This window comes from Sciurus vulgaris, assembly GCF_902686455.1.
Source record: "Sciurus vulgaris genome assembly, chromosome: 17".
NCBI lineage: Eukaryota > Metazoa > Chordata > Mammalia > Rodentia > Sciuridae > Sciurus > Sciurus vulgaris.
In genome coordinates this window covers 26,257,268-26,329,356 of record NC_136478.1, presented here as the reverse complement: position 1 = coordinate 26,329,356, position 72,089 = coordinate 26,257,268, and the positions used below count along the sequence as shown (strand labels likewise).

The window sequence follows — 72,089 nt, the reverse complement described above, 5'->3', positions numbered from 1 at the left end:
GGAGGGTGCTTTTTCTCCCCAAAGGGCTGGTATCGGATTCTCTTTACCTCGCTCTCCTGTCTCAAGTTATTTCTCAAGACTTTACCTAAAATCTGCAGTCAAGAGAGAAGAGTGCAGGTTGTTTCTGGGCCGGCTTCAGCAGCAGGGGGCGGGGAGGGGGGCTGAGTCGCTCTGACACTAACTCACAGAGTGCTGTATCAGACCGGGAAAAGGGCCCGCGGAGGAAAAGCGCCTAGACTAAGGTCACGGTGGGTAGCTGGCGGAGTCAGAACTGGAAGCCCGATGTCCACATGCTCAGGCCAGAGATGTAGCCCCTGCAGCAGGCCCCTCAGCTCCCATCTCCTGTGGTTCTCGGGCCAGCCTGGGGTGGGGCCCAGAAATACGAGCGTTGGGCTGCACGGGGATGTGAGTCAGGGGCAGGGGGCGATGCCCAGGCCTGAGGCGAGACGCGTGAGCCACATGGGGTAACTGGGGAGGCGATCAGGGGACTCGATCCCGGCCTAGGACTAGGTGGAGTCCTGCCGGGCTAAGGCGCGCAGGGTGGCGCACAAAAGGCGGGGTGGGCGAGGACCGGCTCCCGACCCTGCAGGAGACCGGAGCTCGGCCGCGGTGTGGGGGACTCAGGAGTCCGGGACCCTACCGCTTGCACCCTCCACCGCCTCCACCTTTTACCACCTACCTACCGAGCTTGGTTCCCGAGCCGGCGGGGGAGCCACGTGAGCACGGGTCATGTGACCACCCGGCTTGGGCGGGGCGCCGGACACCCTGGGAGTTGTAGTTTCCGGCAGATGTCAATCTCGGCCAACCCCAGCTCCGGGAGTCCCGGACCCAGCAGCGCGGTTCTGAGCAGCCTGGGGTCCCGCCACCCGTGTTTATCCCGTTATGTTTAGGTTTGGCCTCTGGCCGGGCCTAAGAGCATTAGGAGCTTTGGCATTTTTGTCAGTCCAAAGTCCCATGGGCCAAAACTGAACTGATTGACTCTATGCTTACCGGTCTCTGTCCCTGCGTTCTTGCCTGGGGCCAGTGACCCCGGAGTTTCTTTGACTGCGGAGTGTGGGGGCCCGTTTTCACCTCCTTAAACCGTGGTCTTTTCTGCAACAGAGCATTGTTCATGACCATAACCCCCGAGCCTAGATTCTAGACGCGTTTTTGAGGCAATGTAGGGTCCCAATAAATATTTGTCGAATGAAGGAGTGAGTGTCCAGAGCCCGGGTTTCTGTCCTTGGTTGTGTGCCACTTGTAACTTGTCACAGTATCTCTGGCATTTTTTTTTTTTTTTTTTTTTTTTTTTTGGTACGGGGAATTGAACCCAGTGATACTTATCACGGAGCTAAGTCCCCATCCCCCCTTCCCCCAACCTCCTTTTTTTAAATTTTGAGACGATATTACTGCTGCTTAGGGCCTTGCTAAATTGCTGAGACTGGCTTTAAATTTGCACTCCTCCTGCCTCAGCTTCCCGAGTCGTTGGGGTTACAGATGTGCACCCCCACTCCTGGCATTAAAGTTCCCTCATTTGTACTTTGGGGACTGGCTGTCCACCGCACTTACCTGTCTATTCATCAGAGGTCCTCAGTGATTAGGAGACATTGGAAATGCCTCCAACACCCAAGTCTTATTTTTTTAAAAATGAAAATGCTATTGAGATTACTGTGGATTTACATGCAGTTGTAAGAAATAATACAAAAATCCCCAGGCATGGTGGCTCACACCTGTCATCCCAGTGACTGGGGAGGCCCAGGCAGGAGGATCACAAATTTGAGGCCAGCATCAGCAACTTCACCAGAATTGTCTCAAAATAAAAAGTTAAATAAGCTGGAGATGTGACAAAGTGCCCTTGAGTTCAATCCTCAGTGCCTCCCACAAAAAAGAAATAATACAAAGTGATCCTGTATATTGACCCAGTTTCTCTCAATGGAGATATTTTGCAAAATGTCACAGCCAGAATATTGACATTGACACAATCCATTTATCCATTAAATCTCCCAGTTTTATTTGTCCTCATTTTTTGGTATGTGTTTTGTTCTGTAAAATTTTATCACATGTATTGCATGTGGTGGCATATGTCTGTAATCCCAGAGACTCAGGAGGCCGAAGCAGGAGGATTGCAAGTTCAAGGCCAGCTTGGGCAACTTAGCAAGACTTTATCAAAAAATAAAAAGGATATAGTTAAGTGGTAGAGTGCCCCTGGATTCAATCCTCAGTACTGGAAAAAAATTTTTTATCAAGTGTAATGTTTGAATATGCACATGATATGCAAGATGCTGAATATTTCCATCACCACAAGGATCCTTCCTGCTGCACTTTTGATACATACCTACCTCCTGCAAGGCTCCCTTTAAAATTGCTAATTTGTTTTCTTTTTCTAAGTATTTGTCCCATCAAAATTATTATAATGAAATCATCCTTAGTTCAGGTTGATGAAACAGAATATCATAAACTGGGTGTCTTAAACACCAGGAATTTATTTCTCACAGTTTTGAAAGATGGGAAGTCTTGATCAGGGTGCCAGCAAGTTCCATTTCTGGTGAGGGCCCTCCTGCTACTTTGCAGATGGCCACCTTCTTGCTGTGTCCCTGCATGGTGGAAAGCATCATGAGGGTGGAGACCTCCAAAGTCTGCATTTCCAAAGACCATCACATTGGGGATTAGGGTTTCTTTTTTCTTTGGATAGAGCCCAGGGGTGCTTTAGAACTGAGCTACAACCCAGTTTTTTTTGCATTTTATTGTGAGACAGGATCTTGCTAAATTGCTGAGGCTGACCTCAAACTTTTGATCCTCCTGCCTCAGCCTCCTGAGTTGCTGACGCTACAGGCATGCACACCTCATCTGGTGTGGATTAGGGTTTCAACATAGTACTTATTTTGGGAGGTGGGAACACAAACATTCAGTCCATAACACATGTAGTCTGTAACTTCTTAGAATTAGCTTTTTAAAATTCAGCATAATCCCCCAGAGACTCATTCCAAATGTATACATCCACACGGACAGGTTTTATTGCTGAATAGCATTCCATGGTATGTAGGTACCATGGTTTGTTTAACCCTTTACTTGTTGAAGGGTATCAGAACTATTGGCAGGTTTTAAAAGGTAAATAATAGCTGTATTGAGCTATTATTTATATACCATACAATCCATCCTCTTTAAATATTTTAGCATCTTCAAAGTTGTATAAACATCACCACTATCTAATTCAGAACATCACCCCTCTCTCCAAACCCAAAACCATTGGCAGTCACTCTTCATTCCTCCTTTCCCCGAGGCCCTAGTAACCACTACTCGACTGTGCGTCTATGGATTTGCCTCTTCTTGACATTTCATATAAATCAAGTATACAATATGTGGCCTCTTCTGTCTGCTTCTTCCGATTAGCATACTGTTTTCAAGAGATATTCATGTTGCAGCATGGATCAGCATTGCATTCATTTTCGCAGCTCTCAAGTGGAGTCTGTCCTTACTACCTTGTGGGTTATGATGAGAGGTCAAGGTGGCAATGCAGAGAAAGCGTTTAGCAGTGTCTGGTACAGAGTGACTCCTTGGTAACAGTGGCTTTCATTCTTAGTAATTCTCACGGTCACCCTAAGAGTTTTATGCTATCACACCCATTTTGCAGATGAGGTAACTGAAGGTGAGGGGGTTCAGTGAGTTCTCTGTGAACATACATAAGGGAGAGCTGGCTTTGGGGACTCCAAGCCTATGGCGCTAGACCTGCTGTTACATAAAACACAAGGGGTCATTTTTACTAGTTATAAGGCTCCTTGCTATGCCTGCTCAGCTCCGTTCGCAGAATGATAAAGGCAACTCCAACCAGCCTTCTGAACTTGTCTGGGATCAGAGAGGGGCAGAAGCCCATTCACTCCCCATCCTCCTGGGAATATTTTTCACTTTCCATGTTGGTGTATCTCTGATCCCTGCCCTTTTTTTTTTTTAGGGCAGAGTGGGGTGGCACTGGGATTTGAACTCAGGGCCCTTTACCCTTTACCACTGAGCTACACTCCCAGCCCTTTTTATTTTTTATTTTGAGACAGGGTCTTGCTAAGTTGCTTGAATTTCAGGTCCTTCTGCCTCAGCATCCTGACTTGCTAGGATTTCAGGCCTTCCACACTGTGCCTACCGACCTTCCTGTTTCTTTACGTGCCTTTCTAAATGCTTTACTAGAAGACCATCTGCTCTTCTAGTGCTGTGAGCTCTGTTCAGACATTTGACTGTTAGGATGCTGACTCTTCCCTTGGAACTCCTGTTTTCAGGTGGCACCAGATGAACAGCTCCAGGAACAGGAAGCAGACTTCTGTTCACACTATATGCACTTCCTGAAGCCTTTGTAGAGGTCTGTTGTGGGCATCTGTTGTTTTTGTCTATTAAGCCTCTGGACCCCATTTGGAATTTCTCTCTGGAGAACATCTCCTTCTGGTGATCCACAACACACCTGTGTCAACCTGAGCTCATCACCATTCCCTCTTCCAGGAGAGGGAATCAGTCCAATCCGTGGACTCCATCCTTTGATTTCAAGGATGGATATGTGACCCAAGCAAGGCCAAATCAGGAAATTAGGTTAGTGGGGATTTTTTTTTTTTTTTTTTTTTTTTTTTGTGAGATGGGGAACCACTTGGAATTGAACCCAACGGTGCTTTACCACTGAGCCGCATCCCCAGCCCTTTTTATTTTCCATTTTGATGTAGGGTCTCTCTAAGTTGCTTAGGGCCTTGATAAGTTGCTAAGGCTGGTCTGAAACTTGAGATCTACCTGCTTCAGCCTCCTGAGTCCCTGAGATTCCAGGCGTGTGCCACTGTGTATGGCTTAGGAAATCAGGTCTTGAGATATTTATTGAAACTATTTGGAAAGAGAAGGTTTTTTTTTTTTTTTTTGAGAGAAAGTATAATTGAGATGAGGAAAGAAATGCCTGGGACTAGGGTCGAGGCTCATTGTTAGAATACTTGCCTGGCATGTGTGAGGCCCTGGGTTCTATCCTTAGCACTACATGTAAGTAAATAAATAAAATAAAGGTCCATGGACAACTAAAAAAATGTTTAAAAAAAAGAAATTTCTAGAGCTACTGATGGTTACGTTCTTGCTGTGAGAGGAGAGCCTGCTCAAGAATGAAGCCAGCACCCACTGTCAGAAGCTGACAATTCTTGGCAACACTGAGCACCTGGATCTCGCTGTAAGACCTATTAACCAGACCTACTTAGACCAGCCTGTGACTGTTCACATAATTTAGCCAGTACATGTACCTGAGCTAATAATCCCTTTTTTTGCTTGTGCCAGTTCAAGTTGGCTTTTGGCACTTGCAACCAAGGGAGTCCTGACTGATAGAGTCTAGGGACCCTTGCCAAGGGGTAAAAAATGAAAAGTGCTGTAGAGTTCTAAGCACGAGGACCTGTCCACGGTATTTGCTCCAAATATTTATCGAGGGTTGTTGTGGGCATTAAATAAGATCGTGTATATTTTGAAGTGCCATGTAAATGAAAGACATACATCATCTTTTTGTGTGTGTGTGGTACTGGGTATTGAACACGGGAGTAGTCTACCTCTGAGCTACATCCCAAACCCTTGATTTTTTAAAATTTTATTTTGAGAGAGACAGTGCTTGGAACTTTTGCCTCAGGCTTTTGAGTAGCTGGGATTCCAGGCATGTCCCACCATACCCAGCTGTAGTAATGGATTAATAAACACAAGCTTTAGAGGGGGGCCTGGTGACCCACACCTGTAATCTTCACTATTTGAGAGGCTGAGGTAGGAGGATTGCAAGTTCAAGGCCAGACTCAGCAACTTAGTGAAGTCTTAAGCAACTCAGTGAAACCCTGTCTTAAGATAAATAAAAAGGGCTGAGATTGTGCTCTGTGGTAGAGTACCCCTGGGGTCAATCCCCAGCACTCAAAAAAACAAAACAAAACAAAACAAAAAAATAAAAACAACAACAACAACAAAAAAACACCGCACAAAACACCTTACAGATGTTCTCAGTTGAGATTCTTTCACGTCACCCTAGGAATGGTCTTCATTTTAATAGATCCTCTGAACCCACCATCTCAGTGAGGAGATTGCCGGGGACCAGCCCTAGCAGCAGAGTCCAAGGGTCCCTAATGGCCTGAAATGTAAAAGCCCCCAATAGATTAGGCGGCGCAGCGTCGGCAATGGACAGCAAACCACACGGACTCGGGTCAGTGTTGGAATGCTGACAACTTTATTGAACTCCTTTACAGCTTATATACCCTTGCTCCCACCACCAAAAATATCTTGTGATCAAACATAAAGAAAGCACTTCTTTAGAAGTTTCAATAGATAACAGAAATTAGGTTCGTAAAGCCAGCCAACTGGCATCATCTGGCACACCCATCTCACTTAACATTTTTCCGTAATGGGCTCTTCTTGACCCGAAACCTACAGAACAGGCTGACGCACATTTTTCTTTAAAATTTAACCTTTACCCAGTCTCCTGTTACTGTGATAAACTATGACCTCCAGTAACCTTCTACTATGACCCTAATCACATGCCTAAGCTATAGTAAATCACACAATACTATTAAGAGCTAGGCCATTAACTTTAAAACAAAATCTCTATCTTTAAAAGAACTAAGGCTTTTCTATTAGAACTAAATATAGTGTACTTCTATTGAAAGGTTATTACTTTATAGAGGGAACTAAATGTAACAGGTATTTAAATCATAGAGACTAAAGAAAATCACTTACGGGTAACTAGATAATTGGAAGTCTTGTAAAAGCTAACAAAAATATCACAAGACATGTTGCTTCAGAATGTTCACCGTTCCCCATAGGAAAATTAGTGTTTAGTGTAATCAATAGAACTTATTTTGTTGGAAATGATTTGACTCCTGTGAATTGTTTGTGTTCCTACCATCCCTCAACTGAGAAGCTTTATTGAGCATAATCACTCACTGTAGCAAGGTGAGTTTCCATTAGAAAGACAAGAAAGGGAAAAAGTCAATATTTTGAAGAAGGGGCTCCGGCTTTACTCAACTTACGACGAGTCCTTGCCAGCGTCTTCCAGGGAAAGCCTTAGCAGAGCCCAACTTACGACGAGTCCTTGCCAACATCTTCCAGAGGAAGTTTCCAACCTCTGGCATGGACTGTTATCCGCCAGGCACACTCCCTTGGCATGAGTTCTATATGCCGGGCGCCCCCGCAGTTCCCCCTTTTTTGTTTTGAAGATCAAAAAGACCTCTTTGAATTTGAAGGCCCTTAATAACCCTTGTTAAAAGTCGAAGGATGACTGGAAGACAAAGAATCAACATAAAAATGCAAAATCCAATTAGAGCAAATTGTAGAATAGTGTTAAAAAGGGTACTATCAGTAATAGTTTTCTTAATATTAGTAAAAATATCCATGGGAAGGTTGGCATCTGGAGCAACAGCAAGATGTGCTTGACTCAAATCTTTTATTTTTTGTTGCAAATCTAAAATATCCGGAGCTAAATTAGTATTATTCCATATACCTTTAAGATGATTTTGAACCTCAGACCAAGGAGTAGTGTTATCAGCTTCTAAAGGAGTAACACAAATCCATTTGTAGTTAGCATGACACCTAGTGGTCATTCTGGTTTGTATATTCTGAATCTTATTCCCTATAAAAAGAACTGCTTCTTCAAGAGCATTGATCCGAATCTCCAATTTCTTATCAATTTGCTCCTGGGTAGCTAGAGCCACGGAAACATTATGTGAGAGATCATTAACATGAGAAGCAGTATGGATTTGCTGTACTAAAGCAGTAGTTGAAACTGCTAATGCTGTAATGATACTGATTAAAGCTGTAATTCCTAAAATTAGCGCTGCCACAAAACGTTTTGGTCTCATTAATTCATTTAGGTTTTTTAGAATTTCAGTCCCTGGATCATCATACCAAGTCTCTTTTAAAGTTACAGGTAGAATAACATAAGGAGGTTGATGTACAATAAAGAATACCTTTAAATCCTTGTCAAATGTAGAGTTAATGCAATTAGTTAACACACAATTCTTACATCGTATGTCATAGGCATCATTGTTTTTTGTAATGTTAACATTAGAAACAGAACCTAATAAGATAGCATGGGGAGCATTAATGCAAGCTCTAATATTATAAGACTCAACCTTAGTAGTCTCTGGCCTATTTAATTTCACTACATCAATAGCTGCAAGCAATCTATATAAATCTGGAAAATATGAACGTTTGTCATGTTTAAGAACAGATTGAAAAGCCGGAGTTACCCAGCCGGGAGTAAACCACCTATGTAGGGGCTCTCCAAAACCTCACTCTTTTGATCCAGAAAGAGTATACATTCCATCTGGCTTTTGATTTTCCTCAAGTATTTTTGGTTTATAATCAGTCCAGGGAGAAGATACAGAAAAATCTTTGATTAAAGTATGAGAATCCCTTGGGTTAAATATTACAGCTGATTGTGAAAATCCACAAGTAATCCATTTGGGAAAATCAATATGGATGTCTATAGTATTCCAATAACCATCTGGATGCTTAGCCTTTGGTTCACATTTCGTAACCATTTCGGGAAGACTTTCATTTATATAAGTTTCATTATAATTATTATAACCAATCGATATCATTTCTAAAGTCCAAATGTATCTTTTAACTGGATCAAACTTGGGAGAATCAGTTAAATAAGTTCTATAACTAAGAGGAAGACATCCTAATGGCAAATGTATATTATCCAGAGAAAAGCACAAAGGAGTCTCCTCCGTTAATCCATGAAAATTAACTGTATCTGCCATCTTATGAGGAATAAAAGAATCAGATACACCTCCCATGAGTTCTGGATGACTAGTAAATATTTTTACGTTGGGTCTACCCCACGAGCTTGCATGAAGCAATGGCGGATTAGGAAAATAGGTCCAATAAGCCTTTTCGGCGTCAATTTGGTCATTCATAGCATGTACAGGCAACACCTGAACAGTGAGCAAGGAAAGCATAGCCAAAAAAAAACCAGTTCAGGTGTTTTAACTTTACCCGAATTAGTCACCATACGCTCAGCCTCAGAAGCTAAACGTTTTAATTGTCCCCATGACGGTAGGGGAGAATGACGAGTGGAATGAGCCTGGGGAAGACGCAGTTCATCCAATCTCTGCGTCAGGACTTCATCCGGGATCGAAGGTGTTCGAGACTTCCTTTTTCTTCTCGGATGACGTCTTTTGTTTATCTTCATGGTCATTGATGTGTCTAATCAACCGATCAGGAATCCACAGCGGTGTTTCTGCGTCCTGTGGAAAAACACAAGCATAACCTCGACCGGATGTTAAAAGAACATCAGGTCCTTTCCATTGTCCTGTAAGCAAATCTTTCCATTTAACCATAACAGTTGGATTGAGATTCTGTAATTCCCAATGTCTCATCATAGGAGTAGTTCCTGACTTATCAGCATTCAAATGGTTCAGAACAAAAAGAGCATGTTGTAGAATATGATGAGGGGAAGAATATTTTAGCTCCCCCTCTTTAAGTTTATTAATCTGTTGTTTTAAACGTTGATGACTCCTTTCTACAATAGCTTGACCTTGAGGATTATATGGAATACCTGTAGAATGGCTAATATTAAAACGTGAACAAAAATCTTTAAATGCTTTTGAGGTATAAGCTGGAGCATTGTCAGTTTTAATCTTTTTAGGCATGCCTAACATAGCAAAACATAGGAATAAATGTTGAATGACATCTTTATAGGCTTCTCCGGTCCTAGCAGAAGCAACAACAACATGAGAAAAGGTATCAACCGTAACATGCACAAATGACAATTTTCCAAATTCTATGATATGAGTAACATCCATTTGCCACAAGATGTTAGGAAGTAAGCCTCTAGGATTAACTCCAAACTGTGGAGAAGAAAAATATTGAGGACAAACATGACAAGAACGAACAATCTGCCTAGCTTCTTCCCTGGAAATATGAAACTGCTTTTGTAGAGCAGAGGCATTTTGATGATGATACTTATGTGAAAGAATGGCTTCCTCTTTAACTGTTAAAATAAAGGGTTTAGTCAGCAAATCCGCTTGAGCATTTCCTTCTGCTAAAGGTCCGGGTAATTTGGAATGTCCTCGAATATGACCTATAAAAAAAGGTAAATGTCTTTCTTAAATTAATTTTTGTAAGAGAGAAAGTTTAGGCGCTATGGTTGAGGAATCTGAGATGGTTGCAGTTTCAATAACAGGAAACAACTTTACAATGTAAAGTGAATCAGTATAAAGATTAAATGATTGACTAACATTACTGAAGGCATAAATAACTGCTTCTAGTTCGGCTCTCTGTGCTGAAGTTTCTGTTGTCCATTGAACAATGGGTTGATTATCAATTAAAGTCACAGCTTTGCCATTTGAAGATCCATCTGTAAAAATTGTAATAGCATTAGATAAAGGGAAAGAAGAGGTCCATTTTGGAAAAATAATGTTAGTTTCCTGTAGAAAATGTAAAATAGGATCATTCGGTAAATGAAAAGAAATTTTTCCCAAAAAATTACAGAAAGCTACAGTCCAATTGTCATCAATTTGCATTAAATGTTCAAATTGTTCCCTTGTATAAGGAATAATAATTTCATGCATTTCCTGAGCAAATAATTCTTTACTTCTTTGTCTAGCTTTAAGTACTAATAAAGCAACCATGGTAGGATAAGCTAGGAGAATCTTTTTTCCAGTAACAGGTAAATGAATCCATTCAATAGGATCATTTTGCCACAAACATCCAGTTGGAGTATGCTTAGTTTTTAAAACAATAAAACACCATGGTAAGGCATAATTGATTTGTTGTAAATAATGATGAGAGATGGCCTGTTCAACAACACGTAAAGCCTCTTTTGCTTGATCCGTCAAAGTCCTAGGAGAAGTCAGGTTAGAATCTCCTTTTAGTATTTCAAATAATGGCTTTAAATCTGCTGTAGACAATTTTAAATAAGGTCTGATCCAATTAATATCTCCTAAAAGTTTTTGAAAATCATTTAAAGTTTGTAGCTTATCTTGTCTAATTTGTAATTTTTGAGACATAATTTTATCAGTTTTAATTGTTCTTCCCAAATAATTAAATGGAGGTTCATGTTGAATTTTCTCAGGGGCAACTACAAGGCCCCAAGTTTGTAGAGTAGTAATAACAGTTTCTAAAATCTGTTTTAAGGTATCCATAAGAGGATGAGCGAGTAAAATATCATCCATGTAATGTATCATATAACAATCTGGGTAAGCTTCCCGACAGGCTATCAAAGCCTGATCTACAAACTTCTGACATAAAGTTGGGTTATTTTTCATTCCCTGAGGTAGTACCTTCCAATGATATCTTTGATAAGGTCTTTGTAAGTTAGGAGAAGGCAGACTAAAAGCAAATCTCCATCTGTCTTGTTGAGCCAGAGGAATGGTAAAAAAGCAATCTTGTAAATCAATAACAATAATATGATATCCTTTAGGAACAGCTACTGGAGATGGGAGACCAGGCTGTAATGCCCCCATAGTTTCCATAGTATCATTAACAGCTCTGAGATCCTGCAAAAGTCTCCATTTTCCTGATTTCTTTTTTATAACAAAAATAGGAGTGTTCCAAGGACTAGTGGAAGGCTCTATATGTCCCAGAGCAAGTTGTTCTTTAACTAACTGAGTAGCTGCAGCTAATTTCTCTTTATACAGGGGCCACTGTTCCACCCACACTGGAATATTGTTTTTCCAGATTATCGGGTCAGCCTGTCTGGTAACAGAGGCCCCTAAGAAAAAGGAGAGTCTGATTCATCAGTTAGTGTAATATTTAACTGTTCCATTAAATCTCTACCCCACAATGTAAAAGGGAGGGAGGGAATCACATATGGCTGAAAAGTCCCTGCTTTATTTTTATCTTCCGATTCCCAATGAAGTATCTCTGCACTTTTAGCTACGTTAGATGCAAGTCCCAAGCCCACTAGCGTAGATGGTGATTTAGTAGTCGGCCACGAAGGAGGCCAGTCATGAGCTGCAATGCAAGTAACGTCAGCTCCAGTATCTAACAACCCCTTGAACTCCTTACCATTAACCTTAATAACCTTCATAGGTCTTTGTTCTGATATTTTTTGAATTCAAGCTACCGTGTTAGTAGAGCCAAAACCGTCAGTTCTTTTTCCTTGTAAAACTGGATTAGGCAACTTTAAGTATGGCAATACCAGTAATTGAGCTATTCTCTGTTGAGGGAAAATCTGAATTGTTTTAGTAGGAGGCGAAACCATGATCTTAATCTCTCCTTGATAGTCAGAGTCGATAACACCAGGAATAACTTGTAAGCCTAGTTTTGCCATGGAACTGCGCCCGATAATGAGGCCCATATGTCCTTCTGGAAGAGGACCATAAACTCCTGTAGGTATTAAGGACACTTCTGATTCTGATGTTAAAATTAAATGTTCAGAGGAAGGTAAATCTAACCCTGCACTCCCTGGGGTCCCTCTGGCCAGGTCATTGACTGTTGTTTTATAAACGGGTTGGTAGCTCCCCAATTGTTTTTTGGGGCCTGGGGAAGGCCCCATAACCCGTTTTTTGGCTGAAAATTATCAATTGGCGTCACAGGGACAGTTTCTTGATTAGACCCTGGAGCAGTAAGTATTGATCCATCCTTATGGAATTTGGAGCGACACTCTCGGGCCCAATGAAATCCCTTTTGACATCTGGGACAAATAGTTTTTGGAGTTCCAGCATTAAGTGCAGGCTTATTTTGTGGTTGAAAATTAATATTAGGAGGCCGAGAGGGACACTCCCTACTAAAATGACCTAATTGGCCACAAGAAAAACAGTTTCCTGGAGTGCGAGAAGACCTTGGCTGATTTCCTTGAGTGTTTTGGGGTTTTCCCTGATTGATATCTTTTAAATATTGGGCGTAAGTTTTTCCTTGAAAAGCAGCTGCCATAATCATCCCTTGAATATGAGCTGGACTCGTGTCCATGCAGGTTTTTATATAATCAGATAATGTCCCTGTCCTTCTAATAGGCCTTAAAAGAGCCTGACAAGTAGGATTAGCATTCTCAAATGCTAATTGTTTCAACAATATTTCAGCAGCCTCAGGATTAGTAATTATTTTTGAAATATTTTCCTCCAATCTGGCCAGAAAATCCTCATATGGTTCCATACCTCCTTGTTTAATATTACTCAAGAAGGACGTTTTTGTATCAGAAGAAGGGAGACGTCTCCAGGCAGCTACAGCTAATTTTGAAACTTCCTCCAACACTTTTCTTGGTAATTTAATTTGAGCAGCTGGGGAAGCCCAATCATCAGTCCCTAATACTTGTCCCAGCAATATTCTATTTCTATCTCTAAGACCTTTAGCCAATTGAGATTGTAAAGTCATTTTTGCCTGCTCTTCATATTCGGTTTTCCATAGTAAATAATGCCCGGGAGTTAAGCAAGAACGAGCAGTTTGTTGCCAATTAAAAGGCGTAAGCCACTGAGAGCCAATATTTTCTACTAACTGGAGGACATAAGGAGATGTTGGTCCTAAATCTTTCACAGCTGTTCTTAACTCTTTAATTATCTTGAATGACAAAGGCTCCCATTGAGGTTCTCCTCCTTCATCGATAGCCCAAATCACTGGGCAGCAAAGACTAAGATTTTTGACCTTTTGTGCCTCTGCCACAGCCCCTAAAAATCCTACTTTTGCTGCTAAATTTTGTTTAGGTGATTTTTGTTTATGAGTAACAGGGGCCACAAAAGGAGGATAGTCCTCATTATGATATCTAAAAGCAGCCTCCTCCAAGTCTTCCTGATCTGAGGGTGACAATTGATCGGGATCATCGCCTTCCTGAATTCCCTCATCATCAGTTTCATTAGTATCACGATTCTCACCCTGTGTTTCTTGATTATCTTCAGCAGAGACTGCTATGACCTGATCATTAGTAAGCTCCTGATCACTGGTCGGGGACAACAGTAATTTTCGTTCCAATTGCTCAGCTGGTGGTTTTGTATCAAAACAATCCCTAAATAAACCCCATAATGCAAAAGCATCCTTAGGAACTCTCTCATTTCCATATAACTTATAATAACTTTTCATATCACGATTGACCTGTTTCCATATTTTTAAATCAAGAGCGCCTCTGTCTGGAAACCATGGTGAACATTCCTGTATAAACTGAAAAAAGTGACGTAATTGTGCAGAACTTACAGTAACACCTCTTTTCTTTAATAAATGCTTTGCTATATCAAGAAATAAAGTTCTCTCTTTAGATTCTGTATTACCCATCCTTTCCAATCCTTGCCCTTTCTTTCTCAGTCTCTGTTACTGAGGGGACCGCGGCTCCCCGGGCAGTATCCTAGCTGCCAACCGCCTGAAAAGAAAAGAAAAGAACAAAAGAAAAGAGTAAGACACTTACCAATAAGGTCCCTGTTCGGGCGCCAAACTGCCGGGGACCAGCCCTAGCAGCAGAGTCCAAGGGTCCCTAATGGCCTGAAATGTAAAAGCCCCCAATAGATTAGGCGGCGCAGCGTCGGCGATGGACAGCAAACCACACGGACTCGGGTCAGTGTTGGAATGCTGACAACTTTATTGAACTCCTTTACAGCTTATATACCCTTGCTCCCACCACCAAAAATATCTTGTGATCAAACATAAAGAAAGCACTTCTTTAGAAGTTTCAATAGATAACAGAAATTAGGTTCGTAAAGCCAGCCAACTGGCGTCATCTGGCACACCCATCTCACTTAACATTTTTCCGTAATGGGCTCTTCTTGACCCGAAACCTACAGAACAGGCTGACGCACATTTTTCTTTAAAATTTAACCTTTACCCAGTCTCCTGTTACTGTGATAAACTATGACCTCCAGTAACCTTCTACTATGACCCTAATCACATGCCTAAGCTATAGTAAATCACACAATACTATTAAGAGCTAGGCCATTAACTTTAAAACAAAATCTCTATCTTTAAAAGAACTAAGGCTTTTCTATTAGAACTAAATATAGTGTACTTCTATTGAAAGGTTATTACTTTATAGAGGGAACTAAATGTAACAGGTATTTAAATCATAGAGACTAAAGAAAATCACTTACGGGTAACTAGATAATTGGAAGTCTTGTAAAAGCTAACAAAAATATCACAAGACATGTTGCTTCAGAATGTTCACCGTTCCCCATAGGAAAATTAGTGTTTAGTGTAATCAATAGAACTTATTTTGTTGGAAATGATTTGACTCCTGTGAATTGTTTGTGTTCCTACCATCCCTCAACTGAGAAGCTTTATTGAGCATAATCACTCACTGTAGCAAGGTGAGTTTCCATTAGAAAGACAAGAAAGGGAAAAAGTCAATATTTTGAAGAAGGGGCTCCGGCTTTACTCAACTTACGACGAGTCCTTGCCAGCGTCTTCCAGGGAAAGCCTTAGCAGAGCCCAACTTACGACGAGTCCTTGCCAACATCTTCCAGAGGAAGTTTCCAACCTCTGGCATGGACTGTTATCCGCCAGGCACACTCCCTTGGCATGAGTTCTATATGCCGGGCGCCCCCGCAGGAGATGACAGCAAATTTCTACTTGTGTGAATATGACCATCATTTCTGTGATTTGGCTTTTATCTTTCACTTATTTCCTAAGTTTTGCCAGCACATTTAAACCCTTTTTACTCTCTTTTTCTTCGGTGAATTTCTGCTTTGAATAATTGTCTTTTTGTACTTTGAATATATGTGGAAATCTATGGCTAAAAGTTAGATCTTCTCTGTGGCAATAGTCTCCCTTGTTTTGATGTTCTCATTTCTTGTTTTCCCCGTTCCCATTTTTCTTTTCTTTCTTTGTTTTTGTTTTTGTTTTTAACCAGGGATTGAACCCAGGGGTGCTCAACCACTGAGCCACATCCCCAGCCCTTCCTATTTTTTGAGACAGGGTCTTGCTAAGTGATTAGAGCCTTGCTAAATTGCTGAGGCTGGCTTTGAATTTGTAATCTTCCTGCCTCAGTTTCCCAAGTCCCAGGCGTGTGCCACCGTGACTGGCTTATCAAGTTTTTATTTTTTGAAGCTTATTTTCTTAAAAATTGAAGTGCAAAATACGTAGTGTAAAACACACTCATCAAATTCCACACAGTCTGATACATTCTTACTTAATGTATTCACTTTTGTAAGCATCACCCTGAGCGAGACATAAGATATCTTCCTTCTTTCCTCCCTCTTCCTTCCTTCTTTTCTTTGGTACTGGGAATTGAACCCAGGGTCAGGAACTGACAGCCATGAGAGGCTGTTTCAGATGGTCTGAAGTATGTGGTTTCTGTGTGGTTTCCCTGGAGAGTGGCTCACTGCTGGAATTTGCATGTCCTAGATGTGCCAATGACCCGCTAGAGCAAAATGGCTTCTTTAACTCCACCCGTCCTCTTTCTCCTGGAAGAAGCTCTTCCCAGTCCCCCTTTTACCTGTATGGCTCTTCCATCTTAGAGCCAGATCCCTAGCCTGGTTCAATTCGTCACACCTCCTGATTCAAAAGATAATGGTCTCCTATGATTTTTTTCTATTAAATAAGTTTGTTAGCAATTAATTTACAGCCAGCCCACCTCTCCAACAGAAACCCTTTCTCTCACCCATGCTGGGCGTGTGACGAGAGGTGGACGCACAGTAGTATCTCCTGGTGGCTTTAGTTTGTTGAATGATTTTGAACATGTTTTTTGTAAACTTTGGATATGTTTTTGCTTTTTGGCTATCCTCTTTTATGAAGTGCCTGTTGAAGTCTTTTGTTCATTTTAGAAACTGGATTCTTATTGAATTGTGGGAGTTCCCTATATACCTGGGTTCTAGTGCGCGTTATATGTATTGTTAATGTTTTCTCGTTACAAACTGCCCCTTTACTCCTTTATTGGTTTCCTCTGTTGAGTAAGAATATTTAATTTTGATTAAGTCCAATTATGGCCAGTGCTTTTTGTGTCCTGTTTAAGAATATTTGCCTCAAGTTTTTTACTTATTTATATTTTATTATTTTCTAATTTATTTTTTTCATGCATGTATATAGAGTAATAATGTCTGTCTCATTCTACTGTCCTTCCCATTCCCAACCTGCCCACCTCTCCCCTCATTCCCCTCTGCATAATTCAAATTTCCTTCCCTACCCACCCCCCACTATGGATCAGCATCTGCTTATCAGAGAAAATATTTGGCTTTTGGTTTTTGGAGATTGGTTTATTTCACTTAGCCTGATATTCTCTAGTTGCATCCATTTACCTGCAAATGCCATAATTTCATTCTTCTTTAAGGCTGAGTAATATTCTATTGTGTATATGTACCACATTTTCTTTACTCATTCATCTGTTGAAGGGCCTCTTTGGTTCGTTTAGCTATTGTGAATTGGGCTGCTATAAATATTAATGTGGCTACATTACTGTCATATACTGATTTTAAGTCCTTTGGGTATAAACTGAGGAGTGGGATAGCTGAGTCAAATGGTGCTTCCATTCCATGTTTTCCTAGGAATCTCCATACTGCTTTCCATAATGCTTGTACCAAGCTGCAGTCCTACCCAGCAATGTATGAGTGTGCCTTTTTCTCCACATCCTGGCCAACACTTACTATTGCTTGTATTCTTGATAATTGCCATTCTGACCAGAGCAAGATGAAATCTTAAAGTAGCTTTGATTTGCATGTCTCAAATTGCAAGAGATGATGAACATTTTTTCATGTTTGTTGATTGATTGATTGTATATCTTCTGTGAAGTGTCTGTTCATTTCCTTAGCCCATTTATTGATGGGGTTATTTGGTGTTAGGTTTTTTTGAATTGCCTCAAATTTTGAAAATATTCTTTTTTCTTCCCTAGGCTTATTGGTACACCACATTTCATCTGTGATTCATCTTTAATTCATCTTTGGATGTGTGGTCAAGTGTGTGTGTGTGTGGGTATCCAAATTCATTCTTTTTATTTAACATCCAAATGAGTACATGCTGATTTCTTTTCAGGTTGTATTTATCTTTGAATGAAGGCAGTATCAGTGGGGCAGGGGCTGGGGGGCCAAGCTCAGGACTGGCAGAAACACACCTCTGGGTCCAACACAGTGAGGTCCTGTGCAACACAGGGTTGTGCGTCTGCAGTGAAATCCTGTGCCTTTCCTCCTCTTCAGGATCAGCAATTGCTGGGAGGAGCTGGGGCCGTTTACAAACACCGATTCTGCATCCTGCAGCATGGTGGCAAAGATGGCACTCCTTCAGCTTCTTTTCTTCTGCATTTTCTAAGCCAAATCCAGTTCTTACATAAAGGGCCCGTTGGTTCCTCCTAGGAAACTTGGTGTCTCCAGGGCTTGGCAGGGGTTTCCTTCTAGTGCCTTCCTCACCTTGGTCTAGTCTGTGCCATTCTGGGCTCTCCTCTTCCTGTGTGGTGGCTTGTTGTGGCCTGTTCTAAAATACTTAATGAACTTCCCTGAGGGAGGATGAGAGTTCTCTGTCCTGTTGTCCTTATGCTTGACCATGCAAATTGCTCTGGGCAATGAAATTTGAGTGGATGTGCTATGTGTTATTTCTTGACAGAAACTAAGAGTTGCATGTATTTTGTCAAATTCTCTTCTTTGCCCTAAGAGGTCATGTTGAAGAGCACATCTAGCTACATAAAATAAAGACAGGGAGGAGGCTGAGGGTACATCTCAGTGCTAGGGTGCTTGCTTGGCATGCATGAGGCCCTGGTTGACTTTCCAGCACCGCAAAAAGAAAAAAGAAAAAAAAAAAAAAAGGGAGTTTGCTTTCAAACTTCCCCAGATTTTAGGGATTGTTAATCCATCCCACTATTGAGTTATATAATATAGTGAGTTTTACGTGCTTGGTTGGTCTCTAGTCCCATTTTAGACAAATGTTAAGACCCAGTTTCAGGGTTGTGCTTTTGTACACAGCTTTTGAATGATCTTAAAACCCTACTTCTCATTGCTTGGAAAGCAATTGATTCTAATTAAATCAATAGATTCTAATTGAATCTAGAGGAATTAGGTAGTTGTTAGCTTGCAAATGATTGTGGATATTGCCAAAGGGTTGAAGCTTTGAGGGGGTTCATAGAAGCAGAACACAGATTTTAAGCAGAGTATACATTTAGTGTAATAAGACCCTAGATTTGTGTGCAGTTTATGTGATTATGGGCAAATCAATGCTTGATTTGCTTTTGTATAAAACTGGAAATTGTGGGCAGGAGGTGAACGTGCCAGGTCCTGGGTTGGTGCTGCAAAATAGTGGCTATTTCTTGAAACCACAAGGTTTAAATAAGGAATCTAATGACAGTTGGTATACAGGCAGCAAAAACAAGGTGTAGTGCTCTGCAGACCAGGCCACATAATTAGTATCTGACTCCAGAGTTTGTGCTGCTACCACCACTTGATACTTGCTCCCTAATAATGTAGGAGGATTTCACTGCATTAAACCTTCCAAGCAGCAGACTTAAATCACGAAAGGGAACCTATTCTTCCAGATGAGTGAACTGGTCTCGGTTGTGTATCAGGATCTATGATCTTCTTACATGCTGAGCAAATAATGGAAATATGTGCATTTTGAGAAGAAGGATGTAGTGTCTGAGGAAGTACTGTTAAAAAATGTCTAGACATCACTGCACAAGTGGCTAATCAGGGGTTTTACTATGTCTAAATATGCTCTTTTTTTTAATACTGGGGTAGAATGCAGGGGTGCTTAACCACTGAGTCATATCCTCAGTCCTTTTTTTGTATCTTATTTAGAGACAGAGTCTTGCTGAGTTGCTTCGGGCCTCGCTAAGTTGCTGAGGCTGGCTTTGAACTCACAATCCTCGTCTCAGTTTCCCTAGCTTCTGGGATTACAGGCGCACGACATCATGCCTGGCTAAATTTGCTTTATAGAATACTTTTTATATTTTTTATGGTTACCCAGGTTGGCCTTGACCTTGTGGGCTCACATGATCCTCTGGTTTCTGCCTCCTTGATGGGCTATAGGCACATGCTACCACATTTGTCTTCATAAAATTTGTTTCTTTGTAAAACAAGAATCAAAACAATTACAACTCCTACATAAATGACTATTATCCCTAAGATCTCCTGAAATTGATGATAACCAGCATTTCAATAGAAAATTGAAAGACAGAATGAAAAATGCTTAATCTTCCCTCAAGAGAAATGCACATGAAAACTATGCTGAGATGTAAAATTTCACCTCAGGCAGGCAAAGGTCAATCATAGTGTACTGCTTCTAGGAGGAAACCCAACCCCTATGTGGTGGGAGAGTGAGACAACATCTCCAAAACGTACATACCTTATTGCCTCAGCAATTCGAGCAGTACAAATTAATTCTTCAGGTGTACTTGCTGTGCATCAACTGACACAAGTACAGGGCCATTTACTACAGCATTATTTCTAATGCTGAAGACTGGAAAAGGCCTGTCATAAGAAATTGAATAAATTACAGTAAAGCTAAGCAATGCACCGAAGCAGCCCTTTGAAAAACACTTAAGTTCTTTTTATTTTATGGGGAAAAGGCATATAACATGTTAAGTGAAAAAAGCAGGATACAGAAGTACATAAACAATACAATTTCTACCACATAAATATTTGCATAGGAAAATCAATGCAAGGCCATCTAGTACAGCCAACTGTTATCTCCAGGTGATAGACCTTTGGGGAATTTTTCACTTTCTGAGAAATTGCCTTCTTCCCCTGCTCCCAGTGCCGGGGCTTGAACACAGGGTTCTCAATGCATGCCAGGCAAGTGCTCTACCACTGAGCTACAACTCTAGCCCCCAATTTTTCTTACTTTTTAGTACAAATATATAATAGTGCTAACATTGAGAAAAAATAGTATTTAACATTTTTGTATCATTTTGAAAAAGAAAAATTGGCTTTTCAGTTACCACTAAATATAAATAAACCAATAATTTCTTTATTTCATACTGGGATTGAACCCAGGGGTGCTTTACCACTGCACTACATTCTCAGATCTTTTTAAATTTATCTTGAGACAGGGTCTCAACTAAATTGCTTAGGGCCCTGCTAAGTTGCTGAGGGCTGGCCTTGTATCTGTGATCCTCCTGCCTCAACCTCCCAAGTCGCTGGAATTATGGGTGTGTGCCACTGTGCACGGCTAAGTCACAATTTCTATGAAAAAAAAATCCATAGCCCAGAAGAAAAAGTTTTAAAACAAAATTCTCAAGCTGGTCCAGTAGGCCGGACTTGGTTGTTTAGATGTGAGCCTGAGGCAGTTTAGTCTAATAGCTCTTAATGGTTGGTCCATTGATCAGTCAAATGTAATCACCTGGGAAGTTTTATTTTATTTTTCCAATGTTAGATATCCACCTCAGGGTCTAGGATGTGCCAGGCTAGTGCTCCACCACTGAGCTACATCTCCAGTTCTAGAAAGTCTTTTTATTTTTTTTAACTGGGGATTGAACCCAGAGGCACTTACCTACTGAGCCACATCCCCAGCTCTTTTAAAAACATTTTATTTAGAGACAGAGTCTCACTGAGTTGCTTAGGGCCTCACCAAGTTGCTGGGGCTGGCCTTGAACTCTTATGAATGCTCCCAGAGGCATTGGGATTACAGGCATGCACCACCATAATTGCTTTTCTTTAAAAAAAAAAAAAAAAAAAAAAAAAAAAAGTAGGGGTGGCTGGAGGCATGCGCAGTGATTAAGTACTTGGCTAGCATGCATAATGTCCTGGGTTCATTCCCTAGCACTGCAACAAATACACACACACACACACACACATACTTTTTTTTTTTTGGTTTGATTGAACCCAGCTGGAAATGCAAAAGGGAAGGAGAGAAAAAATGATTTCAAAGGAGCCCCTGTTTATAATGTATTGAATTATATTAATGGATAAAATAAAAACCATTTTCATGTTATATTCTTTTTATTTATTCATGGACTTGATATTTTATTTAGAATTTTTACATCAAAATTTATAAGTAAAATTGATATCATTTTGTATACTGAAAAAAAAAAAAAAAAAAAAAGATTGAACATAGAGGTTCTTTACCACTGAGCTAAATCCCCAGTCCTTTGCATTCTGAGATGGGGGTTTCATTAAGTTCCTGCGGCTAGCCTTGAACTTGTAATCCTCCTGCCTCAGCCTCCCCAGCTAGCTGCTGGCAGTATAGGCATGTGCCACCATACCTGGTTGCAACAAATATTTTTAATGAACAATCTCGCTTTGGAAACTAGTCTGGGCCAACTACCCTTCTCCATTAAGTTGGAGAACATTAGACACCTTAGACCCAGACTAGGAAACTAGGAAAGGGTTGTAGGCAAATGGCCTGGACTTTTGAGAAAATCAAGGTTCATACATCATATGAGGAATGGGGCTCAGTGCACAGCGAGCAGCAACCCTTATGTTTAAAACAAAGTTAGCAGGGTGGTCAAGTTTTCTAGTTAGTTGAGGTCTTGGGACCCAACTTTCAGCCATTCTTGCTCCAGACAAGAGAATTTAAAGCAGTTTCTCCTTATCTAGGCAGGTGCTTCCTTTCCAAAGTGGCTAATATGTTTACTTTTCAGTTTTAAGATACTTTAAGAGACATCCAGTGAAGCAGTCTGTTCACTTATCCTTTCACCACCCCGGTGCATCCATCAGTAACAGGAATCCAGAAGAGCAAAGGGTTAGGAGTGACTCTTCCTGCTGCACTGGCCCTCAGGAGTCTGAAGCAAGGGACAAACACATGCTGAGCCTGTGTTCCCTTCCCAGACAGATGGCCTCTGGGCCTGAACCCTGCTCCACTGCTTCTCTGACCCATCTTGAATGGCCTCTGGCACTAAGCAGAAGTGGACACAATACCATAGGCAGGACAGATGCCAAGCAGATGCCACTGCTAGACACCTGCTGACAGCCTGCAGACCAGCAATCTACTGCACCTTGCTTATGAATCACTTTTAAAATACCGAATTATTTGTCAACTTTTTTTTTGTTGCCAATTTTTAAAAATAAGGCTTTTCATTTTTCCCTTTAACATTTAGGACCTGCAACCCAGGGTTTTCATGTTCACAGCTGCCACTCCCTACTGCTCCTCCACTGTGGATAAGGGCTGATCATGACTTCCACCCAGTTTCCACTTTTTATCTATTACCTCCTTGGCTCTGAAGACATTTGAAGCCGTCACCTCCCCTCCATCCCTTGCCTGTATCTATAGGATTCTCAACATCTTTGGGCTGGCTTACCTCAATGGCATGATGAAGAAAAAGATGTGCTTCTGTCAGCATTTGGGACCACTAACACATCTTTTGGGCTTACAGTCCGCTGTCTGTGACTCTAGATTTCTGGAATATATAATGACTCCTTACCCCTTCCTCCCATTAAAGAAAAAGGTAGACAGTGGTTGGATCTACAGTAATTTTATTGTAACAGAGAAACCAAGCTGCAGTAAGTCTACATGATTAGAGCAGATGGTGGTTATCTTTCCAAGGGTGAAGCCTAAGCCTGGCTGGCAGCACACAAAACTCAGAGTATCTCCTTTCTGATTCTAACCTGTGTTGCCCGACTCACGATGTGAGCTTAGTGGCTGCACAACCACAAGGAATGAAGGAAAAGGTCTGTGGGCAGAGGCAGCATCCCAAGGGGAGACAATTACACAGTCATTGACGAGGATGCCAACATAAAGTGCAGTTCCCTACTCTCCACTCTTCTTTGCCAAGAGCAAGAGGGTATGGCATGAGCAGAAAATTATGTTCTTCATCTTAAATACATCTTAATAGGATGGGGTTCATGGTTAATCAAGCAGTAGAATGGGCTAGTAGATCTTTGTGTTAAAGAAAAGAACAGCAAAGAGATTTTCATTTTTTTCTTAAATAAGACAGGAAACAGAATCTATTATTTTCCTTGCTGCAGTTGCAACAGACACATTGGTTTTTGTAAAGCACAATTTGTGCAATATGGTCTGTTGATAAGGACTCTCCACCATGGGGGGACAAATGTGAGGTTGACTGTTTATGACAGAACTCAGCATGAGCTGTGTCTCATGCTGGATCCACAGAGGACCCCCTTACACCATACAGTGCTTCAGTTAAAGCTTCTGAAATATTGCAATGTCATGACAGGTTTTTGGTACTGTGACTTTCTTATACATGTAAACTCGTTCAGAAAAGTTGGAATAAAAGGATGGGGAGAGTTTGGTTTAAAGCCACAGAGTTCCAGACACCAGCCATGGATGCCTCTGCCCTATTCACTACATGTTCTTTTCTGAGAAATACATCCAATCACTGAGTGTTTTGCACTGTGGTTGAAAGAAATGATCACTCACCACCATCCACCCTCCCTCATCCTGCATGTGAGTCTCACAACTGCAGGGGCTGACGACAGAAAGGTTGTCTCTGTTCTCGCACCGGGAAATTACTTGGTGACCTGGTGGATGGCATGGGCAAGGTAGGCCACGTTGCTGGAGGTGACCCCTGCCACAGAGATGCGGCCATCCTTTGTCATGTAGATGGAGAACTCCTTGGTCAGTCGCTCCACCTGTGGAGAGAAAACAGTTTGGATACTGGTCAGGGAATTTTCCCAGGTTTGGCACAGCACAACAGCCAACTTGTTAAAATGGGAAAATAACAGCTCTATTTTCTCACTTACTTTTGCCCTATTCCCAGACTCAGTGAACCAGCTTAAGAAGATATGATGAATTCTGAGGTGGAACAGGTGGGGAAAAAAAAAAACAAACAAACAGGGGCTGGGAAGATAGCTCAGTTGGTAGAGTGCTTGCCTTGTAAGCACAAGGCCCTGGGTTCAATCCCCAGCACCAAAAAGCAAAACAAACAAACAAACAAACAACATCATATGAAGCACAGAACCAGATTCAGCTATGAACAGCCATTTCTCCTACCCTTCCTTGGAGAACCAGCAGTGGTCATGAGCAATCAAAACCCCTGTGTGGGCTAGGGGTGTGAAGTAGTGGAAGAGTGCTTCCTAGCATGCACAGGCTCTGCACTTTATCCCCAGAACCTCAAAAACCCAAGAATAAAAACTGAAACTAAAAAACCCCAAAATGTTGAGTTATGTGGGCTTCAGAAGTAAGCGGTCTCATGGGGGATACAGATAGGTAAGCAATTAAAAACAACAACAACAAAACAGGCCAGGCACGTGGGTGCACACCTGTAGTCCCAGTTACTCAGGAGGCTAAGATGGAAGAATGGAACAATCACTTGAGTCCAATTCTAGACCAGCCTGTGCAACACAATGAGACTCCATCTCAAAACAATGTTATTGGCTCATGTCTGTAATCCCAGATATCAAGGGGGATGAAGCAGGAAGATTCTAAATTCAAGGCCACTCTGGGCAATTTAGTGAGACCCTGTCTTTTAAAAAAAAAGATCAGGTGCAGTGGTGCATGCCTGTATCTAAGCAACTTGTGAAGCCAAGGCAGAAGGATCACAAGTTTGACGCCAGCCACAGCAACCTTGTGAGGCCATCTCAAAATTAAAAATAAAAAGAACTGTGAATGTAGCTCAGTGGTGGTGCAGAATTCCTGGGTTCAAATCCTAGTATCAAAAAAACAAAGGGTTGGGGATGTTGAAGATGTAGCTCAGTGGTAGAGTGCTTACCTTACATGTGTGAGGCTCTGGGTTCAATCACCAATACTGAAACAAAAATAACAAAACCCAAAACACATGAAAGCTACATGTTAACTTCACCTAAAAGGGCTCCAAGATAGCCATTTTCAGTGTAACCCTGATCATGCAGGTGACCTATGTGGAATTCTTCTGGTTTACAAGGACCGATCCACCAGTCAAGTGGAGAAATTAGAGTCCACTCACCTGTTCAGGTTTTAGGCCCGTGAAACAAAACATGCCGATCTGGTCAGTGATGTGCTGCCAGTTGTGGGTGGAGCCCTCCTTCTTGAGGTTGGAGACCAGCTGGGTCCGCATGCTGATGATGCGGTCGGCCATGCCTTTCACTTCCTGCAACCTGTAAGGAGACCCCAAGAGGAAGCTCATTTGACTAGTCACCAACAGTGTTTTTACCTTCCTTGATTTCCTCTCCTGTTTGCCTCAATTCTTAGTCCTTGACTCAGTCACATGATGTCATTGGCCAGGGAAGTAAACTATTTTGTAGCATTTTTTTTCCCCCCATTTTGGTACTGGGGGTTGAACCCAGGGCCTCGCATATGTTGGGCAAGAACTCTATCACTGACACACATCATCACCCCTGCTTCCTTATTTTTTAACTTTTATTTTCAGACAGGGTCTCATTAAGTTGCTCTCACTGTTCTTGAACTTATGATCCTTCTGCTTTAGCTCCCAAGTAGCTAGGAATAAAGGCGTGCACAATCATGCCCAGCTATAGCATTCCATTTTAAATTATAAGGTTTCTTTGATCAGGCAATTAAAATAGTTAACACACTTCAATATTAAGGCAAGTGACGGTATCACTCAAGAACTTAGGAAGACCAAGGCAAAAGCTGTGGGTTAAACAAAATGTGACATTTATCTTACTTAACACAGGTGGAGCAAACATTTCTGTTTCACAATGAAGACAATGCATTGGGAACCTACAATAAGTCAAGGCTTGTGCTATGTACAAGGACTGAGAAATGGCCCTTGCTTATAAGAGCTAACAGAGGATGATAGGAGCCAAACCCATAAATAATCAGCTAAGGAACAAGGCCCACTAACGTTAAGAGTGTTATGCTAAAAGAGAAGAAAGCGGAATTTGTTCTGGGGACTGCAGAACACACCACTTGATTCTTTTTCTTTTGTGGCAGTAGAGATTGAACTCAGGGATTCTCTATCATTGCATTGAGCTATATTACTAGTCCTTTTGTATTCTGATACAAGGTCTGGATTCAACTTGGTGATCCTCCTGCTTTAGCCTCCTGGGATTACAGGTGTGGGCCACTGCATCCTACACAGTCCACTTGATTTTGAACAGTCTTTTTTCTTAAAATTTATCCTTATATTCCATTCCTATGACTTCGTGGAAAATTCTTGTCAGCGGTTATTAATTGGATCATAGAAATGGCATTTATAGTTTACCTTCCTGGTGTTGTGTTTGCTTTCCTAAACCATCTCTCTAGGACCATGTTACCCAGGCCTAGAACACAGGTTATGAACTGTCAATTAAAAGGTCAAATAAGAGTCCTAGGTATGTTTTTTTCTGACTCAGTGAAACTTTTCAAGATTTGGTACCTGGGCTGGTAGAGATGATTACCTGTAATCCCAGGAACTCAGAAGGCTAAGGCAGGAGGATCACAAGTTTGAGACTGGCCTCTATAACTTATCAAGAACCTGTCTCAAAACAAAACAAAACAAAACAAAAAAAAAAGGACTGGGGATGTGGCTCAGTGGATTATCTATGCTTTTTCTTATTTTGTTGTATTGGGATAGAACCCAGGGTCTCATGCATGCTAGGCAAGGTCTCCACACCAAGCTCTAGCCCACTTCACAGTATCAGTGAAGGTGCCTCCTTGTTGGCCCTACCTCCTCAGCTTTGCTGCTTCTAAGTTCCTCTCACTCGGTCTTTTCACTGCAGAAACCACATGGAACTTTTTAGGTATACTCTGCACAAACCATGTCCCCTCTCTGCCTTTTCACAGGCAGATCTTTCTGCCCAGTTTCCCTGTCCTTTCATTTCTCTCCTCTCTCAAGGCATAGCTCACACACAGTCCTCACTACATCTTCAACTTCTTATAGTCAGTATTCCATTCTGTCTTTTATCCAAGTTACATGTGGGGCTGGGGTTTTAGCTCAGTGGTAGAGTGCTTGCCTAGCATGTGTCGAGACACTGGGTTCAATTCTCAGCACTACATAAATCTGTAAAATAAAAGGTCCATTGACAACTAAAAAAAATAAAAAGTTACATGTGCATCTTTCTCATTGGATTCTAAACCTCTGGGTGTTCTGGTCATCTTTTAGCACAGTGTCTGTCATCTCTGTCCACTACAGATTCTCAAATGTGTACTGAAATGCACACATTAAGATAAAAATCTGCTTGGCACAGTGGTGCATGCCTGTAATCCCAGCAACTCAAGGCTGAGGGAGGAGGATCATAAATTCCAGGCCAGCCTTAGTGAGACCCTGTCTCAAAATTAAAGAAGGAAATAGAAAGGACTAGGGATGTAGCTCAGTGGGCTCAGTAGCACACATGGGCTTAATCCTCTGTAATACAGATTTTAGTTACATGTACATGAACATATAATATGTATTCAGGGGCATGCAGTAAATGCATTTTTTATGTGGAATGTGATCAAAAAGATTAAGGAACACTAATTTAGAGAACAGGTACTGCGATTCAGATGACAGATAATCAAAATAAAAAATATGAAGAAATATTGATTTAATGCTAGCTATTATTAGGACAAAACCCTAAGTGTGGGAGTTGGGGATGTAGCTCAGCGGTAGAGTGCTTGCCTACAATGTGCGAGGCCCTGGGTTTGATTGTTAGCCCTGCAAAACAAAAACTAAAATATGATCTGAAGGAAGTTTTCCTATGTATGCTACTTCAATTTGAATTTGATTTTAGGGAAAGGCAAGTTTTACTAAACACAGGAATGAGAGAATAAGAGGAACTGCCATTTCAGAATTATGTGTTTCTTATTTCTATGGACAAAATGCACACTTCTTTCTTTTTACCCTTTCCATATATGGAACCTGAAAGGTGCTAAGAGTCACTAGAAGTCCATTTAAACCAGCTCTGAAGGAGCTGTGGTCAGAACACCTAGATGGCTGGCGAGTGGCAATGAATATTACCATTGCTTTCGCAAATCCGGGGTAGTCAGGATGGTAGAGGCAATCCGGGCCCCATTGAGAGGAGGGTTGGAATACAAGGGACGGATCAGGATCTTCAACTGCGACTCCACCCTTTTGGCTTCATCGGCATCTTTGCAGACCACAGTGAAGGCTCCCACACGCTCGCCTGAAAAGAGAATGGATTTTGTCTTCTAATTCTTCCATTTAACATATTAAAGCAAATCATTAAGTTTGTTGAATATTATCTGTTTTCATCAGAAGGACCATAAAAATAAAATTAAAATTTCAACAGACAGAATGGTCAATTGAGACAAACAGAAAGTTCGAGTATTCAAGATTTCTTTTCATTGTATCTATTTTCTTGGCTCATATATTAGTTACTTTTTGTTTAGAGAAATGGTAATCAGTTTTCTTTGCTGGAGGAATTCAAGGACACTGAAGAAGACAAAGAAAATCTGTAAAATCCACTATACCAATCTTTCCTCCCCAGGTAAGGAGGGACATGGACTTAAACATGCACAATCCAAACTCAAGTTCATCAGAACATATAGCACACTGGGTCCTCTAGCTTACCATATAAGCCCATGTTCTTGGCATATGATTGGCAGAGACAAACATTAATGCCCTGTTCGATGAAGTGGCGCACAGCCCAGGCATCCTTGTTACCATCACCACTGGCAAAGCCTTGGTAGGCCATGTCAAAGAATGCAAAGAGATTCTTTTTCTGGGAAGGAATGAGAAGACCAAAGCTTTAGGTAGCCATCTGCAGATGCCCTATGTGGTTACTTGTGCTTATTGGGACCACACCTGTCCCACCCAGATAAAGTCAACCCTATTTCTTCCCCAGATGGCAGTGTGGCATTTTCCTAGAGTTAGGATATCAACAAATTCTTCAAAAGACACCGAGTAAAGAATCTTAATTTCGGCGTGCCCAGAATGCTGCTTAGTCATACAGAAGGCTCTTCTAAGGCCCACAGGAGTCTGGGTAATTATGTTTGGTCTAGTCAGTACAGGACCAGCACTAGACTTTTCTGGGATTAATTTAACTCTGACAGACTCACAGGGTGGCCTCATTAGAACCACCTCATTTTGAAAAGGCTTTGCATCTACGGCCATACCACCCTGAACGCGCCCAATCTCGTCTGAAAAGGCTATGCATGCTGTTTGTCTCACTCTGCAGCTTAGATTTGTGTGTGTGTGTGTGTGTGTGTGTGTGTGTGTGTGTGGTATTGGGATCAAACCTACGGTTGCTCTGCCACTGAGCTACATTCCCAGACTTTATTTTTTATTTTGAAATAGGGTCTTGTTAAATTGCTGAGGCTGGCTTTGAACTCTGGGATTATAGGCATGCACCACTGTGTCTGGTTTCTTCCGCTTAGATATGACAAAAGTGCTACACTTACTGAAAATGGGGACACAAGATAATGAGAGTAAGACTAATCCTTCCTCTGTAGGAATTCGGATGTCTTTTCTGATAGCCAGCTATACTCTGGGAGTGATAATGGCAATGTCAAGGAAAAGTGGCAAGGAAAGAACCAGTGGAGGAAAAACAAAAAGAGTGTAAGGGCTGTGCCAGTAACCACTGACCAGGGCAACCACGGGCACCACCAGCAGACACCTGGGTCAGCAGTCTGTTGTGCAGGTGGGCCAATGACTGGTTTTATCAGAATTCACTGTATCTGGGCTAAGGAACAAAATATGTTAAAATTGCTCCTGTAGCAATTTCAGAACTTTTAATTATGCAGATGAGGAGAACTTTCCTGGCAGCTTGCCTATACAGAAATTTTGTACAGACTCAAGGTTAATTAATTCTTATTGTTAAGACTTTGTCAAGTTAAGAATCAAGGCTAGTTATTAAACATAGAACTGTCACCAATCGGTTCATCCTCCTCACCTTTACCACAGATGCCATTTCCTTCCACTGCTCAGGACGAGGGTCCACTCCCGTGGGATTGTGGGCACAGGCATGCAGGAGAATAACACTCTGCTCTGGTATTTTCTAAAGAGAAAAAGAACCAAGAGATGACTTCTGCAGCTTTAAAGGAGCTCAGTTCCATGGGTTCACTATCATTTGGTAAGTAACAAAGAGATCCTGAGGTCTGGGAATTAGCCATTCTAAGTATTTTAAGATATTAGGACCCAGCTGGGAGACATGAAATGACCACAAGGAAGTTTATTCTTTGTTCTTTAACCTTCCTACCTCGAGTGCTACACTTACTGAAATGTCTTCCATGGCGCCTGTGAAGTCAAAACCGCAAGTCTTGGGGTCATAGTATCGATAACCTTGTAGCTTCATGCCAGCATCCCTGAAAATGGGTGTGTGATTTCCCCAGGACGGTTTGGGTAGAAAGACATCTCGGCTAAACTTAAAAAATCTTTCCTAAGATGGGATGAAAGGGAATGGAAAAATGAAAAAAAAAGAGAGAGAGAGAGAGAGAGAAAGAGGTAAGAACATTAGCATATTTCCCTGAGAGGACATGAGGACATTTTTTTTTTTTTTCTGAAACCCAGCTTAACTCTATGATTGAGAGATGCACTCAGCAGCAAGACTGTGTGGGTGATTAAGGCTCTGACAGTTACCCTGGCTGTATGGCCAGACTATCTGGGCCTCACTTTCTTCACTTACAATATAGCTTAATGGAACTTCCCTTACAGGATGAGTTAAAATACAAAAGCACCCTAGCAACAGTATGTGGTCAATAAACTTAATTTTTTATTGTTATATCGTCCATGTAATTTCTCCAAGGTACTTTACTTCTAAAAATCAGAACAGGAAATCTGCCAACTCCTTGGAAAGAGGAAACCTACTTTTGAGTCAGCAAATACACACATGACAGGAAGTCCTGCTGCCCTCAAAAGTTCTTTTATGAAGGAGTTTCCAGACTCACCAGAAAACTGGCTCCAACCCTTAAGGCCCCAGTTCCAGAAATGGTCTGCACAGTGACAAACTGTTGGAGAGACACCATTGGTTAGTGATGTGGCCAGCCAACAAAGAGGCTCTACTCTGTTCAGTCAGTAGCCTTTGTTCTTGAGAAGCTAATTCCTTATGGCCTGGTAGTATTATCCATGTTACATGGAAAGCTTCCAGAACACAAAAATTCCTCCCCAATATGCAAAAGGAAGTATTTATACAAAAAAGCATAAGAGATGAAGAACAGTCATTACTCTAGAATTATATAAAATGAAATGATTCTCTGAACATCAAGGTTCCTTGAAAATCAAGTCAGTAAGTACATTAAGATGTTTGCATGTTCTATTAGTTTGTTTTAGTTGTGGTACTGGGAATCAATCCCAGGGCCTTGCACAGGCCAGGCAAGTGCTCTACCACTGAACCACACTCCCAACCTATAAATGTTATCTTCCTCCCAGGCCTATCCAGAAAATATGCAAATATATTTTTTAAAAAGCACTTTTCAAAAGAAAATAAACTACAATGCACATAAGTTCACATGTGAGCATGGTCTCTTATGTTTTGTTTTTATTTTTTAATCTTTTAAAATATTTTCCTGTATTTTTTAATAGGTATATTATAATTACATGTAATGGTGGGATTCATTGTTACTTTTCTTAGGGATGGGGTTTACTGGGGATTGAACCCAGGGATGCTCAAACACTGAGGCACATTCCCAGACCTTTTTAATATTTTATTTAGAGACAGGGTCTTACTAAGTTGCTGAGGCTGGCTTTGAACTTGTGATCCCCAGCAACTGGGATTACAGGTGCATACAATTGCACCCAGCTAGTTACATATTTGTATACATAAAAGATGGGTCTTCTTTCTGTCAATGCCCAAACTGGCTGGGACAGGGATATTGATAAAGCCACATTGGTTCTGCCTCCCACAATCTACCAGTGGCTGGTTTCTTACCTGCTTTTCCTATCTTAGCTGGAAGCTTAGCATGTGAGTGTGGGGACTGATTGTAGGCCCCAAACTAGAGCCAGGTAGGCAGTTTTAAAGCACATTTAATGTAAAATGAACATAACATATGCATACGAATAGAAAAGTAGGGCCAAACTCATCTTTTTTAGAATTACTAGTACATTTTTAGAATTGGTGTTATAAGAAATCTTTAGTGATTGCCAATTTAACTTTATTAGCAAGTGTGGCCACCTCAATCACTACATATGTACAAATCTTTTCCTATTTGTTTTAAAATGTTTAAATTACTTTACATTTATTAAAATTATTATATATAAAAGTAGACCCTGTATAATGCCAGAGTCTGCTTGGCTTACCCGTCCACTTTTCAACACCTCGCTGTTCTCACCCAGGGCTAGTTCTGCAGATGCCTTACAAAATTCAGCCAGTCCACCAATGGGCAGGTATTCCTTGTCCAAATTTTTTGCAGCGATCTGGGCCTCTGCCTAGACAAGAGAAAAATGTATTTACTTAGTTTCTTCTCCCTATCTGGAATTATGGTTAATTAATATTTTACAGTTAAATTCTGGAAGTCATCTTGCTTTGAGAAGGGGTCTTGCTATGTTCCAGATTTTCTGTGGGCGAGTTTCTCTTGGTTATTATTTAACATAAAATGCCATTCCTGGAACGCACAAGGACAAAGTTTAGGTGCGACAGCTAAAGCAGATATAAGATGAAAGGGAAGCATTTCAAGATATATGCCAGCCTAAGAACTTCCAAGAGTTAACAGTCATAGCCACATAGTTTCATGCTTTAGAGTCAGATGCCTGGCTGTCCCTTACTACCTGTATGAGTTATTTAACCTTCCTGAGTCCCATTTTCCTCATCTGTTAAATGGATGGACAACTATATGTGTATGTGTGTGTATATATATATACATATTATATATATTATATACATAATATTAAATATATATTTATAAATATATATATTTAATATTCCACCTGTACTGGGGATTGAACCCAGGGGCACTTAAACACTGAACCACAGCCCAAAACCTTTAATATTTCATTTAAAGATAGGGTATCACTGAGTTGCTTAGGGCCTCACTAAGTTGTTGAGGCTGACTTTGAACTTGTGATCCTGCTGAGCCACTGGGATTATAGGCGTGTGCTACCACGCCCAGCAGGACAACTGTTTTTATGTCTCATATGGCTAAGGTGAAGTGATAAGGCGGCAAGGTACACTAGTGCTTGGTTGTGTTTCAGCTTCCAACAACAGCTTATGTTTACTAAATAAATTATTATTTTATGGTGGTGCTGGGGTTCAAACCCAGGGCCTCACGCATGCCAGATAATACTCCACCACTGAGCTACAGTCTCAGCCATGAATAATTTCTAAAACTTCTTCTAAGTGGGTTAGTTATATGAAAGTTATAATAGAAACCATGTCACTAATAGAAATACTTCTAATAAAAATAACAAAATTCAAGAATGAATGAAAAAAAAAAAAAAAAACAAAACCCTGTAGTGCAACAGGAAAGATGGACAGAGTATATCTGTGTACAAGAGTTTTTCTAAGGCAAACAATGGAAGAAAACAAAATAATAACAGTAACCCTCATGCACAGAGGGCTATTTTCCTCTTGCCAAGAGACAATGTTTAAATTTTTGGTCTTCCTGTATATCCTCAGGTTTAAATATGACATTATGCCTGTTTTTCAATCTTGTACAAGGCAGTGTGGTCTAACTCTCTGCCCCTGCTCTTTTTTCTTTTTCTTCAGTACTGGGGATTGAACTCAGGGGTGCTCTATCACTGAGCTATATTTCCAGCCCTCTTTATTTTGAGGGAGGGTATCACTAAGTTGCCCAGGCTGACCCTGAACTCGCAACCCTCCTGCCTTAGCCTCTCAAGTCACTGGGATTACAGGCATGCACTATGGTGCCTCTCATTTTTATAGACAGGACTACAGCCAGAAAACCTGAGCGATTCACAGTTAGTGCCAGAACGAAAGCCCAGGGCCGTGGAGTTCCACTCGGTACTCTTTCTGTGGCTGTCAGGTGCCCCCTCAGCCTCACTGAGGGGACGGCAAGCTCACCTTCCGGACGCTAGGGAGCACATAAGGCTTTCCACTGTCGTCCCGGTAGGCACCAACTCCCAGGTTCATCTTTTTGCTGTTAGTGTCTCTCTTGAAGGCTTCAGTGACTCCCAGGATGGGATCTGGGGGTCCCATTTCCACATGGGCCCACCAAGAGCTGAAATGATAAACACCTCGTCTCAGTCACTTGGGTAAGACCCCCATGGGCAGAGCTGTCTTTTTCTGCCAAAGATCCATTTCAACAAACGTCTGCGTACTGCACACAGGGTACAGTAACAGGTATGGATAATTTAAGAATGCAGAAGACTTTAGAGCACTTTAAAGAGTAGAGACCAATAATTTCAACAAAGACACTACGAGATGCAAAGGGGGGCATCTGGATCATTATGGGGAGGAAGGGGTACATGTGTAGGCTCTTAAAGCATCCTAAACTTGACCTGAATTTTCATTCAAAGATTACTTCAAGTAATCTGGCAGTGAGAAGCTGATAGTGGTAAAACATGGGATTAGAAGCAAGGGGTGTTCAAGAATATTATGTGCCTCCCTCAGGGGCTTGGGATTTATCCTGTTCTCAAACTTGTTAGAGCGAGGTTAGGAATGCTTGTTAAACACCCTGGGGTCTGCCTCAGATGTAGAGACACATGGATAAACATTAAAGTTGTTTGAAGGTGATGGTAATCAGGTGAGGGGGTGACAGAATGAATGAACCTGGGGTGGGGTACTGAATCACGAGTGGTAAGGGTGAATGCAGAGGGTCCCCGGAGAAGCTGGTTACCCAAGACAAAGAGATGAGGACAAGAACCAGGGTCGAGATGGTAGGGGTAAAAGAAGGCCAGAGTTGCTAGATGTTTAGGAATTTAAAATTGGCAGGAAATGGTTATAACATCCTCCTGGCTCCATTATTACTCAAAGGGTTAAAATGTTTGACAGTCATCATTTTGTATTTGTATGCCATGAATTTACCTTAGCAAAACAAGACAAAATAACCATTCTGTAACAGTCTTGGAGACCATCCTGTGGATGCCAATGGAACCCCCTGACTGGGCCGGGTGAGCTAGGCTGCTGGGGAAGCAGACCTCACCTTTTCTTGGCTCCGAGGGTGAATCCCAAGATGCAATAAAGCTTTTTTTGGTAGGACTGAACACAGGGCATTACACACGTTAGGCAGGAACTCTGCCACTGAGCCACATCCCAGCCCACAATTGAACTTTTAAATACCATTTTTCCCTGGTTTGTTTGGATTTTGTTTCTGGTTCAATTATGGCCAATAAGCTAGGCCCTGTTTTGTAGCAGCAATGGGTGTGATCTCAGTAGAAGGATGGCAGAGAGATATTCTTTGTTGGGTGTGAAATAACAGAATTTGCTTTGTTGGGTCTTGTCCAGTTTTCTTTTAAAACTTGGCGTTTAAATAAATTAGGAATTCTTTGGCTTAGGAAAAAAAAAAAAAAAGAAAAATCGAACCTGAATTTTTTGTTTTGCTTACTCTGGTCCTATAACCAAATGTGTATCTGAAGAACTATAACCTTGGTATGTAAGTAATTTAGAAGTTAAAAAAACAAAACAAAACAAAACAAAAAAAACCTTTGAGTGCCTGAATGTGAAATGCTTTCCATCTCTGGAGAATACAGATAAATTAGACAATATATGTCTCAAATAAAAGGTTTGAGTTATAGACATAAATGTAGGAAACATTCCTGAATTTCTCAGGAAACAGGAAAACAAATTTCTTTCAACATACTACTTTTAAATTGGATTTTCATCTTATTTCATCAATTAACCAGTATATGTTCAGGAAAAGCATATAGAATAAAATGCATGCTATACTATACTTAACATGAATACATAAAAGCCACAGCTGTTTTCATTAAATCAAAATTAAACTAGTCTTATTCATCAAAGACTTATTTATGTGAACCTGAATTCCTAAAATGTTTCTGAACTCATTTACGAAAAACAATGTTGCTGGGTTTGGTGGCACAGGCCTGTAATCCCAGCCACTCAGAAAGCTGAGGTGGGAGGATCTTAAGTTTGATGCCAGAATGGGCAAATTAGTGAGTCTGTCTCAAAATAAAAAATAAAAAAGGGCTTAAGATGTAGCTCACAGTTAGCACTCCTCTAGTCTCCAGTAAAAAAAAAAAGTTTAAAATTATAAAAAATGTAAATTTTCATTAAACCAATCTGACAAATTTCTAATTTCAATAGTAATTATATACTTCTATTCTTTAGTTTTTGTTTTTGGTGCCAGGGATTGAACCCAGGGATGCTTAAACACTGACCACATCCCTAGCCCTTTTTTATATTTCATTTAGTTTTTTTTTAAAACCAGGGATTGAACTCAGGGCTCTCAACCACTAGCCACACCCCCAGTCCTATTTTACCTTTTATTTAGCGACAGGGTCTGAGTAGTTCAGCGCATCACTTTTGCTGGAACTGGCTTTGAACTCACAATCCTCCTACCTCACCTCCTGAGTTGCTGGGATTACAGGTGTCCTTGCCCAGCTACTTATACTCTTATTAATAGATTTTTTAGAACAAGGTTAGAGTTATAGGAAATCAATCATATAGTTTATCTACTCCTAGTTTCCCCCACTGTTAACATTGTATATTAGCATAGCACATTTGTTACAATTAAGAAACCCATAAAGATACATTATTAAATCCACTAATTATTCAGATTTTCTTAGTTTTACTTAATTCTGTCCCAGAATTCCTTCTAGGATACCACATTACACTTAGTTGTCATGTCTCCTTAGGTTTCTCCTGGCTGGGACAGTTTCAGACTCCTTGTTTTTGATGACCTTGAATGGTTTTGAAGAATACTGGGGTTAGGCTATATGTTAAGATGTCGATCTATTGGTATTTCACTTTTTTCTCATGATTAGACAGGGGTAATAGATTCTTTTGGAAAACAGTAATTATACTTTATAGCATGTCAGCTTGAAGACAATTTCTAAGACATTTTAGGTAACTAAAAATTTTTGGTGTGATTCAGGGGATCAAACTCATGGGCACTCTACCACTAAGCTACATCCTCAGTTTTTTTTTTTTTTTTTTTTTTTTTAAATGGTACTGGGGATTGAACCCTGGGTATTTCGTCATTAAGCTATACCCCCAGCTGTTTTTATTTTGAGACAGGGTCTTGCCAAGTTACTTAGGTTGGCCTCAAACTTGTGATTCTCCTGCCTCAGCTTCCCAAGTTGCTTGTATTACAGGTGTGCACCACCATGTCTGAGCAACCCCAACCTTTAATTTTTTTTAAATTTTGAAACGGGGTCTTGCTAAATTGCTGAGACTGGCTGTGAACTTGAAATTCTGCTTCAGCCTCCCAAATTGTTGGGATTAGAAGGGAAAGTCACCACACAAGGCTTCTTCAGGTAATTAAACCTTAGATTAATATTAGAATGAGTTAATTAATGGTTTAACTAATCATTGGATACCCAGATAATTTCTAAGTAAGATAGAAAACAGGCACATTGATTACTCAGCATAATTTAAACTTTAAAAAGGCCATGTGTGTGGCTGTGAAAGTTTTACTCTACGTGTTCAGAAGCTGCTTAAAATGCAGACTAGCAGGAGGCTGACATCACTGCCTCCCCACTCAGTTTTCTCCGTGAAACAAAAGTTATTTCGGGTAAAAGATAATCAATGTTTTGTCAAGAACATACTGCACGAGGATCAATAGTGACAGAGAAACACCACTGTGTTTGTTTTCCAAGGGGAAAAAAGCAGCAGTAGTTCTCAAATCTTTCTGAATTTAGATCCCTTTATACTCTTAAAGCTTATTGAGGACTCTACAGAGCTCTTGTTAAATTTTTTTTGCCTCAGGTTCATTTGTACAAACAGCGCGAGAGGGCATCAGATCATGCAGATGGCAGCTGCTGGCTTACAGCAGTTTTTCTGCGATCGTGTTGGCAGACAGAGGCAGGTACCATGGAGCCTGGGCACCTCTGGAAGACTGAGGAGCTGAAGACCCACACTGGGTCTTGGCTTTTGACTGCAGAGCCCGAAACCCTTGGCACTATGAGCATGAACATTCTTACTGAGTTGGGTGGATGACAAGAGCAAGCCGACTGAGCTGTGGCTGAAGCCACACAAAGAGCATTTATTTATGTGCCGTATAGCTATGTTTACTATACTAGAAATTAAAGTTTAGAAATTTGCTATTTTCAAGTGACTCAATAATAAATACAACAACGATGGAAACACTGCAAACTGCTATTTATGTCAGCATAAATAACTTTTTTTTTTTTTTTTGCCGTGGGTGCTGGGGATTGAACTCGGCCTCACGCGTGCTAGGCAAGTGTTCTACCAATATATGAAAGACTTAATGTTCTTTGCCATGATGTTTTGTTTAATTTTAAAATTTTATTGTCATTTGGTTAAATAGATAATCAATGACCGTTTCTCAGGCACTCACATCCTATCTTAATCAAGGGGCAAATATCATGTAACAATTTATTTTTTTAAATAAAAAATTTCAGATTTTCATTCAAAACTATCTTTGAAATTTCCCGGAGGGTCCCTGGAAAGCACTGGCTTTTCTTCAAATACTCTCCTGGCAGAATAGATACATTAATATATCAAACTATTACCATGAGAGTTTTCTTTTTAAGTGTATTTTTTTAGTTGGACATGATGCCTATACTTTATTTTTATGTGGTACTGAGAATAGAACTCAGTGCCGCACACATGGCTCGGCACAGCCCCACCATGAGAGTTTTTACCTCATGGTAAACTATTGAGCAAAGAAATATGGTAAACATTAATATTATGCCTACATAAATAAAAGGTCTTTGAGGGGTGTTAGCAGTAAGCTCAGAGAAAAAAGATTAGTTTACCCCTTTTCTTCAGAGGAAATAGGCAAGAAGATTTTTACACAGTTTCATATTATATAAAATGAAGTCTTGCCAGGTGTGGTGGTGCATACCCATAATCCCAGTGACTCCAGAGGCTGAGGTAGGGTAGCAAGCTTGAGGCCAGCCTCAACAATTCAGTGAGACCCTGTAACAAAATAAAAAACAAAGAGGGCTGGGGATGTATAGCTCAGTGGTAAAGCTCCCTTGGGTTTACTCACCAGTAGGACAAAAACAAAGTCTTTCAGATCTCCTAAATCAATCATTAACTTGTGTGTGAGCCAGGTGTGATGGTGTAAACCTATAATCCTAGCAACTCAGGAGGCTGAGGCCAGCCTCAGCAACTTAGCCAGACCCTGTGTCAAAATAAAAAATAGAAAGGGCTGGGGATGTAGCTCAGTGATTAAGCATCCCTGGGTTAATCCCTGGTACAAAACCAAACCAAAATAAAACAAATCCCCTGCCCCAAGCTTGTCTTCATTAACACCAGATAAGAGCTGGAAACACAAATCACAACCCCTTACCACCAGAGTAGTCAGGGGTGACCAGGAAGGAGCTGAGAGAGCTATAAACAATGCAGATTGGGAGTGTATGTGGCGGAGAGGGGATTCACAGTGACAAAGAGGCCCAGAGCACTGCATATGATTTATGGGAGCCCGAGGAGGACTTACGAGCTTAAGGAAAGTATAGGGTTAGGAAGGCTTTCAGGAGGAGGTGAGCCAAGAGCTGAATGCTAATGATATAAGATGAGAGGAAAAGCCTTTCTAGGAAGAGGCTTAGGAATAACGGCTGAGGAAGGGAAAGAACTGGATGTACATTGAAAGGGGAAGCCAGGGAAGCAAGGCTCTGAACTACTCAGGCTGCTCACACACCATTCTCTTGGTAATCATCCATCTAATTTCTACCAAGCCAATGTTTCAGTAGAGCATGGTGAAAGTTCCCTGTGCTCACCATGCTGAGCAGTTTGTGAATTATTCACTAGAATTTCCTGTCCAGCAATGGGTTTTTAACTGAATCTGACCAGTCATCACTCATCTGCCTCACTGTTACATGAGACATGTGGATGGCAGACAGGCATGGCAGTGCGGAGTTGTATTCATGCTCTTGTGATAGGTTTGAAATTGCCTTAGTCAACTGCTGTGCTTGGTGTATACAGTTAATTCTCTGTTACTAAAGAGTAGTAATGGGATGGAACCTGGGGCCTCATGCATGCTAGGCAAGTACTCTCCCACTCCTCCCCAGTCCTGTTTTTTTAAATTTTGAGACAGGGTTTTGCTAATTTGCTGAGACTTGCTTCAGCCTCCCCAGCAACAGGGATTACAGTTGTGTACCACCACACTCAGCTGCTTACTTCTTTTAATGGTCTCTTTTAGTAGTGTGTCTTGGGCAAACTGCATGGATTCAAAGAGCAGCTGAGCCACATACCAGCTATGTGAGCAGAGGCAAAAGAAGTGGCTCCTCTAAGTCTCATCTTTCCTTATCTGTAAAACGGGTTCTAATGGTACCCCTATGTCACAGGGGGGACATAAGGATGAAAAAGCTCAGAACAGAGGCTGGCTCAGAACAAGTGCTTGATAGTATTCAGTATCTTGTTACTAGATCACAGCTGCACTTTCATTTGCAACTACACTGCCACTAGTTTGGAGTTATAAGGACAGCAGAGAATTCAAGAAACATATGGTCACAGGACCATATGACCAAATGCAGGTTTTTTTCTGCCTTTCAATTACTTCTACTTAGCTTTTCCCTCCTATAGTTTCAGGAGATATTGTCATTACCATCCTTTCCCTCGAAATTCCCATTTACCCCCTTTTTTTAATTGTTGCTCCAGGCTGCTTGGTCATTTCCAGCACCCAGCAATAGTCAGAAACACAGATACTTTCAAATAATTTCTAAACTGGGCCTGAAGAAAATTTTAGTTATTTCTTATCGACAATTTAGATCCTGAAAACATGTAGCCACCTGCCTATCTATATCACTGTCATTAACTGCTGAGTGAAAGGAATACTTTTATAATCTAATATGCCCTTGACATTCAAAGAGCAACTTCTAGAAAGTAACTTTCATTTTTAAAAAGATGGTCTGCCTCCAAGGCTCTTATACAATGATGACAGATCTGCCCCTAGCCATGAGGACAGAAGGCACCATTCTTGTTAAATAGTGTGAAAAGCACTTATTTGTCAAGTTCTTTAAAATGTTCAGCATATAAACCCATTCTCTCAGAAACCACTGCCTTAAGTCTTCTGGTCTCTCAAGAAGAATATTAAAAGCAATGCCAAAATACTGAATTTTAAGCACTCTAAGTATAGGAACAGAGATAATGCAATTTGATTAGCTCTAGATTAGTAGCTGTGTTTTAGGTCCTCTATGTCCTTCATTATTCCACTCCTTAAAATGTTAAGGACTATGCAGATGTTTAGAAATTGCCCTAGATGAAAACAAGGGTGCTCCTGGGATAAAAATCCATGCTGATAACCTGTGGCTTACAAAGTGATTCCTATCAAGGCCCTTTGGACATAAGCACAAAGCCTCAAAACAATATTTGAAGAGTCAAATAATAGTTGAGCAATACTGACTAGCCAACCAAAAAGACATTCGGTACAAAGTATTCAGATAAACATTTCCAGTTCAAATGCCTTACATTTCTTGGGGATGTTAGCCTCTCCAGTGCTTTAGTTTTTACAATGCACTTCCTCACACTCTTATTTTAAAATGAGAAGTTAATTAACTTGCCCATGATCACAGAGCTAAAAATGGCAGAGACCATACCATAATTATGATCATTTAACTAGTGGTTATTGTATCACGATTGAACGCTGCCTTTCAAAGAGGGCTTATAATACTTTAGTTACTTCACAAAAGATTATAATCAGAATTAAATAAAAACAGGCTGGGTTTTTAGATCAGTGGTAGAGCACTTGCTTGTTCATTCATAAGGCTTTGGGTTCTATCCCTAGCACCACAAATAAATACACATCATTATAAATAAAGACACATTAGTATGTCACTGTGCATAGGTCAACAAAAAATTGCCTAGCGGTTGGTTGTGAGGCACTAGGTTCGATCCTCAGTGCCACATAAAAATAACTAAGGCATTATGTCTATATCATGACTAAAAATAAATAAATAAATAAATAAAAAATTGCGGCTAAATGAAATATTTGAATTTAGAAATCATTATGTGAATGATCTGAGCATGAAAAGTAAGTTTCATTGGATAAATCCTGAGTTCTTCACAATATCAACTGCCAAGGTTTTAGGTTTTTATTGTATTAGAATGAGTTTTTTTTTTTTTTTTAATAATCTTAAAGAAAAAAAAAAAAGAATCTTTACTGGGTTTGCCACTTAAACTTTAAGTGGAATTTTAATGTTTTCAACTTTTACCATTTGGGTTTAAGTAAAGATCACTTCCAACATGGAGGGAGTGAAGGATCTTACTTCCTTGTCTGAATAGGTACCACCACCAGACAGGTCATGTATCACCCAATCCTAGGATCACTGTTTAAACATCATATACTCCAATATTTTAAGACTAATTTTTGTTACATAATTTGCAGCACTATCATTTTCCTATGTTTAGATTTTGATATAAAATTCAACATTTGTATATTTGTTTTAATAACAGGGTTTGAAACAAACATTCGCTTTTAAAGACCTGCCAGGCACTATTACATAAATGCTGCAATGCCACTCTGAACTAAGAAGGTAAGGTCTCTGCTCTCATATACACTCCATTCCCCTTTCAAAACTTTGACGGTCATGCTAAATTGCCCAGGCTGGTTCAGACCTTGAGATCCTCCTGCCTCACCCTCCAGAAAAGCTGGAATTACAGGTGTGGACAGGAACACCTGGTTCATGTAACTTACATTCCAATGGGGAAAAGGCAGAATAGAAAAACCAGGCTCTCAAATGGGAAAGAATGACTAAAAGGTCACACTAAGAGAACTTCACCAAGCACCTTAACTAGAGCTTCAGGCCATCCAGCCAAACCCACACAACTAGGGTTATTTTAAGATTACCATAATGGTGAAACGGACTTTCTCTTGATTACAGTTTTAAGCACTTCTTTTTGTTCTCCAATTTTTCTTCACAAATCACTCTTAATTATGGCCCACTAGGTAAGTAGGCTTAAAGAGCACACATTGACAGTGAGCCAAAAAGGAGCTAAATAAGGAAGAGAAGAAATTGGAAAAGCTGGGGTAAAACTGTACTGCCAAGAGTGTGGGGCTTTGGAAAGGACAGGCTGTTCTGCTGGCTTAAAGACCTTGTGCATATATTCAACCAAAAGGTCAAAGAATGTATAATAGGCTTCTGGGAGTTAATATCTGCTTGGAGGTGGTTTTAGGACTGGGCTCCTCATTAGGTAGTACTTAAAGAGACAGCCTCAAATCGGCTTGTGTGAATTAATCACCTGGTTCAGGTCTCCACTAGGAAGAAATTCCTATTTCATTTTATGCTCTGAAATTTCCCCCTGCATCACATATCACAGCTTGAAACTACATACTTTGTCATTTTTTTTGAGGGAAGTAATCTTTCCCTCTGTCTTGTTCACGGCTGTATCGTCAGTACTGGGACCAGTGCCTGGAGAAAGTGGGGTTACGAAATATTTACGGAATAAAAGAGCAGAGCGAGGTGGAAAGACTTAGGACTTCCCTACGACCGGACCTCCGAAGGGTTTAAAACAAAAACAGGTGTGTGTGGGGGGGCTGAGGGGGCGCACTACATCTCAGTCCTTTCCCAGCTAAAGGCCGAACGGGCCCCAGGGTCACCCGGGGCACAGGCGGCAACACTGACAGGAGGATGCCGCACGCCAAGGTCACGGGATGCAGCGAGGAAAGCGAGCCTGAGAGCCGGCCCGCCGGGTACCTTCCTCCAGGGCGTTTCCTTCCCCTGGTACGCGGGCAGCAGCCATCCGCCGCCCTGTCCAGCCCGACCCGACCCAACTCAACCCGCCCGGCCCGGCTTCTGCCCCAGCGAGGCCAAGACAGGTGCGCCCGGCAGTCCCCCAGGGCAGCTGGTCAAGGGCACGCGCGCCCCCCGGGGCCGTAGCCAATCGGTGTGTGGCAGCCCCGGCGCCGCAGCCAATCGGTGCGTCGCTGGCCCAGGCGCCGCAGCCGGCGTGCTTACACGGCCCCGCACCCCACCCCGCCGACTGAGCATCTCGGACACCCCCGCCCTCCCTTGAATGGGACTGCGGGTGCCGCAGAGGGCCACACTTCCTTTCCCTGGGGATTGCGCCGGCTCGCTCTCCTGCGGTGCCCGGGGCAAGGGAGTGAAGGGATGTGGGGCTCCGAGGATCACTGTGAGGCGTGACACACAATTCTCAGGCCCTAGCGAAGAGAAGCCGTGGGGGTCGCAGAGAGGGAGGGAGGTGTGTGTGTGTGTGTGTGTGTGTGTGTGTGTGTGTGTGTTGAGCTTGGAAGCGGGGAGGGCTAGATGACCCACGGCGCCCCTGGCTTTGGGCAGGCCTGTCGTCCTGCTCCATCTCAGTATCCCTTTGCTTACCTGGCTCTGGCAGAGGCTGCGGCGGCGAGGCCTGCGTGGAAGGCGCCAGCAGCCCCGCAGAGGATGCGGCCGGAGTGCAGCAGGGCCATGGTGGATGGCAAGAAGGCAGTGAGTAGCGCAGGGCGGAGCAGAGGGCAAGTGGCCGCAAGCACAGAAGCGCGGGCTTCCGAACAAGGTAAGGACAGCGAGTTCCCAGGGTGAGGCTAGAGCGGCCGCCTCCGGGCCCGAGCTGCGTCACAGCGTCCCCTGGCGGCAGGGGGTGGAGCGACGAGGCCTCCGCGGAGATCCTGGGAAAAAAAACAGAGCAAGCACCCTTTTATCTTAGCCACGCTTCAATCGGTTCTTTATGCCAGAGCGCAGAGGCGGCTGCTAGTAACCAATCTGAAAGGTGGGAAATGTAGGCTGACACTGGTGAAACATTTTCTTAAGTCCCTAACAGTCATTAAGACCCAAGGTGGCCTTCCTTTCAACTCTCAACTATCAGCCCGACTGCTTTCTATTTGCAAGTCATCTCACCTTCCTAAATGCTCCCTTATCCCTATTATGGAGCGGATAGCGGGTGTATTTTATGGGGCAGTTGTGAGGATTAACCGAGATTAGCAGATTATGTCTAAAAACAGGGCCTGATTTAGTAAGCACAAAATAACCCATTGCTAATTAATGACAAATGGTGTATGCCAAATCCTTATAATTTTGTGTGGAAGGGAACAAATCATTTTTTTTTCCCCTTTTTAAAAGGACTTATTTTAAAATGCTACACAAAGTTTTAAAAGAAAAGATAGTGAATTAATTTGAGAAAAGTCTGCAAGTCAAACAGACCCACTCTAAACAGGGGCCATTTTCTGACACTCTTCTTTAAAATGGAGAACTGCACCCTTCCCCATTTAATTTATTCTGTGTGGCTCCCTATGCTGTCTGTATGAAATCCAGATCTCTACATAGGGCTACATGGCAAGTTCTTCCAGTCCAGCCGTAATTTACTGTCTCAGATTCACATTCTCTCTCACAGAACCTTGACTTATCCTCCCATAGGCAGTGACTTGGAATTCCACCACTGTATGAGTTTGCTTGGGTTTCTGTAGCAAATCACCACAAACTGGGTGGTTTAAAACCAAAATTTATTCTAGAGACCAGAAGTCCAAACTAAAGATGTTGGAAAGTTTTGTGCTTTCTGAACATCTGTTCTCTCCCAGGGGCACTCTCCTGCTGAGCTACATCCCTAGCCCCTTTTTCTTGAGATAGGGTCTAAGTTGCTAAGGGTGGCTTGGAACTTGTGATCCTCCTGCCTTAGCCTCCTAAATCTGTGGGATTATCGGTGTGCATCACTGTACCCAACTTAAACCTTGATATTCTTTTGCTTATAGATGCATCCTTCTGACCACTACTCTGTCACCACATGTTTTCTCCCTATCTTATCTCTGACTCTTCAAATGATGCAAGTCATACCAAGTTAGAGTATACTTTAATGGCTTCATTTTAACCTTGTTTATGTCTGCAAAGACCCTACTTCCAAATAAATCACATTAGCAGGTATCCTGAGTTAGAACTTAAACATTTAACTTTTTCTTTTTCTTTTTTTTTTTTTTTTTTTTGTGGTGCTGGGGATCAAACCCAGGACCTTGTGCATGCAAGGCAAGCACTCTACCAACTGCGCGTGGAGGCGGCTGCCAGTAACCAATCTGAAAGGTGGGAAATATCTCCCCAGCCCAACATTTATCTTTTTAAGGGACATAGTTCAACTCATAACAACCATTATCCCCAGACCCAACAATTATATTTCCAAGTGTACACCCTAAATACCTCACACATTTATAAGGATGTCAGTGAAGAATTGCTTATAAGAAGGAACCTAGTAGCTCATCATTGGCGTAATAGGTGTATAATCTGTTGTAGTCATGTGATGGGACATTGTAGACCTATTGACATGAATGAACCCTTTAGGTTTCAAAGTGGATAGACTTGCTGGACACAGTGGTGCATGCCTGTAATCCCAGCAATGTGGTTGACTGAGGCAGGAAGATTGCAAGGTCAAGGCCAGCCTCAGCAACTTAGTGAGACCCTTCTTAAAATATAAATATAAAAGGAATAGGGGATGTAACTCAGTGCTAGAGTACCCCTGTACTCTATTTATGTCCAGTAACACTCACACGCACGTGCGCACACACGCACACACACACACACATACTTACAGAGAAGATTAATATTTGTCATCATTTGGGGAATGGGTATTTGTTATATTGGACTCTGTACTTTTCTGCATACATACACACACACACACACACATATATATATATACACATACATATATGAACACATGTATGTATACAATTATATTCACATATGCACACACATATACATACAGTTTTGAATTATTGGTATGGAAAGGGAATTGGACAGGGCAGGAATGCAGTCCTCTAATTGGGAGTTTGAATCTTGCATTTCAGCTTTAGGTCCTGATCTTTCACTCAGTAGCTTCAGATCCTTTAAGCCATACACCTACCCCCATAGGTAGGCTACCAGGAGCTTCTGGTAGCCACCCCAACCCTCAGACTCCACCAGGACATATCTACGTGTCTGCATTTTGCAATATGGAGTAAGCGTTTATCTTTTGAGTTTTTTTTTTTTTTGCTGTTGTTTTAAATCAATTTTATAAATTAATGCACAAGTCTCTGGGTTAGGCGGTCTGAATGACCTTTGAGTTTGGACATTTGTAGCACCAGGTTCCAGCACTTAGAACTTACTAGACACGGTGCTCTCTGCTGTGTCTGGAGCTTATCCAGGCCTCTCTCATTTCCTGCTGGCCTCCAGACAAGCCCAGAGTAAGCATTTCCAGGATGAGCTCAGAAAGGGCTGTCCAGGGCTCTGGGTGGACATACATGTATTTCGCTCTCCTGGGAGAGAGGAGGTAGGGAGCGTCCCATCGTGAGGATCACATAGTCCTGAGTCACAGCAGCCCTCCTTTACCACACTCACCTTCTTCATCGTTTGTATTACTCTAAAATTACTTTGATCACAACTGGATAGTCTGCTGGGGTTATGAAAGTTGCCTGGACCCCAGCTACCTGCTCACCAGGGTCAACTGAGACAAAGCTCTGCCAGAGAAACGACTCCTCTCAATCCAAAGCCCCTCCTCCCTGCAGAGACATGTTTGGGTAGCCCTAGGATGGCGGCTGGCATTGAGCCAAGAGGTAGCACATAGTTAGTGTTAACACAGTGTGATCTACTTTTGCCTGATTGGTTGATGTCTCCTTTGTGCTAGTGGTCAACAGATAGTCCTCATTCTTTCTTGATTGATACCGTGGGGCGTGCTTCAATTGTGCTGATCCTAAGCTGATTGGCTGCCTTAGGTATATAGGACATTCTCTTCACCTGGGCGGGGGTCGCAGGTTGTAGGACGTAGGCCCCGAGCCGCTCACATCTCCAAGAAGCGACCCACCTTTAAGAAGCAGTAGACCTTTGATAAGCTTTCCTCTCTGAAAGAGTAGCATTCTCTAAAATTAAGCAAAGTCTCTTTTCCTCTAAGCAAAGTCTTTCTTCCTCTCAAAGCCTCTCTTCCTCTAAAACTAAAAGTAGGCAAAGCCTTTCTTCCTCTATAAACTAGCAAACAAGCAAGGAAGTAGCCCAGATAAAGGTAATAGAAGTAGTTCAGTTCCAGTCCACCTCCGATAAATTACCGCGAGATTGTTGCTGCGGGCGGCAACACCTTCCCACTTGCAGAGTTATCCTGACTTGGGGAAAGGAGACCTCGTTTTTAACTCTCTGCAGTGACTCCCCTCCCCACAACCCCATCCACCCACTCCTGATGAGTGAGTGGGCCAGTGACTGCTTCAGTGGACAGGAGGTGGGGGACAGGGTATGTGTGGCAGGGCATCTGAGCAGCTCCACACAGCACGTACTATATAAATGTGCAAATTGTGTAAGGAGAGTATGTGTGAGGTGCCCATGTAGCGCAGTGTGTGAGTGTGTGTGTGTGTGTGTGTGTGTGTGTAACTGTATATGGCCTGTGGAGGGCATGGATGTGTACTTGGGTGACTGTTGGAGTGTGACCTTGCTTTTTCACATTTGTGTACACATGAGTCAGTGAGTAGTGTGTGTCTCTGTGCAGATGTCTGTATGTGTACATGTTTGCACCAACGTGTTCCGTGTGGAAGGGGTGGGGTTGGATGTGTGCCAGCTTCTAAACCTGTCAGAAGAGAGTCCCTTTGTACTTCTGTTCCTGAAGAGGATGGAGGAGGCTGGGCTGAGCCAGCGGGTGGGAAGGTGTGGGATGGGGTGGGGAGGGTGCAGGGTTGCCTCAGTGGCTTTGGGTGGGAAGGGGCTTGTGCTAGTGGAGAGGACCACTCTAATTTGGAGAAGTAGAACTTTCTTTGGACCAGGCCTTTTGTTTCCCTATGTAATGGTTTGAATGTTCCTTCAAAACTCATGTTGAAAATTTAAAAAGATCTTTCTTGGTGCATTATAGTGATACATAATAGGGGGGTTTGTTGATATGTATTTGTACATGTACACATAGTAACAATATAATTTGGTCAGTTTTTTTCCCCAGTACCTCCCCTTTCTCTTCTCTCTCACCTCCTCCTTGTCTCCTGTTCTACTGGCCCTTCTGTTTTCATGAGACCTCCCCTGAAAGCACCCAGAAACCACTCCAGACACAGGAACTCACACAAGAAATTTCATTAGCAGACAAGCGGAGTGTCTGCCCTTAAGGACGAGAGAGAGTAAGAGAGAGAGAGAGAGGAGAGAGAGGAGAGAGAGAGAGAGAGAGGAGAGAGAGAGAGAGAGAGAGAGAGAGAGAGAGAGAGAGGAGAGAGAGAGAGAGAGAGAGAGAGAGAGAGAGAGAGGGAGAGAGAGAGAGAGAGAGGAGAGAGAGAGAGAGGAGAGAGAGAGGAGAGAGAGGAGAGAGAGAGGAGAGAGAGAGAGAGAGGAGAGAGGAGAGAGAGGAGAGAGAAGAGAGAAGTAGAGAGAGAAGAGAGGAGAGAGAGAGAGAGAGAGAGGAGAGAGGAGAGAGAGGAGAGAGAGGAGAGAGAGGAGAGAGAGGAGAGAGAGAGAGGGGAGAGAGAGAGGAGAGGAGAGAGAGAGAGGAGAGAGAGGAGAGAGAGGGAGAGAGAGAGAGTGAGGAGAGAGAGAGAGAGTGAGAGGAGAGAGAGAGTGAGGAGAGAGAGAGTGAGGAGAGAGAGAGAGGGAGGAGAGGGAGAGAGAGGGGAGAGAGAGAGAGAGGAGAGAGAGAGAGAGGAGAGAGAGAGAGAGAGGAGAGAGAGAGAGAGAGGGAGAGAGAGGAGAGAGAGAGAGAGAGAGAGGAGAGAGAGAGAGAGAGAGAGAGAGAGAGAGAGAGAGAGAGAGAGAGAGAGAGAGAGAGAGAGAAAAGAGAGCAAATAGCAGGGCAGTTACCCTTAAATAGTGAAAGCCCGTGGGCCAGCTAGACCAATGACTAACAAGAAAGTTAACATTCTAGATTACAAAATGGTGTGCAGGGAGGGGGCAGAATCAGGGGAGAAATGGATGCAGCCTTGCTCCTTACATCCCCCACTTTTTTTTTCCTTTCTCCTCTCTAGCTTCCATGTGAAAGAAAATATATGACCCTTGACCTTCTGGGTTTGTTTCATTTTACATAATGCACTAAAGGAATTCATTTTTCTGCAAATGACATAATTTCATTTTTCTTTATGACTCAATAAAACTTCATTGCGTACATATACCACGCTCTCTTTATCTACTCCTCTGCTGACGGACTCCTAGGCTGGTTCCATAGTTTGGCTATTGTGAATTGTGCTGCTATAAACATGGGTATGCATGTGTCACTCCAGTTTGATGACTAATTCTTCAGGGTAAATACCAAGGAGTGGTATAGCTGGGTCATATGGTGGTTCCATTCCTAAACTTTTGAGGAACCCCCATGCTGATTTCCATAGTGGTTGTACTAATTTAAAACCCCACCAGCAGTGCGAAAGTGCTCCTTCCCTGCCACATTCTCTCCAGCATTATTATTTGTATACTCGATTGTTGCCATGGTGTGAGATGAAATCTCAGTGTAGTTTTGATTTTCATATTGAAATATAATTGCCATTAAAAGAGTAGTAAGAGGTGGGATCTTTCAGACACAATTAGGTCCTGGGGTCATTCATTAATGCCAAAGGTGTGAATTAGTTATGCGTGTATGGGGGGCTATAAGTTCCTGATAAAAAGGATGTGTTCAGCACGATTCTCTGCCTGTTTCCTGTATGCTCACTGGCCCATCCGCCATGTTACCATGCAGCACGAAGGCCCTCACCAGATTTCAGCACCATATTCTTGGACTTCTCAGCCTCCGGAACCAAGACAAACTTATGGTTTATAAATTAACCAATCTGTGCTCTTCTGTTATAGCAGCAGAAAATACGCTAAGACACCCCACAGCCCTTGTCTTCTGTACCAGCCTGCCCCAGGGAAAAGGCAAAGTCTCTAAAGAAGAGCTAAGGGTGTTGGGACAGCATTGCTTCACTACAGGAGTCTCAGTCCAGGATGCGGTGGGAGGGGGAGTTTCTGGGGATTCGGTCCCTCCTCAGGGTGGGAGAGCATCCATCTCCTGACCCCCCATAGAACATACTGGTCCCTGGCAGTGGCCCATCTAGAGACCTCACCCATTGACCCACAGAGAATCTCCAAACACTTCTCTGTGCATGTGAAATTGTTCAGAAAAAATACACTCACCCACCCCACCTGATAATTATAAGGAATTTGATAATTTTCTTCAAAGAGAGAATCTGACTATGTTGCCCAGGCTGGCTCTGAATTTGTGGGTTCAAGCAATGCTCCTGCCTCAGCCTCCTGAATAGCTGGGACTGCAGGTGCACGCCATTGTATTTCACTTAATAAATGATTGAAAAAGTAATAATGGTGTCCTTCTGTGGCTCTTTGTGGTGCCCCTCTTGGGTCTGTCTGCATTTCTTTCTGTTTTGCCTCCCACTCAGACTTTGTACTAGAAATACTCCAGGACCCCTCTTGGTTAAGTTCATGATAACAGGAGCTGCAGGTGCTGGACTAACCTTGGGCTCATGCCTGCTGCCTGTACGGACAGGCAGCAGAGCAGCAAACGGGCTGATGAGTACTTGTGTGTGCCCCGTTCTGTGCCAGGGGCTGTGGGGCAGGTAGAGGCCAGACACAGCTTTGAAGTGCTCATTGCAGAGTTTCTGGGAGCCTGGAGTGGAGATTGCTTCTCACAGGGGAACCCAGAGAGGTGGCATGGAAGGGACAGCATATGAGTAGGGACTTGAAGGAGGAGGATCTGTGCTCCACAGCCCTAATGTCTGGGAAGTGGGGGTTGGACGCTGCCATCCCCCATCACATTGTGCAGGCCCCAGAGGGTGAAGTGACTTACCCGGAGTCACACAGCACATCTGTTGGCCAGCCTTTCATTGCCTTTGTCAACCATTTCTGCTGGCTCTGGCTGACTATGCTGGACCCACCCTGCCCTGCCTGTGGGGGTGAGGATCAGGCCCCAGAGCCAGCCAGGGGCCTGACCATATTTTACTCACAGATCTCAAATAAGTCCCCCTCTGTATCCCAAGAAACTGACTCAGTCATTGTTGAATCATTTCTGATGTATTTACCCATTTCTTTGAGCAAGACATTTGATCCGTTTGATCCTTGATCCGTTTCCCACCTCCCATATTCCCCAGTCAACTCTAGAACATATCTGCAATAATAATAAAGCACATTTATTCATTCGTGCATTACTCACAGCGATGCTATGGAGTTGGTGCCCAAGGTCCACAGCCAGGTTGGAGTAGAGCAGGGATTCAGTCCCCAGCTGTCCCCTTCCGACCCCAGGAAGAGGAAGCTGCCTGCCTGCCTGCCCACCTGGCCACCACCATCAGTGCTTTCTGCGGCCATACCCAAAGCCCCTCACTGGATTCTGTGACTCCAGTCTTGCCCCTCCCCACATTCCCCACAGGGCTTCCAACCAGATCCTTCTAAAACACACAGTCCATCATGCCTCGTCCTTGCTTAAACCCTTCAGAGGCTCCCTAGTGTCTTCAGCTCTGAGCACAGTGTCCTCCATACAGTTCTTGAGGAGGCCTTGCGAGATCTGCCCACTGAAAGAGAAGCAGGGACTGGCTGGCCCCCTGCTCATGGCAGACAATGCCAGTCGTTCACCCACATCCATGGGGTCCCTTAGATGCCTCAGTTCCTTGTTCACTCTCAACAGCCAACCCTATGTGCCTAAAGCATCAGTAGCCACCCCAGGGGATGTTGCAAAAGAGGGAGATCATTAAAGAATATGTTGCATCTGCCACAAGTCAGTGGGAACTCTAATTTGGGATTTTCTAAGCACAGTGACAAATGGCAGGAACACTGGCAGAGTTTAGAACATACACGCCCAGCCTAGAATGCAAGAAAAACCGCCTGAAGAACACTTGAGCTGAGTCTAGAAGAATGAGGAAAGGTCTATTTGTGAGGAGTGGGTGGTAGGGGAGACTTGAGCGGAGAAGGGCCGACTCTTGTCAAAGCTGGACAGCACTGGTGGATGAGGTACAGAGTCCAGGTGCCCCTGGATGGTACAAGGTAGACTGGAGAGCAGAGGGAGATAGGCAACCTGGTGAGGTTTTCATGGTGGGGCATCAGCCCCTTTTCACGGAGAGGAAACTGAGGCACACAGAAGTCACATGATTGGCTCAAGGTCACAGATGAGTAAAGTCAGAGTCAACCTGAGGTGCAACTTAAGTCTTGGGTGTTCCTATTCCGGCAAGTGTGTGGCATGGGCTCTGCTGGGGAGAGATTGCCTGTGCTCAACAGTTGAAAGGAATTGAGGTTCCCAAAGTCCTCCTGAGCACAACTTGGATAAACCAACCAGCACCATATACACGTTCCCCATGCTTCGTTCCCCCAAGTAAGTTCTGTATTAATCATGCTGAGCACCTGACAGAGATATGAAGATAAGAACACATTTTAACCTCAAAACAGAAGCTATTCTAGTATCATTTTTATTTCTTTCCAGTACTGGGTGTTGAACCCAGTGTCACTATACCACAGAGCTACATCCTGGCCATTTTTTATCTTGAGATGGGGGTCTCACTAAGTTGCTGAGGCTGGCCTTGAACTTGAAATCGATCCTCCTGCCTCTGTCTTCTGAGTCACTGGAATTAAGGCCTCTGCCATCACACCCATTATTCTCCTGTCTTAGTCAAAGCCATTGTGTCTGGCCTCACTTCCAGACCCAGGTCTAGCTCTCTTTGTTTTTGTGGGCTAAATTAAACCCCTTCACATAACTTAAATGAGGGTAACTGCTGATTTTTTTGAAGATCTGATAAGCATTTTTTCATTATAGTTTTATATAATCTGGTTCATTTTGACACAATTATACAAGTATGGAATATAATTTGTCCAATTCAATCCACTTATTTTGATTTTTCATTGCTGGGTATGGAAATCACACATGCTGGGTAAGTGTTCTATCACTGAGCCACACTGCCAGCCCCTAATTTAAAAAAAAATTAAAATTTTAAATTTAAATTTTTATTATTATTATTTTTTACTTCTTAAAAGAGAAAGATGATATGAAGATTGCAACAGGTCAAGTCATTGATTTCATGGATATAGGGTATGCCCCAAACTGGAGAGAGCATTTCCTGAAGAGTACAGTCATATTGGTGTGAACACTGACCACAGGGGTGAGCTGCAGTCTTGTTAAAGCAACCCAGAAGGGCTTGAGCTGTTCCCACCTCCAGTTATTGCTTGTCAGAGGCTGGGCAGGTGAAAAGATGCCACACGGGATCAGATGGCCACCGCAGCAGGCTGTCTTGAGAAACTGACTTATTCAGAGTTCAACAACATTCTCAGGTTAGTTGAGAACTCAGAGACCATGTAGCTCAGCGGCTTCACCTTCCAGATGGAAAAATGCAAGATTTGATTATGGAAGATGACTTGCTTCAAGTCAAAGGTGACTTGAAGGGTCATGGCACAAGCAGAAGTGGAATCAAACCTTTCAGATCCCAGACCACCATTCTTATGGGGCTTAGCTGCTTGGAAAGCAGTAAAAAGCTTTTGGTTCCAAGTTTTGCTTTCTATCTGGGTGAGAAAACGGGAATATGATTACTAAAGAAAAGGCTTCCCAGAAACAGTGGAAAAACAAGGGAGGTTGGCTACATCACAAATGCTGGAGCTCATCGTCCTGTTTGTGCGATAGGTGATGAGTGTGTATTTACGGGCACAGCTTGGTTGTGGTACCATGTCATTTAGGAGTGACAAGTGTGGCCCCTGTCAACAAGCCCATTCCCACTTGCATCTGAGCTTGAAACTTCAGAAAGAAAATTAAATGTAAGTAATGATGGCAGAGAGAAAAAAGATCATTAGATCTTAGAGTTTGGCATTTCCCATATACAATCCACAGGATGATAATTTGTGATCACGAGAAAAAAGAATCTTGTGGTCAAATAACTTCCGGGAACTTTGGTTTAATCCAAATCAAATGGGTTTCTTTTCTGCAGGGCTTGTTAGAGCTTTTAGTATATGTATTATAGATATTTCTATGGGAGACTTTTAAGATGCAAAATTTCCCAGATTTTGTGTCCATGAACATTTTTAAATTTAAATTTAAATTTTATTTTATTTTTCAGGGCTGAGGACCTTGCATGTGCTAGGCAAGTACTCTGCCACTGAGCTAAATCCCCAGCCCCCACTTTTAAAAGTTCTAATAAACCTCTTCCAATATTCTGATTTTATAGATGAGAATACAAAGGCTCCAATGGAGAACTGGCTTGTCCTAGGTTACACGACTGGTGGGTGGTGGAACCAGGACTCAGACAGATTTCCAGACAGAAACTCAAGCACCAAATCCCTTCCTTGTTCCTGCCGTGTCCCTATACTTAGCCTTGAGTCTCTCATTGGGTGAGTAATAATACAGGGGGGCACAGTGACTGACAAATAGCAGCTCAGTGCGTTTTTAATGTGCATTTTTCATGTGGTCTTGATTAAAACCCTAAGGGACAGACACTGTTATTATCCATTTTACAAAATGATAAGTCGGAAATTGTGAAAGGTCTGAGATTTTTCTTTACTTAAAAACCCTGCCAGATAGCTTATCACAGTTTTATGTACATACACTGTCAGAAGACACAGGCCCCCGGGGTCAGGGGTACAGAGGGTTTACGAACCAATGTGAGACAGCAGCCAGGACAGTATCTGGGTCAGTTCTTTAAGCTTTAATTTCCATGGGGTGACACCTTGAGGGCCAGATGTTACCTGCAAATGCAGTGGGGTGCCCGATGGACAAGGAACCCTGAAATTAAGATACTGGTGACCTGTCCATCTTCTCCCTTGGAGAGAGAGAGATTACTCACTACCCTGGAATGTAAGCCAGTATCTTCCAAGGGAGGGCGAAGAAGAAAGTTTATTTTTACTATGCTGGGACATCTCCAGGGAGGTTCATCTCCAAATCACTCAGGCAAGATTGGCTGGCTGTCACTTCCAATGCTATCTGCAGTTCAGACCTATCTTTTACTCAGAAAGTCCAGACTATGCAGACTATGAGACATCCAGGGAGACTCACTCTCAACAATAACACGGACATAGCTCCATGGGCTTAGTGTCCAAACAACTTGATCGGATGGATCTACGTTCCAAGATGTCAGGTTCCAAGGCCCCTCCTGAAGGAACCCAGATCCAGATCCCAGCCTTAAGAAGGATATAACCTTAAAAAGGAACACAGGTCCAACAGCACTGCAGGTTTGGTTCAAGAACCACAGAGCAAAACTCAAGAAAGAAAAATATAATATTCAGCAAAAGCAAGAAGCTCAACATCAGTGGTTTTCTGAGTCTGGAGCCAAGACCAGCCCTTCCAGAGAAGTGTGGACACACCACCCAGATGCCCTGACAGCTTCTGCCCTGTAGCCCCGAGTCACGGGAGCAGTAGGACACCCTCCTTCCGGCTTAGCATATGACCCCTTTTGAGGTCCACTCAGGCCACTCTGGGAGTCACAAGAGTCCATTTTGACTGCCACCAAGACCCCACTGTATACTGCTTCCGTCCAACATTGGAATCTCAAGATTGCTCTCCAAACCTCCCTTCTACTCCTCTTGACTCCTTCTCTCTGCAAAGGAGAGAGAGAGGTTAGACACAGATGACACATGATTGTGATGATTTGTTTGTTGTTGCCACAACCCCACAGTGCTGGGGACTCGAACCCAGGCCTCCAGCATGGGAAGCAGGCACTCTATGTGATGGGCTATATCGCCAGCACGATTGTGATGATTTTTAATGCTTTATGTACAAGAATGCTTTCCAACAACAGGGAAGAAATGAGATAAACACAACGTGGTAGTTTTCAAAAACATGGAGTGAAAGAGAAAGACAATCGATGACTGGTGGAGTTCATTACCATAACCCCAAAGTGTGGCATTTATTTTGCGTACTGGGCCATTTGGGGATTTTCTTTTCTTTTCTTTTGGTACTGGGACTTGATGCCAGGGGTGCTTTGCCACTGAGACTCATCCTTAGCACTTTTTATTTTTGATTTCGAGACAGGGTCTTCCTCAGTTGCAGTAGCTGCTTTGAACTTGCAATCCTCTTGCCTCAGCCTCCTGAGTTGCTGAGATCACAGGCATGTGATCTCAATTTGGGATTTTTCATGGGGTTTTTGTTGTTGTTCTTCTCCTCTGCTGCTGGGAATTGAACCCAGTGCTTCCAGCATGTGAAGCAGGTGTTCTTCCACTGAGCTACCCACCCCCAGTTCCCATACTGGGCAATTTTCTCAAAGGACCTCAGAATCAAGGTCCCTTGGACTTTCCCTGTTTCTCTCCTTTCCAATGCAAGGAAGGGCATCTGGCAAAATTCCTTCATCTGCCCAAAATCCAGACCTGCCAAAGAAGAAATGGTGACTCTGGTCTCTCTTCGGAGCTCTCACCAACTTAGCTCCTGTTGCAGGAAGAAAGACTGATGTCTGCTAGCACAACTGGACACACCGCCACACACCACTGTCCTCTATTGTGACCCCAAAGAGAGTCATTTATACACTATCATCCATTCCGTGAGCCCAGTGGACTTTGTGCCGCACCATATATCACCGAGTCCACGTGAATGGCAAAAAATTATTTACTGCTTTCCTGAAACGCCTTATTCTTCCCTACGCTATAGAAAAATAGGTTTTATGTGATTCTGAATTTTTGGGCTTGTGGATAATCAGAGTCCTGTGATTTCTTGCTCCTTTGTCATGTTAATCAATCTGTATGCCTTCCAAAAAGCACCCCAGATTAACTAATGGACGAGTGACCTAGGCAAAGGCAGTTTCTACTGGAGCTGTAGTAGTTATTAGTCTTCGTTAGAAAAATGATTCACTGACAAGTTCACATTGCAGTCTTGGTCAGTCCTGTGTGTGCCGGATGGATTGCTTTTTATTTTGGCAAAACAGTCAACCTGAGACCCAGGGACATGTTATTTTTAAGTCTTGCTAATCTAACCCCAAAAGCACTGAATCAACAGGTTTTATTCTTGCCACTTCCAAGAGACTGCTTCTCTCCACAAAACAAGACAAAGGGTAGTTTTCTGCCAGCACTGAGATTAATTGAATAATGCAAATTTCAGTTTATAGTTATCAAAAGTTACTGGATTCTTGACTAGTATTTCAACAGATGCTCTTTTGGGGTTAAACAAACCAAGGACACAATTGGGAAGAGGAAGATATTCATTATGCTTGTTTTTACCTTGTTGTTGAAGACTTTCTGAGCACGAGGTTTAGATTGAAGGGTAGTTGCCAGCCAGCCCACAAATGACAGGATTTGTGGGAAAAGAAAGTTTGCATTTAAATTTTTATAGTACCTTTATTGAGCTATAATTCATATACTATACAATTATCCCAGTTAAAGGGTATAATTGATTTTTTTTTTTTTTTTTTTTTTTGGTACTGGGGATTTTTTTGTTATTGTTGTTGGTACTGGGCCGCATCCCCAGCCCCTTTTTTGTATTTTTTATTTACAGACAGGGTCTCATTGTGTTGCTTAGGACCTTGCTAAATTGCTGAGGCTGGCTTTGAACTCACGATCCTCCTGCCTCAGCAGTCTCCGAGCCTCTGGGATTACAGGCATGTGCCACTGCACCTGGCAAAGTATAAACATTTCTTTGTTGTTGTTGTTTACTCATGTGTGTGCCACTGTCACTACAGTCAGATTCTGAGCAGTTCATCACCCCACAGCAATCCTAGATTCTTCAGCAGTCCCCTCCACTCCTCCCATCTCCCCTCCCCTGGAAGTTCTCGGCCACACCGAGCGCTACTTTCTGTTTCTATAGATCTGTCGGTTCTGGACCTTCATATGCATGATGTCGCACGCGACGTGGTCTCTTGTGATTGCACTATAATCTCAGAGTCAAGCTAGCTCCTGCTCACAGAACAACCACAAACGTGAGGAAATGTTCAATCGCTCTTCTTAGTGGCTTAGATCATTTGGCCCACGTGACCCTGCGCAGACTGTCATTTCCAACCTGGCTTTCCCAAAGTGGATTGATTACAGAGTTGTTGTCTCAGTTCTTTCTCTCTCCAAACTTTTGGCAACAAAATGTCTTTTTCCTACGGATTGAAAAAGAAAATCCCATGTAAATCCAGCGTGGGTTGGGGTATCACGAGTATTGGCTTAGTTATTGGTGATTTGCTTTCGTATTTGCTTTTATAATAGTCCTCAGAGCCTCGGGTTTCAGTATCCATGATAATGTCAGAGGGAGTCTTTGCAACTTGCTGAGAATATTTCACCTCTCCTTTTACTTTGCATAAATTCATGTGGTTAAAACAAGGACTCACACCAGGTGTGGTGGTGCATGCCTGTAATCCTGGTGACCTGGGAGGCTGAGGCAGGAGGATTGCAAGTTTGAGGCTAGCCTCAGGCCATAAGCAACTTGGGGAGACCAAACTTGTCTCAAAATAAAAAATAAAAAGGAAAATAAAAATAAAAATAAAAAGGGTTAGGAATGTAGCTCAGTGATAGAGTAACCCTGGGTTCAATCCTCCTAACTCCCCAACAACAGAAAATAAAACCCAGAAAACCAACAAAGAACAACAATAATAAAAAACAAAACAAACAAAAAACCCCCCAAAAAACAAGGACTCAGTATTCAAACAGATGTGGGCACACAAATCATGAGGCAGAGAATGTGCAGGTAATTAAAGTTTTGGCCAGATCCATAGGAACAAATAGCTTGAATGCTACTTTTTGAAAGTGTCTGTGGAACGACCTTTCAGATCCACCAGGAAAAGTTTCGTTGCCTGACTCCCCTGATTGGCACTTTCCTCTTGGTGGACTGCACTGACCATACTGATCATATAATCACTCACGATCTTGTCCTTGTTGGGAAACACTCAATACTTGATCATTACCTGGGCAGCCAAATGCACTTTGGGGCGGGGCTAGAGGTGAAGAAGTTCTTCTGATGTGTCTTCTCCCCAGATTTTGTCCCTGATCCTTTGATGCTGGTCCCTGTGGCCTTCTCTGAACGGGTCCCTCCATGCATGGCACGTGCTGTGTGCTCTTCTGTTCTCCTCAACAAAACCCTGCTCATCTTTTAGGGCCGAGTTCAAGCCCCACTTTTCTCTGGCTGTCTCCCCCAATTTCCTCTGGTTTTCACAATGAAAAATATACCATGATATTTTGCAGCTCCTTCCACCGAGAGGAAGAGCTTGTTTCCCTATTCTGTGGATCTGGACTGACTCTATCACTTATGTGGATCACTACAATGTGGCAGAAATGATGCTTCCCAAGTCCTGGGGCCTGCCTGGGCCCTGTGTGCCTAGAAATGTCCTCCTCTGCCTTCTTGGAAAGCTGCCCTGAGCAGGCCCGCTGCGTAAAGTTCTCTCCAGCCTTCCGGAGAGTGAGAGGCCACATGGAAGAGAACCAAGGTGCCCCAGCTGATGCCACATCAACCACCAAGCTTGCAAGGCCACCAGGAGACTGCATCCCAGTCATGAAGACCCCAGCCTCATGAATGTGCCAGGCAAGCTGTGGGACACTCCCATTTGAACCCAGCCAAAATGCAGAACCATGAGCAAATAAGTGACTGTGGTTTTAAGTAGTGAAATATCGGGGTGGCTTGTTATGCAGCAGTAGACAACTAATAACAGCTTATTTTTCTTGTTGTTTATGAAGGTCATGTGTCATGGGAAACTGTTTAGGAAGGAAAAGTTCTCAGAGGAGATATTCTTTCTTTCTCCTAACTTCTTTATTCAGTTAACTCCATTGACTATTTAGGTCTCAAATGAGGTGACCTTACTTCAGAAAGCCCCTGATTACTCAGAGAGGGTGTAGGTAACTTTTTGATGGACTCCATCACTCACTCTTATGATAGTATGTTTCAAAATTTATAATGTAACTTAAACGTAATTTCCTACTTTTCCTGATCTATTTTCCCTTTGAAGACCAAGACAGGGGTCATGGTACAAAAGCTCAGAATCTGGTACAATGTATCACATCTGTGGAAGAATTTTCTGCTTATGGATCTGGAAGGCTGGACAGAGCTTTACAGGTCACCAAATATTTACTGATGTCCTCACCAGCTCACCTATTCCATTGTGGGACAGTGCTGGTGGGACAACACTTTTCCTTACAGTAGAAAAACTATCTCTGCACCTTCTGTTCCTAAGGCTACATCTGACTACTAGAGCTAGAAAGAAAAAAAACCCTGCAGGTCTGTGCTCTCCTTAAATTACCTCTCTTTTAGCCCATGGCATGAATCACAGCTGAAGGCCCTGGGAGTATCTGACCTTGAACCCTGGATTGTCCTGATTTCTCTTCTCTGGTTGACAAAACCAGAGCATCAGCAGAAAATTTATCTTAAATGTCATAATAAGAATCTAGCACCATCAGGGGAGTGGGGCGAGATGATCACTTCCATTGTTTAGAATTTTGTTCTTTTATTAATGCAACGTAAGCACATCCAAATTAAAGCGGCCCTCTGGCCAGCCGTGACATACATGAAGAAAGAATTCTGGGCCGGACTTCTTTGAAACTAAGAAGGCACAGTTTAGTTTATTGATTAATTCTTTTAAGAACAAATAGACTATTTTCATGTAACTTTAAATAATGTCTGTGGTGTGAGGCATTTGAAATGCTGTTGTGATGATGGCAATCTGCTTCTTGTGCAGAATCTGAGAATTCCTGTTGCCTAGAATTCACTCCATTCCATTTAACTAGGCCTTGTCTTTTGTGGGAAATTTTCTGCACAGCACTTGGCAAACTTCTTTAATTTGACTGGATCCCATTTGTAGAACGAAAACAATTGCAACTGAATGCAGAAAACTGAATATTCTTGTTTTTCCAGTATGTAGAAAATGCTGAGACAAAGAATGGGTGTAGAACTAAACCAGTTTGAACTTAGGTGTCTTTTCTATCACTAGGTAGCTGTATGAGAATGGAGAAGTGACTAAAGCGAATGAAGAAGTGAAGAAAGGACCCCATTTCTGTCGCAGTGCCTGGCTCCGCCAGCACCAGCTCTGTACTCGCTGTAGTTTCCTCCTTGATGTGTGGGGTACGACCCTGCCGGGGTATCCTACCACCCAAACTGTAATTTAATGAGCAACACCCCCAGTGACTGGTGTTCAACTTAGGAGGTAAGAACAGCGGCAAGAGTCCTCTGAACCTCGAGATTTGGTAGTGCAGGGGTCTTTTCTCAGCATGAACATTTGGTGTAAGGTGGTGTTTAAAAGAGCCACATCTGCATGGAACTGGGGTAGCTCAGGAGGAGTGCTTGTCTAGCATGCAAGAGGACCTGGACTGAATGTGTAATGCACACACACATACACACATGGCACGTGCTCCGCACCTGTACATAAGGTGATAGGACCTCTCAGTGACGAAGGAGGAAGTGTGTGTAACTGTGCAGGGTGCAGAGGGCTGGCACCCACCCTGAGATGCTTTTGGAATCAACCCCTTACCCCCAACCGGGAGGAGAATCTTCAAGGCCCTCCAACGTTCCCTGCTCGGTCCGGGGTGGCCGACTGTAGCATCCGTGGGCCGATGCTGCCATCTGGTGGTGAAAGTCTCAGAATGCGCCCGGTAAGACGGCTACATGACCGATGAGCATGCTTCCTGGATTCTGCTTTTGGAAGAAAGTTAAGCGATTTTCATCAGAAAGCAATTGTAATAATTTATAAATTGGAACAAAGAGGATGTATGATGGAATAAAATGTATGCTATATATATTTATTTAGCAGCGTTGGGGATTGCATCCAGGGCTCCCCAGGTGAGCTCTCCACCACCCCGCTATAACCCCAGTCTCATTGCATTCAGTTTTGTTTGTTTTTCATTTTTTTAGCATTTCACAGAATGCCAAGTCACTTCAGGCTGCCTATACAAACCCCCGATAAACCTGTCTAGTTGGCTTTGCAATGTGCCTACTTAAACAATACCCCAGACCTTTGTAATACAGACTTGTGTACATACTAACCACCACCCCCAGCTGCAAAAAAAAAAAAAAAAGCACAAGATCAACTTTTCTGTTTACTTTCTTCTCCTTCTCTTCCTCTTCCTCCTCCTTCTTCTTGCATGCTAGGCAAGCACTCTACTGCTGAGCAACACCCCCAACTCAAAACAAAACTATTTTGTTTTGAGCTCATATGTTGAGTGGTTGGTACTAATTGTGACCTCTCAAGAATCATTTTGGGTAGTGTTTCCCAAGCTTGTTCAGCAGTAGCTGTGGCTGACTCTAGCATCTGTATGCATGGCATCTTTACGGAACTCTGTATGTCATGATTTTGGGGTTTGCTGAGGTAGCAGGTAGATACCATGGAGGGAACATGGAGTTGAGAGGGTTACTTCTATGGACTGAGCCAGGTGCTCTCAGCCTTCGAAGCAGCTCACACAAGTCCATTCTGACCCCACCTTGGCTTCAGAAGACAACAGTTATGTTAGACTCTCGATTAACACGCTTGCTGTTTTTACAGTTGTTCTTCCTTCTTAGGGTTGAGGAATATCTGTCCCCAAACTCCTCCGCTGATAGCAACAATAACAAACAAACAAACAAAAAACAAAAACAAACGAGTTTCCTCTTCTGGGCTGGACTGGGATGAAAGAGGGTCTTTGTAACCTTTACATAAACCAAAATGACCTAGAGCTGCCTGTAGGTAGAAACATGGGCAGTAGAGTCTTAAAAATTGGATAGGATCCTACTGTCAGTCAGAAGGTGAGAGGTAGTGCTTAGGTGCAATTTTCCAGAAGCCTCCCCTCCAGGCCCATAGAAAACTGAGCTCACAAAGAAGTGAACACCCTTGAGGGTGTCCCCCTGCCCCCTCTTTCTCTTCTAATACACTTTGCTGTACTCTTACAAAGTCTTGCTCCTGCTTGAAATTCCCTCATGTGAAGACACAGGAGCTGAGAACACAAGGTAGTCTTGGGTGAGATCCTATCTCGGGTCCCATCTTGTCTTCATCATCATCTGGCACTGTGATCGCTTCCACTTGGACTCCTTTGTGCTTCTGACTCACATGATTTCTTCACCTTCTCCTGCTTGCCCTTTTTTTTTTTTAAATTTTTTTTTTATTGTAAACAAATGGGATACATGTTGTTTCTCTCTTTGTACATGGAGTCAAGGCATACCATTTGTGTAATCATAAATTTACATAGGGTAACGTTGTTTGATTCATTCTGTTATTTTTTCCCTTCCCCCCACCCCTCCCACCCCTCTTTTCCCTCTATACAGTCCTTCCTTCCTCCATTCTTGCCCCCCTCCTTAACCCTAACTCTAACCCTAACACTAACCCTTCCCACCCCCCATTATGTGTCATCATCCGCTTATCAGTGAGATCATTCCTCCTTTGATTTTTTGAGATTGGCTTATCTCACTTAGCATGATATTCTCCAATTTCAGCCATTTGCCTACAAATGCCATAATTTTATCATTCTTTATAGCTGAGGAATATTCCATTGTATATATATACCACAGTTTCTTTATCCATTCATCAACTGAAGGACATCTAGGTTGGTTCCACAATCTGGCTATTGTGAATTGAGCAGCTATGAACATTGATGTGGCTGTATCCCTGTAGTATGCTGATTTTAAGTCCTTTGGGTATAGGCCAAGGAGTGGGATAGCTGGGTCAAATGGTGGTTCCATTCCAAGTTTTCTAAGGAATCTTCACACTGCTTTCCAGAGTGGCTGCACTAATTTGCAGCCCCACCAGCAATGTATGAGTGTACCTTTTTCCCCACATCCTCGCCAACACCTGTTGTTGCTTGTATTCTTGATAATCGCCATTCTAATTGGGGTGAGATGGAATCTTAGGGTGGTTTTGATTTGCATTTCTCTTATAGAGATGTTGAACATTTTTCCATATATTTGTTGATTGCTTGTAGATCTTCTTCTGTGAAATGTCTATTCATTTCCTTAGCCCATTTGTTGATTGGATTATTTGTATTCTTGGTGTAGAGTTTTTTGAGTTCTTTATAGATTCTGGAGATTAGTGCTCTATCTGAAGTATGATTGGCAAAGATTTTCTCCCACTCTGTAGGCTCTTTCTTCACATTGATGATAGTTTCCTTTGCTGAGAGAAAGCTTTTTAATTTGAATCTATCCCAGTTATTGATTCTTGCTTTTATTTCTTGTGCTATGGGAGTCCTGTTGAGGAAGTCTGGTCCTAAGCCGTCGTGTTGAAGATCTGGACCTACTTTTTCTTCTATAATTTGCAGGGTCTCTGGTCTGATTCCGAGGTCCTTAATCCATTTTGAGTTTAGTTTCGTGCATGGTGAGAGATATGGGTTTAGTTTCATTCTATTGCATATGGATTTCCAATTCTCCCAGCACCATTTGTTGAAGAGGCTATCTTTTCTCCATTGCATATTTTTGGCCCCTTTGTCTAGTATGAGAAAATTGTATTTATTTGGATTTGTGTCTGTGTCCTCTATTCTGTACCATTGATCTACCTTTCTATTTTGGTGCCAATACCATGCCGTTTTTGTTACTATTGCTTTGTAGTAGAGTTGAAGATCTGGTATTGCAATACCCCCTGTTTCACTCTTCCTGCTAAGGATTGTTTTAGCTATTCTGGGTTTCTTATTTTTCCAGATGAATTTCATAATTGCTTGCCCTATTTCTGTAAGGTACGTCATTGAGATTTTAATTGGAATTGCATTGAATCTGTTGGCACTTTAGGTAGTATGGCCATTTAGACAATATTAATTCTTCCTATCCAAGAACATGGGAGATCTTTCCATCTTCTAAGCTTTTCTTTAATTTCTTTCTTTAGTGTTCTATAGTTCTCATTGTATACTGCTTGCCCTTTCTTATTGCCAAACTTCTTTTCCTTCAATTTCTGCTCCTCAAAGAAATTGTTTCTTTCTCCTTCTTTCCCTCATGATCTTTTGAAGGCACAAGTTGGGGTTTGGAATGGAGCCCGCAGCACTGGACCCTTGGGGATGCTTCAGGGCCCTGGGTTTCAACACTCTTGGGGAAATGGGGACTCCTGTTTGTGGGTCGCATGATTGTTCATCAAACCAGGATGTCTGCTTTAGGACTGAACTAGGATCCTGCCCAGGACTAGGATCACACAATCTAGGATCTCACCATCCCATTTGAAAGCCAAGGGATGCCTTGCCAAATCGTGGACTTTCCTCCTTTTCTTTTTTCGATGGGAAATAAAGGTAGATGATGCTCTTGGTCTTTCTTTTATACTGAGGTGACAGGGTTAATTGCAGAAGCAGTTAACTGTAGTTTCTGCCTTTCCATTGTTTTTTTTTTTTTTTACACTTTCTCTTTCTCCTGCTGTGGACACCAAGATCATTTATTATTCAGGCTTGCTTATCTTGACCCGGGCTTAGCTGAAATGTACACATACCAGCCTTAGCTCCCAGACTCCCTCAGACCAAAGAGGAAAAAGTGTCTTTTAAAATTCAAGTTGCTTTAAGACTTAAACTAGTGATTTTACTTTGTTTCATTATACTACGAAGTATAATCTGGATCTCTTTCTCTCTTTTTCTCTCTCCCTTGACAAAGTTTCTCCTAAAACATTTTCTCCTGTTGTTTACATCCTTATTCTCTGAGGAGCTAATTCTTGGATTCTGTGGCTCTTCATCTTAACTCCTTTCTGACAGAAGAAGAGGGAGAAAGAGTGTCTCTGGTGAGCAATCGTGGCATGTAAATTCATAGTAAAAACTTGGCCTAAAGAAACTCTGTACCATTTGTCTGGAGGTCTCTGATTTGCTAGCCACCCCCCACCATGACCTTTAAGATATCAGGAGGGACACTAATCTGATTGGAAGAGCACTTTGGTCTAATATAAGTGTTCTCTGTGTTCTTTCACTAGAGTAACTATGACAGCTTCATTCTTTGGCAAAAACTTCTGCCTCTTTGAGCTCATGATTTTTCTGGTTAAATTCATCTTTGGTTCTGCATGCCTAAATTAATATATTTTTGTTCTGATTTATTTTGTTTTGTCTAGTTGGAGGCTTTTAAAAAAAGTCCTGATCTATCTGTTTTTTTTTTTTTTTTTCCTGCTGCCTTTATTCAGAAGCCAGTAATTCAAAGGTTATTTTTCAAATTTACTTGTAACTAAAAGAGAAGGAATCTTCCCCGCTGGAGGGTTCTAAGCAGGGAGAAAAACAGCGGTGATGGTTGGTGTGGATCTGCCCTCGTGGAGGGCAAGTGGCCACCTGAATCTTTGATTTCAGTGCCCATCATGAGTGATGGACTGCCCCAAACATCCCTTCCCATATAGACTTCCCCAAGTCTGTGTCATATGATAGAAGTCTACGGAAATCTCCATTTTGGTTTCTAAAAGCTTAAATCTGGCAGACATTCCTTCTGTGTGGTAAATATCTGTAACTCTCTTGTCCCTTATCTGTGGGGATCTGTGTGGTAAATAAACCATAAAATGTTTGTTTTATTTTTATGTATGTTTTTGTATACATGTGTATCGTATATTGTGCCTACATGGTAACAAATTAGCTTATACATAATTGAATGCTCAGAAATGTAAAAAGACATAAGCCAGATGCCTTTTAGTTTATATGACTTAAATAAATCTTTGACAAAGAAGTTAATTTAAATTGGTTGGTTAGATAAAAAGTAAAGATGTCTTTAAAATTATTAGCCTACACATTTTTTTCCAGACACCTAACCAATCGGGGTTGTTAAGGTTGTTAAGTTGTTCAAAATTCAATGTCATGGTTTATAGAATTTTTCTTTGACCAAACAATGACTTTAAAAGTTAGCCATGCTTGTCTGATATCTTAGTTTTCATAGGTATTCTAAAAGCCATGATAAAGATAAAACATCTAAGTTATTTGTAAAAAAGTTAAAAACTACGTCAATTGCTGAGTATAAATCCAAGAACTCTTGCTGTCTTACAGTTTACAAAAGATAACATATTTGGAACTATTAAATGTTTTTTCTATGTTTAAAATGACAAGGATTTCTTAAGATATTGCTCTGGTCTTTGCAGAGAAACCCACCTAGATACAGTCATCTGATCTTTGACAAAGATGCCAAAAAACAAACACATAGAAAAGACAGCCTTTTTTTTTTTTCTTTTTATCAAATGGTGCTGGGAAAACTGGTTATCTATATGTAGAAGAATGAGATTAGACCCTTATTTCTCACCCTGCACAAAGATGAACAACTATCAACAATTTGTTTCTGAAGAAATACAAATGGTCAACAAATATATGAAAAAAAATGTTCAACATTATTAGCAATTAGGGAAATGCAAATCAAAATGACACTGAAATTTCATCTGTATCAGTCAGAATGATAGTCATAAAGAATTAGTAAATTCTGAGAGGATGTGGAGAAAAAGGAACACTTTTATACCATTGTTGAGGTTGTAAATTAGTACAACCACTGTGGAAATCAGTATGGAGGTTCCTCAAAAGACTAGGCATGGAACCACCATATGATCTGGCTATAATTCCACTTGGCACTATCCTAAAGAATTAAAGTCAGCACCCTACCGTGATACATGCACACCCATGTTTATAGCAGCACAGTTCACAATAGCCAGACTATGGAACCAGCCTAGGTGTCCATTAACAGATGAGTGGATAAAAAAAAGGTGGTGTATACTCACAATGGCATTTTACTCAGCCATAAAGAAAATAAAATCATGTCATTTGCAGGAAAATGGATGGAACTTGAGAACATTGAGTTAAGCAAGATAAGCCAAACTCAGAAGGTCAAGGGTCGTGTTTTCTACCATATGTAGAAGTAGGGAGGACAAAGGAAAAGAAAGGTGGGGGAATCTCATGAAAATTAAAGGGAGATCAGTAGAGGACAGGAAAGGGGTCGGGGGAGGGAGAAGAGAGGGGAAGGGGAAATGCTGAGGAATGATATTGACCAAATTATATTATTATATTGTGAGCATGTATCACTATTTAACAATAAATTCTACCATTATGTACAACTATAAGGCACCAATAAAAAAATGTGTAAAAAAGATACTGGTCTGCTCTTGGTAAGGTTTACAAAAACTGACCTAAGAAACAAAGGTTTTACATCTTATCCTTAATTTTTTTTTTTTTTTTTTTTTTTTTTTTGCAGTGCTGGGGATTGAACCCAGAGCCTTGTGCATGCAAGGCAAGCACTCTACCAACTGAGCTATCTCCCCAGCCCCTAAGATAATTTCTTGGGTATTATTTATTTATTTTTGGGGTACCAAGGATTGAACCCAGGGACAATTTGTCACTGAGCCACATCCCCAATCCTTTTTATTTTTTATTTTGAGGCAGGGTCTCACCAAGTTGCTTACGACCTAAGTTGCTGAGACTGTCTTTGAACTGGTCATCCTCCTGCCTCAGCCTCCCCAGACCCTAAGATTACAGGTGTGAATCATTGTGCCCAGCAGTTTCTTGGGTTTTCTGATGTTTTTGTTAGGTTTGAATTTCTTAGGAAAACTGAGTTGTAAAAAAAATTAAGGTTTAGTTAAAAATCTATTTAAAAATTTCTGAAGTGATATAATTGATATGATATAATTGTTATATGAAATGTGTAATTCTGGTGAAATCTGATTTATAACTCTGGTTATATAAACAACTATTATTTTACCATGCTATATGGTACCTGGTATTGATATAAGTATTCTAAAGACTTTATAAAATTTGTAAAATGTCTGATGGTCATGGCATAGTGTTGTCATTAATGCATGTTACCTCAAAATTCTGTATACAGTAAAAGCACGTAAATTGTCTTGTCAGTTACTAAATTCTCAACAAAATTCTAACCATGGCTATTCTAAGTCTTTTGTCACCCACAGTTTTTTTTTTCTCTTTCCACATATTTTTATTGGTCATGTTAGTTGTACTTAATGGTGGGATTTGTTGTTACATATTCATACATGCTCATAATGTAACAATATAATTTGACCAATATCTCTCCCCAGCATCGCTCACCCCCCGCCCCGTCACCCAGTTTTGATTCTTGTCTAAAACACTGCCAAATAGGTTCATGGAAAAGACACACACAAGCACCCTCAAATACAGCTTCCTGATAAAGGTAGACTCATTTTTTTCAAACAAGTTGGTTTTTCTATAGATGTCAGTGACACAATTGATCACTATAAACATGATGTTGCCTTGGTTCAAAACTACTGTATATGCTGGGTGGTTTTGCTCTTATTGATTTTACTTTGTATTTTCTGTTTAAAACATTGCAACTGTTGCTTCTTAGAATTGTATGAAAGTACCACATCTAATAAAATAATCTGTTCTGATGTTTTTGGATGCTAGCCACCACCCACAGAACAGAGAAGGTTAAAACTAACAGTGGATTCCAGAAACACTTGGCCCAAACGTCCTCCTTGCTCAAATGTGACCCAAAGGGCTATGATACTGACTCACAGTCATCTTTCCCCACAGTGTGGGACTGAGTGAGACTAATGAGGGGGACAGATGTGTCATAACAACGAGGGACAACATAAATCTTACTAAAGGCTGATCGATCAGCAATGCATTGAAGAAAACCTCACAAAGACAAGGGGAGATAAATGCATAAGAGATATCAAATTCAAGGTGGAGTTGGCTGTGTCATCCAAGAAAATCAAATAGAACTGGGAGGGTACAAAGGAAGTGTTCTTAAGCACAAGGGCCAAAAATAACTACCACAAATGGCTCTGCCAAATCATAAGATTGTCCTGAGTTCATGTGAGCTTCATCTAACAGATGTACTAACTTCTTGGTTCTCCAAAACACCTTTGTAAAAAAGTGACTAATAGTTCTGGTAATAATTACTTGTAAGACAAAAATCATACTCTGGTAGTACATATACACAATGGAATATTACCCAGTCATAAAGAATAATGAATTTATGGCCTTTGCTGGTAAATGGATAGAACTGGAGGCTATCAAAGTGGAATAAGCCAATCCCCAAAAACCAAAGGCTGAATGTTCTTTCTGGATATGCGGATGCATTCACAATAGGCAGGGGCAGGGGGTGGCGGGGGAGGAGTGGAGGTTCACCAGATTGGGATGGGCAGTATGGGGGGAAGGGGGGATGGGAATGGAAGAGACAGTAGAATGAATCGAACATAACTTTCCCATGTTCCTATATGAATATGTATCAGATTACATCTACAAGTATGTAACTCCACATCATGTACAGGTACAAGAATGGGAAGTTTTACTCCATGTATGTATATGTCAAAATACATTCTAATTCTATTAAAAGGAACAAATAAAAAATCAGACTCTGTTCTCTTACATACACACGACTATGATTTCTCCCCTTCGTTCATTATGTTTCTCTCAATCAGCCTGAACTGCGGAGAGTCACTTAGCACTTCAAGATGCTTCATTTGCAGATACTCCTGAATTTTACCATGGACCTCATGATTGCCTTGATGGTAAATTCCCTCAATTGTCCATGTCCCACTGATAGACAGCAAGGACAGGAGACTCCTGTTCCCAAGGCCAACGACCCTCACTAGAAGGAAGCTGCTGAAGAATAAGACCTTGACAATGTCCACTTCCCTAAAAGACTTCAGGCTCTCCAGTCCTCGAGGAAAAGTCAAGAGCATCAGGAACTGGAATTTAAAGAGTCAATTAATTGATTAATGATTTTGGTACCAGGGATTGAACCTAGGGGTGCTTAGCCACTGAGAAACACCCCAACCCTTTTTATTCTCTAGAACTCTCCCCTTCTCCCCCAATAAAACTGTGCTCTCGAAGAAATGAGCTGTCACTCTCCTCTCTGAGAAGACCCACTCTCTCCCTTGGGAGTGCTTCACCCCTTCTTTTCTTCTAATAAGTTTTGCTGTACTTTCACGAAGTCTCATGTCCTGTTTGGAATTCTCCCACGTGACAA

The 72,089-nt window shown here is 42.0% G+C and overlaps 2 protein-coding genes and 1 long non-coding RNA gene across 3 annotated transcripts in view; 1 reads left to right on the top strand and 2 right to left on the bottom strand.

Annotated features, from left to right (window-relative positions):
• SLC38A7 (solute carrier family 38 member 7) overlaps window positions 1-769 on the bottom strand; it is a 13,679-nt gene extending 12,910 nt beyond the window's left edge. The window contains exons 1-2 of the mRNA XM_079118508.1: window positions 684-769; window positions 1-92 (exon numbers count right to left, since the gene is read on the bottom strand). The exon at window positions 1-92 is cut by the window's left edge and continues 19 nt beyond it. Coding sequence (XP_078974634.1) covers window positions 1-92; window positions 684-731 — 140 coding nt within the window. The 5' untranslated portion in view covers window positions 732-769. The remainder of the gene's footprint in view (window positions 93-683) is intronic.
• Window positions 770-23,184: 22,415 nt separating this feature from the next.
• Window positions 23,185-45,029, bottom strand: GOT2 (glutamic-oxaloacetic transaminase 2). Its single transcript, XM_079116984.1, has 10 exons — window positions 44,855-45,029; window positions 34,497-34,653; window positions 32,777-32,905; window positions 31,429-31,488; window positions 30,759-30,920; window positions 30,435-30,539; window positions 29,114-29,264; window positions 28,541-28,706; window positions 25,610-25,760; window positions 23,185-24,317 (listed from the first exon to the last, which is right to left on the bottom strand). Exons 1-10 carry the CDS (start codon window positions 44,941-44,943, stop codon window positions 24,195-24,197), a joined length of 1,293 nt encoding a protein of 430 aa, XP_078973110.1. The 5' UTR covers window positions 44,944-45,029; the 3' UTR covers window positions 23,185-24,194.
• LOC306647536 lies at window positions 44,893-51,701 on the top strand. Its single transcript, XR_013760119.1, has 3 exons — window positions 44,893-45,029; window positions 47,299-47,447; window positions 50,407-51,701. It is a non-coding gene; the product is annotated as an uncharacterized lncRNA (long non-coding RNA).
• Window positions 51,702-72,089: the final 20,388 nt, after the last annotated feature.

Excerpts from the sequence above, each read along its gene's own strand:
- GOT2 (XM_079116984.1), bottom strand. The coding sequence starts at position 44,943 with ATGGCCCTGCTGCACTCCGGCCGCATCCTCTGCGGGGCTGCTGGCGCC. Across the intron at positions 34,654-44,854 it reads GCAGCCTCTGCCAGAGCCAG|CTCTTGGTGGGCCCATGTGG; the intron begins GTAAGCAAAGGG and ends TTATCATTTCAG. Across the intron at positions 31,489-32,776 it reads AGGTGTTGAAAAGTGGACGG|TTTGTCACTGTGCAGACCAT; the intron begins GTAAGCCAAGCA and ends TCTCTCCAACAG.